Source organism: Mustela putorius, unplaced genomic scaffold, assembly GCF_011764305.1.
Source record: "Mustela putorius furo isolate JIRA1106 unplaced genomic scaffold, ASM1176430v1.1 tig00003869_pilon_pilon_pilon, whole genome shotgun sequence".
Lineage (NCBI taxonomy): Eukaryota > Metazoa > Chordata > Mammalia > Carnivora > Mustelidae > Mustela > Mustela putorius.
The window spans coordinates 29,901,128-29,973,216 of NW_025422021.1; the positions used below are offsets into that span (position 1 = coordinate 29,901,128).

The 72,089-nt window shown below is 41.4% G+C and overlaps 1 pseudogene; it reads right to left on the reverse strand.

Moving 5' to 3' along the window:
* Window positions 1-39,260: 39,260 nt before the first annotated feature.
* Window positions 39,261-39,378, reverse strand: LOC123388019 (annotated as a pseudogene).
* Between the last annotated feature and the right edge of the window lie 32,711 nt (window positions 39,379-72,089).

A 72,089-nucleotide genomic window follows, 5' to 3' on the forward strand; every position in this document is an offset into this window, starting at 1 on the left:
TCAATTCTCACTGTCAGTCACTCCTCCTTCCATATTGCTTCAGCGGCAAATGGCCAGGTGATCCTCAGCTTTGCATTTCATGAGGTTGTTGCTGTGCCTCTCATGGAAGAATTTCTTCCTTTCAATCAAATGCTCTACCCCGTGAGCTATACCCCCAAGAATTTCTTCCTTGGGAATGGAAACTTCTAACGCATCAGATCCCACAGTCATAGAGAGAACAAAGTAGCCTCTCTGGCCTGGCCTTGGGAGAAATAGTGCTTTTCATTAACTTTGGGTACAGGGCATCTTATAGGGAAATATCATCCTCACAGGGTGTTACTGTCTGGCTAGCCCTATAACTGAGTCTTCACTCATCACCCTGGTATTCTGTCAGGCTGCTGCTTCTGAGTGGCAGAGCATCTGGTGAGATCAAAGAATGTCATGCTTCTGATGAGCCCACTGGCACATTTCTTTTGGTGAACTGTGTTTCATGGTCAGAGATGATATAAAGTAAATACTATAATCCTAAGCGAGGCATTTTACAATGCACAGATGGTGGTGCTGTTAGAGCAGACTGGAAAAGAGGGCTAATCCACACCCAGGACTGGTATTTAGTTCAGTGAGGATGGTCACTGCCCCCCCCCCCGATGGAAGAAGTTCAAAGTGATCAGACCCCAATACAACACTGTAGCCACTTTGGGGGCTGTTGTGAAATAGAAATCTATTACAGGCTGTGTAATCCACCTGCAAATTAGGCCTAAGTGTTTCTTCCAGTCCCTACTGGTCATGGAAAAACCATCTGGAGGTCACAGCTTAGGGAGGGAAGTCAATCCATGCTGCAGGGTCCAAGCCACTAGCTGGCATATCTAGCTCCTCTTATATGACAGGCTGTAGCTGTGCCACTCACCTGTGGCTGGGGGCAGAGTTGCATAGCTCCAGCTGGTATGAGGAGCCAGCTCACAGTCATTTGTTGTCCCACGGTCAGTAGTGATCCAGAGCGTGTACAAGCACCCAAAGGTAGACCAGTTTTCTGCTTGAGAGTTCAGGGTTTCCTATTTGGTCTTGCTGGACTTCACGGTGCATTCTAATTCACCATAGGATCTGGGGTGACACTGGATTTTCTGTGTTACAAGGCTTGGGTAGCTTCCTAGCCTGGACCTGCTGCAAGCCTGTGCCCTTCAAAACTAACAGTCAGGTCATGGGGAGGGACAGAGCAGCACCCCTAAAAGTGGTGTTTCCCAAGGCCAAAGAAGCTGGACTTCATAAAACTACCACATGGTAGGTATTTACTAATCCTCACACTGCCTGGGCCACAACCTGATAATCCCACCTCGGCATGACAACAGTGCACTTTTTCAGGACAAAGTGACATAATGGCTGTGCCCCTGCCACAGATACATCATCTCCTCTCCAGGCCATTCCTGTTTTCAGCTGGCCTCCCTGCCCAGTTCAGCTGCTTCTTGACACACTATAAATGTGCTCCCTTCTCAAGCCATGACCATGGACTTATCCGTCTTTCCTCAAAAGTAGTGAAGCAATTGGTGCATCTCATCCAGAATGCCACAACATGATTTTCCATTTAAGCCAATTTCTTTATTCTACAAGTCTAAACAGGGACTTACAGAGTTTGAAGCATTTTTTAAATTAAGTCCACATTTCAGGGGCATTGTGCCCACATATCATCTGAGCATGGGGTGGGGGGCGATCATGGTGTATTTCTGAGGTGCTGCATAGAAATCTGTGAGACTGGTTTAGGTCAGCCCTTGTGACCTGGAACATAACACACTTGTGAAATAAAGGACCGGTGGGGAACAAAATGGAACAATATGTGTGGATGCACTTGCAAGCATGAAGTCATTTCACATCAATATCAGGAGTGAAGATAATGATGTGGTAAGTTAGCCAATCTATGGAAGCAAAGCCTCTGGCTCTATCTCAGCTCTTAGTATGAGGGAAACACGATACTGCATTTAGGGATGATTAACTGATTGATGCCTTTGTGTCCTTTCCCTCCAACTCTGGGGATAAAAGAATAGCCTCCTCATAGAACATCTTCATCATCTTCACAACTTCTGTGCCTGACACTTCCTGTGTCTCCAGCCCCAACTCATGTGAAGCTGTCTTCTCCTGGGAGCTATGATATGAATACAGCTGGAGAGGAGGCTTGCAGAACAATCAGTTCAGTTGGATCACATAACATGTAATTGTATCGTGAACTAGAAGATGGGAGGAACTTGGACAGAAGCAACCAAGGAGCCAGAAGGTGGGTTTTAGTGAAAATTCAGTGAATGGAGGGGTTGGAAATTCTTCAAGGAGGGAAAAAACAGTCAACATGGTTCACAGGAGTTAGGAGAAAGACACAGGCGGTGGATGACCCCAGTGGTACTTTGAAGCTTGATTCTGGAGCCAGAGGCTACTGACATATTGGCTCTAAGCAGGGGTGAGACTGCAGTAGCCTCAGAGAATGGGTTCTAGCCAGTGACATCTCTGCAGTGGCCCTGTTCAGATGCCACAGGAGCAAGAGGCACCAACCTGTGTTCTGAGAGTGTGGCTCCCAACTGGACATGCAGTAGTACAGGGGCCGCTGTCACCTCTGCAAAACCTCCTCATATTTTAAGAACCATGAAAACTATGAGCATATTCATCCTGGATGATGTTCTAGGCCAGACTCAATCACAATTGTTGAAAATAATACAGGCTGGGAAACTGAAACAGAGCCATTCATCTCCAATGTCAGTTTGAAGGAGGCAAAGTAAAATATCCTGAGATAATACACTAGCACCTTCTCTACCTTGGACTCAGAAGCTTGTAACTTACTTGAACCCATATTTTCTCTCAGACCAGTTTCCTGTTGGGTTATTGAGAGGGAAATGGACAGGCCCAAGCATCAGGGTAACGGTGCTGTCATTCTGTTATGAGATGCTAAGTGGCTTGGATTAAAATGTGGCAATATTTACAATAAACATTACAATAAAGTGTTATGTAATTTGTGGGCTGAGTAAAATATTACCAGGAAATGAGGTAGACATTTTCCTCCAGTGCCCCGCAGGGTTATCATGCTATAGCTAGGTCACTTACAATGTAAATATAAATAGCATTTGGATAAAATATCTTCACACAGTTGCATTGATATTAAAAACATGCCCTGCCTCCCCTAAAAGTGTTTATATTTAATTGCAAAAATTAAGCTAGCAACATGCAGACTATAAGAATGCTTTACTGATGAGAAATGCTACTAACCGCACTCATTGACAAATCAGTTTACACACATGATGCTTAGCAATGGACTCGATCTTCTCCAGCACTTTCTTACCTGCTTAGCTCTAAGAAGTTTGTAGAAAAGGAAGTCAGAAAATAACAGAAAAACATTTCAAAACTAGCACAATATGAACAAAATTTGAAAGAAGTTTATATGACAAATTTATCTGAAATTTGAACTAAATCAAATAAATAAGCTTTTGCCTTGCTCCTGAACATAATGAAAAGGTATTCAAATTTCCATCTTTAAATATGATGCTAGATGATATTTTATAGATGTCTTTTATTAGTTGTAAAAGTTTCTTCTATTTCTATTTTTTTAAAGATTCTATTTATTTATTTATTTATTTAAGAGCAAGAGGACAAGAGAGAGAAAGAGCATGAGATCAGGGTGAGGGGCAGAGGGAGAAGCAGACTTCTCGCTGAGCAAAGGAGCCCAATGCAGGACTCGATGCCACAATTCTGGGATGATGACCTGAGCCAAAGGCAGATACTTCACCAACTGAGTCACCCAGGTGCCCAGTTTCTTCTATTTTTAATTTGCTGGGAGTTGTTAACCATGAATATATGCTGAATTTTTAATCGAGTGCTTTTTCTCTGTGTATTGAGAGGATCAGGTTTTTTGCTTTTTAGTTCTTAATATGATGAGCTACATTGACTGGTTTTTGAATGTTAAGCCAACCTGGCATTTCTGGGATAAATCACACTTACCCGTGATATGTTACCCTCTTCACATATTACTGGGTTCGTTTTGCTGCAATTTGTTAAGCAAGTTTTGCCTTTGCAATAGAAAATCCATCTTTGTAATTTTCCTTTCTTGTGGTATCTTTGTCTAGTTTTGGTTTCAGAGCAATGCTGGTTTCATTAAGTGAATTGGGACATGTCCCCTCTTTTATGATTTTCCACAGGAGTTTGTGTGGAATTGGCATAATTTATTGCTTGAATCTCTGTTTGAATTAATCAGTGAAGCCATTTAGACCAGAGCTTCTTTTGTAGGAAAACTTTAACTATAAATTCAATGTGCTGATAGATGCAAGGCTTGTCAGGTTATCTAATTCATCTTGAGTAAATAAATAAATGCTTTCTGCCATTTTTTTTTTCTGTTTTCTTGTTATCGGTTTGGATAATCTCTAGTGATCTATATTCATTTTCACTAAGTTTTTATTGCTGTTTTTTGCTGTGTATAGTCTGCTAATAAGCCTATCAAAAGTATCTTTAATCAATGATGCTGTATTCTTCATTTCCTGAATTTTCCTCAGACTATTTTATAGTTCAGTCTCTCTGCTAAAACCTTCATGTGTTCATTCATACTGTCAACCTTTTACACTATACCCCTTCATATCAATCAGAGAGATTTCAATGTACCTGCCTCTTAATTTCAGCATTTGAGCACAGCTGGGTCTGGTTCTGATGAATGCTGTATTACCTGACGGCGGGTAATACAGCCGCCTGTTCATGTGTTGTGTGTCTCATAAACTTTTATTATTGAATGTCAGATGTTATATATGAAAGAACCACAGAGACCAAGGTAAACAAGGTATTTAACCTCAGAAATTGTCTTGTCTAGTATGTGGCCTTGAGTCCCTTGGGTCCGTAGATGAGCTGGGTTGGGTTCTGTTAATGCCTCCAAACCCCACAGAGGATGGCTAAGTCTACGCTGTTCGTGTGTGGTAGAGCCCGCACACCCGCCCACAGCCATCCCTGCACGGTAGAGCCCGCACACCTGCCCACAGAAGGGCTCACTGGAGTTCATCTCAACCACATGCCACTTTTGCTCATTACTTGGTGCAGCTCTAGTGTAAATGTAGGGGCTTTATCAGCTGACCTGCTTCAGCCTCATTTTTAGGCAGGTCTTACAGTATTTTCCTCAGGGGCAGGTGTTCTCTGCATTCCTGCACCCCTCTGGATTCTTCTTTAACCCTGGGCTGGGGGCGGGGGGATGGGTGAGAGGAAGTTTCCTGCCCCTCACCAGGAGTAGCTGCCCCTGCTTTGTATCATGATGTGCCTGATCCTGGGCTTCAGAGGTTTCCTGTTTCCCAACCCCCAGGCACATGAATTTGGCTTGTATCCCTTTCTGTGCAGTGACCGTTTCCCGGGCCTGGTGGTAGAAGGCTTCTGTCTTCCTTCCAGAGGTCAGCTCTTGTTTCTTCCCCTGCCCCACAGATACTGAGTCCTAGCAGGCATAAAAGGCATGAGGGAGTTTTTGCCCCAATTGCAGTGGCTGACTGTCTTTGCTTTGCATGAGAGGAGAACTCTGCAAATGGTCAAGGGTTTAGAGCTGCTCAATCCCCCTGGAGGCCCTTTTGTACCTTCTGACCAGCCCCCAACCTTTCTCCTGGACACCTGGTAATTTTTTTCTGCAAATTACACATCTTTCAACAGTTTCACACTTATCAGATTCTGAAGAACATTGTCATTTCTTTGGACTTCCGTAGAATATCACCTCTCTGTGTTCCCTTACTTTTTATTCAGGTAAAGGGACCATGTGGAAGGGCTGATTTCAGTGGGAAACCATACTGCTCTCCTAGGTGAAGCAGGCAGATGTGTTCCAGCCCCTGATGTGCTTACGGACCATGTACAAAATGTATGAAGAATGACATGGACCTTTTTACTCCAACACCAAGGGCTTTGAATGTGTGATATGTTCTTACTGCTGTGTGGTCCGAATCCGGAACCAACTATTGTGATTAATGCTGTGTTTATTGGCATTCTAATATAAATTGATCTGAAAAGAAAATCAATATGAGGTGAATAATTGTCAGAATCCTATTAATAAAGAGGTGGTTGTTATCTTTCTTACTGAGACTTATAATAGCGCCATGAGTGTTTCCATGGCATAAGGAAGAATTCTGGGAACTACACAGCCTCAAATATGTCCTATATTTCTTCCTCCCAAATTACACATCCTCCATTCCCAAAGAGAAAAATATTAAAAATGGAAACACACAAACAAGCATCTGAAATGTTAGGGGAAAATGTTAGTCAATCGAATATTTTTGGCCTTAATGTTTTACATGTCACCCCTGTTAGTTAATACTTCTGCCCTCCCCCGACCAGCATGAGAGACTTATACTGACAGTGACACAACTCTGGCCTCTCACCTGTCACTTGAGCTGGTTCTAGAAGCTAAAACCCTGCAGAAGTAGCCACTGTTGTTTATGTAGATTTATCCACATGATCAGTGGTTTCTCTGCCAGGATTAATTCATGCTTCTTACACTTTGGGAGGGGGTCAATTTCATTCCCTCTCAAGCAAACCTTCAGTTGTTCCTTCAGCAAGGTCCTGTGTCTCTAAAACCTCCACGTCTTTGTCTGACGATGTCTTTGCATTGCCTGCATCCTGAAGTATAGCTGAGACTAGCTGGGAATAAAATCCTACATTGAGAAGGTTCTGCTTTCTCTCGCAACACTTAAGACGCTCTTCTGTAGCCCATGAGCCTCAGCTGTCAAGAATGAGAAAGCCTCTGTGATCCAATTTTCATTTATTTGCAAGTAATATTTTTTATGATTACCACTAGTATTTCTCTTATCTCTGATGTTTTGTGTTTTCACACACGGGGACTCAATGAATGTCCTCTAGTTCTGGTGGACCCCAATTCCATCCTTGTGAACAGCACCCATTCCCCAGTCTCTGTGCCCTCCCGGGGCTTCCTTGGGACTGTGTGGACCCACTCACGGTCCCATCCGTGCAGCTTCACTTCTTTTTTACATTCTTCCTGTAATTTATTCTGTTACATGCCCGTATCGACCTTCTGGTTATCATACTTCTCTCTTCAGCATCTGTCCAGTACTTTGGCTGCGAAGTTCTCATCACACGTGTGGGTACACAGACATGCCCAGACCTATTTTCCAGGTATTCTATTCTATTTGGAGTTTTTTCTAATCTGAGTCCTCTTTCTTTTCATGCTGTCCTTTTTACCATGAACTCTAGTTTTTCCCTTTCCAGCGTATTTCTTTAAGGCCTTAGGTTTTCCATTATTTATAGATCTCACAAACATAATTCCTCATCCATGGCCTCGCCAACTCTCCTTTGGCAGTGGGCTGCCATTCTTACAGAGACTCCTCTCCTCCCCCCATGGCATCTGACTGCCACCTGTTGCAGAGGGACCCATTCCCTTCCCCTGTCAGAGGGGTTCAGCCAGAGCAGTTCTTCTGTAGATGGCATGGTTTCCATGTCTCAGGTCAGCTGTTCCTCCATATGAGTGTTGCACAGGCCAGGGGTGTCAGTGGGGTACAGCTGTCTATTTCTGTAACCCTTCCTCAGGACCTAGAAAGTTTCTTTCTTGCTTTGCTTGTCCAGAGTGTGGTATTGTCTGGTCTCTTTCTGAAAATGGGGTTTTTTAGAAACCCTCCATTTTAGGAGAGGGCTCAGAACAGCTCCTTACATTGTACAGGTGTTGGGTTTTTTTCACACTTCACTGTGACTGTAGAGTTCCAGCTCTGACCCATGTCCAGGGACCTAACACTCACAGAGTAGTTTCGAGTCCCTCAAAATTGCTCGTGTCCCAGAATTTCTTTATTTACTTGAGACTGCCTCCTTGTATCAGAGAAACCTTTTTTGTGCTTCTGTTGTACAGAGACCTCTGTGTGTCAGCTCTGTGAGGTTTCTGAGTTTGCCATGTTGGGATAGGACTCATGCTTCCCTTGAATAAAGGAAGAGATTTGTGGGATCTATCCCCATGACAGCTGCAAACCAGGTCTTACAGTAAAATAAAGCTAGTATCCATTTGGACAATAATGGGAAGATCTGGCATTTAGCAATGTCGCAGCAATTTCCAAAAACCCTGAATAATCTAGAGACAGAGATGAGCAAACTATGAATGTGGTAAGAATTTGGAAACCAAATCACCACTCCCATCTTGTATTAACTTTGCAAATGTAACAATTATTTTTAACTAAATGGCAACATTTCTCCCACATATCATTTTTTTCTGAGAAAGCAAACTTGAAACTATTATGTATTCTAAAATTAACAGTAATACTGACCTTCTTTGATAATTAGATGAGGGCTGAATACCAAATAGTCATACCTGTCTACACAGTTCTAAAGGGGTCTGGATCACTGAGTGGGGTTTATGGAGTATAGACATAGTAGTCAAGAACTGATACCTGCATGTAATTCCTGGGTCGTTTGAATGGACATGACCCTGAAAATGAAGATTAATGCATGGACCTAGAATTTCAATGAGCTGTCTATAAAGATTGGTACTAAAAGGGCCAGAGTGGACCAATGTTCACACTTCAGATAAACAGAGTTTCTAAAGTGCAAGCGGGTGCAGTCCAGGGCCAGCCAGGAAGGCAGATGTGGCTGCTTCTGTCAGAGTCCCCGAGCTTCAGAATGCATAGAGCTTGAAGGTGAGGCTGGGGTCGAGTCCCCTGCAGAGCAGGCATCAGCTTGCAGTCCTGTAGCCCTTGCTTCCTCAAGTCCCCTGTGCTGCTTAACAGGTGTTCCTCCAGGTGGGAACGAGACAAGGCCTGCAGGTAAACCTATCCCCCGCCCGAGGCAGCAGATGGGACTTTGCAGTTTTCCCATGATGTTTCCTTCTCTTTGATCTGTGACTTGTTGGGTAATTAAGGGAACATAGTAGCATTGCCTGTGATTCCATTTATCAGTGAAGGGGAGTGATTCTGATTTGGAGATGTTGAAATGACCTTAATTAATTCCTTGAGAAGTGGTCATATGGACTATTTCTGTCACTTCAGTCTGGGAAATGGATCAGCTGTACAAAGGGCCAGTCCTTTATCTGGAATTACAAAATTCAGAATTGCTCATGGTTCAGTTTGACTAAAACTGTGGGAACCTCTGTCACTCCTTCCAAGGCGCTGACAGGAACTGGGCCTCATTTCTTAGATGATGTGAGTCAGTGAGCCATGCACATATAGATAGGGTTCACATGAGAACTGAAATGGGATTTGTAGTGAGTAGCGGTTTCACATTTTTGTCTAAATAGAGGATACAATTATCATTGTTTCCCATTTCTCTTCTGCTTAGTGTAACAATTATCTGCATTTAGCACAGCTTGGAGGACACCTGCCGGACATGACCTGCTCAGACTCTCCTCCCCTCAGGGTAGAGGTGGCCACAGCCCTGAGGTCACGCTGGCTCTTTGACCAACACGCAGTTGCCATTCACTGTGACCCTCATGGTCATCGAGGATTTGAGGGGCTTAAATTAGGACTACAGCTGCAACAAGAAAAATGAAAACAAACCCCTAACCCTACAAAGCTGAAGTGAGGAGGAGTGAGGGGGTTGAGTATAAGCAGGGGTTCTGAGGTGCTGACCCTTGAGGAAAACTGGGGGCCGGTGGCGTCTGGAGTTGGGGATGGGCGAGTGCCACAGTGCCAGCTCTGCAGGGTCCAGTCTCATCTCCCGTGATTCGAACTTCAGTCGGTGCAGTTTGTGTACGCAGCTCCCAGGGACTTGAGGGAGGCAAGTCCCAGGGAAGTGGGGTGAGGTGGGGAATCTGTCCCAGCCCTCCATGGGGTGCCCGGCAGAGCCAGGGAGGGAAGAGGCCCCAGTGGGGAGTCATGGAGCCTGCAGACATTGCATTGACTTTAGCTATGTGGGGCCCGAGGACTCATGTCACCACCACAAAGGTCATCCTCGCCCAGGCGGCCAGCAGACCGCACCTGAGGATACACAGTCTACGTCAAAGGGAACATTTCACCCTGATGTTTGAAGTGGCTGCCGTGTTCCCTTACAGGAGACCCAGGATTGGGGCCAAAGGCACCCAGACCCCAGGCCCTGTAGTGTCTGAGAAGGCCTGTCTAGATGGCACGAGGGGCCAGCATGACCTGACTGGAGCCAAGGATGCCCCTGCCAACCCTGGAGTGGGCCAGGTAGCAGGGAAGGTTTTGAAAGCAGGACATACAAATTTCACCTCAGGAAAGGCGACAGCTAGGTGGGAAGCCTATAGCTGGTTTCATTTTCAGTTGGATTAACAACTCCCCAGGAGACTGATGATGTCAGACAGCAGCCAAATGGATTTCCAGATTGGTGCGCTGGCATTTCCGCCTGGAATAGGGCTCCCGGGTATTTAATCAATGCTCCCGGATGTCCCACCTGGTACCAGTAAGTGACCAACTGGGTTGTCCTCCTGACTCCTGTTGGGGTCCTGAAACCTTGCCATTGTAGCCTCCCTGTGTGGTCACACCCACTTGGGTATTTAGCAGTCATTTCATCAAAATTAGTAAAGTGAGTCTGTAATTTGAGGGAAAACAACTGAAAGTAGCTGTCCAATGATAAAATCTCAGTTTTCAAGCAAAAAAATTGGAATTTTGGAAAATGTATATCTATCATTATGAGCTTGAAAATTTCATGTTTAATCAAAATTTTTGATGAGATTACTGGCAATATTAATAAATGTGATTTAACTATTAATATATAATGGAGTGTGTCAACATTTGGAAGACATGCTCATATCAGTGAACCAGTGTTTTCCAAACGATTAAATTATGATATAAAGGAGAGAAAAAAGCCTGGGTAATGATGGATTCACTGTACACTGTGCAAGGTAGTCTATTGGGTTATAATATGAAAATAATAAAAAAAATTCATTGAATGCTTTCAGATTTGACAGTGCTGCTAAATTTTAATAAACTACCACTTTTCTAGTCTTTTGTAGTATAAAAGAAGAATATCCATAATAATTTGCAAATGGTAGTGAAATATTTCCCCCTTTTCAAGTATATACCTGTGTGAGGACACACTTTCATCTTAGAGTTTAACCAGATCAGCATATGACAACACATAGAAAGCAGTAAATAGGAGAATCCAAACTTATTTTATTTTAAGGTAGACATTAAAGAGAGCTGCAAAAGAAAATAAAGTGTCAATTTTTGCTGGGCGGAAAAATGGGAGATGCTGGTAAGAGATGAGTTAACTTCTAAGGTTCCAAGGCACAGTATGGTGATTGTAGTTAATAACACTGAATTATACTCTAGAAACATAAAAAGTTGTGAAGAGAGTACATCTGAAATGTTCTCAGTGCAAAAAGGATATTGTAAGTATGTGATGTGATGAAACGTTAGCCAATGCCATGGTGGTAATCATATCATCACATTGTACACTTTAAACTTACACAACGTTGGATGTCAGTTCTGATGTGAGAAAAAAAAGACAAAGAAAAATTGAATTTCCTTACAACTTACGGCCCACTGACAAGTCCTTGAGACAGGCAGAGTGACCCTCCTGTAGAAACTCAGTTGCCTCAGTGTTAATACTTGGTTAGGGGCAACAGGAAACTTAGCTTAACATTATCCCAACCTCAAGGATCCTGTGAGTCTCCTTTAGCATATAAAAATACCTTTGGAAACTTCCTTTATCCCTACCCCCTAAGATACATATCAACAATCACCTTCCAAGCATATGGGCCTGATATGCATCTGAAGGGGTTCATGACTAGGGTTTTACTAGATTGTAGTAAATGACCTTTTTCCCCACAACAGCCAGCCCCCTCAAGGTCCTGGAAACCTTGCTTCCAAATTCCTTAGGAACTTACACTGTCCTGAACCCCTCACAACTTGAAGGTATATAACTGCCAGTCTTCACAACCCCATTACAGCTCTTTCTGCTCACAGGTCCTGTCCGTGTGCTTTAATAAAACCGGTTTTTTTGGCAGCAAAGATGTCTCAAGACATCTTAAAGTATTGTTATTATTATTTTATTTTACTTCCATAAAGTGAGGGTTATGATATTGGGAAAATGATCTGAAAATGTGCAGCTCCTGCATTGGGCCAGACTGAGAACCCCCATTTCTGCATCCCATGAGTTTACCCACACTGTCCACCACTGTGGGGTCACCCTGGGCTTCGGTGGATTAATACTCATCTGTCCATCATATTATTAGTAATGCTAATAAAACATAAATAATACAATAAAGAATCTTAATACCAAAGGGATACCTTTCCTTTAACATTTGGCTACAAAGTAACACATTTGATTTCCAATAAAACACTTGAAAACTCGATTTTAAGTGAACTAGATATTTTGGGAAATTAATAACGATAAGTGTGCATGGTATCAGTATGTCCAGTCAACATCAAGCATATCCGATGTACGCAGCCCCTGCTTTCATGCATCTTCAGGGGATTTCTAAAAGGAGAGAAATCCATCAGCTCACCCGCCTGTGATTAAAAATAACATTGACAAGGCTCTTGGCTGTTAGCTCTCTCCTCCCTGTGGGCCCCACGTCCCCGCAGACAACGTTATGGAGACACCACAAGCCAGTGCTGGGAGCTAAGGGTCCACACAAGTGACTGTCCACAATTCTGAAAACATTGAACATGGAACACTTCACCATGTTTCACGATATGGGCCCAATCTGTTGGCAGCCCCCAGACTCCAGTGAGATCCTGAGTAAGCTGCCCCTTTTCTAGGCTCTGACTCAGCAGCCAGTATGCACCCCCTCCCTATGGGCCACCTGTCAGGGTTTGCTGGGCTTGGTATGTTAAACTGGTCAGTGAGAACAAGGGTTTAATTCTCTGCTATAGTTTCCCCATGAAGCAGCCTGAGATATCCACCCAGGCAACAGTAGGGAAGTGAGTACACTTGGGCTCCAGGAGGCTATGGTCGAGGGGAGTCTACATCCTGAGGGAGGGCGGCCTTTGTGCATGGTGGTCTCTGTCCCATCACTGCATTGATCTGTTTGAGGAAGATGCGTGCAGAGGAGGGGTGTTTCCTTCCCTAGATGGGAGAGGAGGTGGTGGCAAACCCTAACCATCTCGTCTTAGCCTTGTTTATATAATTGAGCTTATGCAAGAGCCCAGATTCCTGGGGATTAAATGGAATACATTATTTCAGAAATGTGCATTTACACAACTTTCAGTGAAATCATGTTATGAGCTCACATCTACAGCACTGATTCACAGAAAATCTGAATTAATCAGTGAATCTACAGGCACGAGTTGAGTTACGTGGACATTGGATCTGAGTTGTTCTACAGACATACCTCCTGGATGAGAATTCACGGCTACCCTGGGTCCCACAGGGCAGATAGAGGCGTCTGCTCAGTTCCATTCCTGTTCTCCTCCCATATTTCTTCACTGTAAATGGACCATTGTGAAGCTGTGAGTCGGCCTTGGGGCAGGCCCTGCAAACACACTGCCTGGGTTGTAAGCCCAGAGCTGGCATGAACTCCTAGCATGCCTATCAGTACACAGTGCTCACACCCTTGACACCCACCTGCCTCCTGTTCTGCACCAAGCAGCCACTTCCCCTATCAGGGGGCCTTGTCTTGCTCCCTGGGGTCACCACGGCTCCTGCGTCCACACCATGGGCGAGTTTGCCCATTTCTAAGCTTCAGACAATCAGAAACCTGCAGGAGATGCTCTATCTCTCTGCAGTCTTCAAAGAGAGGAAGGGGTGTGGAAGGGCAGAGGCAGAGAGAATCTTAAGCAGGCTCCGTGCCCAGTGCAAAGCCCGAAGCAGGGCTCAGTCTCAATGGAGAGCTCACATGAGCTCAGGCTGAGATTGTGACCTGAGCCAAAAATCAAGAATCAGATGCTTAACTGACCAAGCCACACAGGTGCCCCAGGAGGACCTCTGTCACATCTGGCAGCTTCCCCTCATCATCATGCCGGTGTCCTTAATCTGCATAATTCACTATTGTCTGTTGCTCTAGGCAGTTGCACTGTCTGCATATACGGTGCCTTGTTGATTCCTGTTGAGGGTCATTTGGATTATGCCCATTTCCCAGCCACTCTGGGCAGAGCTTCCCTGGACATGTCCCCTAGAGGGAGCTCACCGTCACTTCTCTCAAGCAGACCCTCAGGTGAAGGATTGTCGGGAAATCAAGTGGGGGCATCTGCTCTCTGGGAGATACTGCCGAACTGACTTCCACAATGGTAGCCAGTTAACATTCCCACAGAAAGTAGGGGAGTTCCTATTCCTCTGCCTCAGGTCAACACTTGATACCACGCTAGTTGGCTAGCTGGAGGGTCGGCCCTTCTAAGGTGTACGAAAACACCATGCCCCACCTCCCTCCTGGCCCAGCTTGTTGCAAAACCCTCCACGAGCTTGTTGCCCATCACTCCGGGGACAAGCCTGTTAAAGGCTTTTGCTTTTCCTCCTTAAATTGAAGTGTTTATCTTTTCATATTGACTTTTAGACACTCTATTCTGGAGAGTTTTTTGCAGACACAGGTATTACAAGTAAGTGCAGGTCCATGCTTGCTTTGCAATTTGCTGAACAGGAGTTATATGTTTTAATAAAGTACAGGTTATTACTTTGATAGAGAATCCTTTCTTATTTTTAAAAAATAACAGCCTACCCCAAATTCATGAAATACGCTTGTGTGGTATGCTTTCTTTCATGTGCCTTATAGTTTAACCTTTACATTTAGGTCAGGGATCCTTCCTGCTTCGATTTTTATATGTGTTGTCAGTTAAAGTGCAGAGCTTCCTGCCTTCTGTTTTATTATTGTTTTCTCCAACATGGATATCTAGTTGACCCAGCATGGTCATAAAAATAAACATACTTATGTTTAATAAATACTTCCCACAAAAAAATAATAAAATAAATAAATACTTCCCACAGAATTGAGGAGATGCCCTGAAGAAAGCAGGTCCTTTTCTGGTTCTCTGCTTCTTGTCACTAGTCTCTTCATCTTGCCTAAAGTGCACAGTGGTGTCACTGCTGGACACAGAGCAGGGAGCTCTTTGACTTTATTCTTTTCAGATATCCTCTAGGGCCTCTGCATTTCCATGTAAATTTTGAGATTAAGTTGATCATGTCCATCAAATTTGATGCCAAGATTTTAACTGACTTTATAGTGCATAGAACAATTTGAGGAAAACAGACATCTTAACAAATCTGAGTCTTCCAACCCATCAACATGCTGTTTTTTCTCCCTTCCTTTGGGGCCCTAATAATTCCTTCCAAACTGTCTTGTAGTTGTCAGAATATAAGTCTACTACGTCATTTTTTTCCACATGATGTCCCAAAGAGTTTTTGATGGTACTACAAATAGTATCTGTCATTTTATTTCCCAATTCTAAAGTTCCACTAGACTTTAGAAATATAATCGCTGGTTAAATCCAACGACTTTACTAAACAAACATCAAATCTAGTAATTTGTAGAACCTATCAAATTTTCTAAATGTACAGGAAAGACATGGGCAGGTGTTGACTTTCTGAGAGTAATTTGTTTCTTCCTGCTCCCTCTGTGTTCTTTATACACTTGGGGGACCCCCCTATCCAGTGCAATCTTTTCAACAGTGAAAAGTGTCAGCCTGCTTTGCTTCTGAATTTGGAAAGAACCCTTCATCAGATTAAAGACACTTCCCTATTCACCGTTGTGTGAGAGTATTTATCATCAATAGGTATTAAATTTTATTAAACAACACCTATTGAGAATGATTATATTCAATTTTTTTTTCCTTTTAACTGGAAGGACTGGTGATGTGTGGAGGGACTGGTGATGTGTGGGCTTTCTGAGTGACTCGAAGGAGCTTTGTAGTGTTTTCCTTGGAGATTTACTGATTCTTCAAAGGGTGACATCAAATGAGATAAGAAACAGAAAAATAAATTTAAAATTTTACTTTTACTTTTTTTTCTGCTTTTCAATAACTCTCAGAGGATTTTTGAAACCTTAGGTAAAACAGAAAACTGAGCTAGTTCATGCAAAATGTATGTTATCATATGTAGTTATAAATCTGAAAGAAGTAACTCAATATAAATGTAAGATAGCTTAAATAAGGGTTGTTGTGCTTTCTTTCCACCTTAGATGTTTCTAGTGTCTGGGCTCTGTTTTGGCATTATTTTTACACAGTGTTTTTTCCATTAGACTAATATAAGCATGTGTAAAAAATGCAATAGTATGGAAAAGCCTATTAGAAACCCCCATGCTCCCTCGAGGCAATTATGTCCATAGTGTTACACAATATATTTACACAGATGTTTATGTTAATCTACCACCTCTCAGTTCGATAGATGATTTTACCTTCTTATTGTCAGGTACTTTTCTCTCCTCTTTCTTTCTGTCATTTCTGAAGTTTTAATTTTTTAATTTTTAAAAAATTTCCATCCTTCCTTCCATCTTTTTATTAACAAATGTTAAATGTTAAGACTTTGCATCTTTTCCCACCAACCTTTAGACAGGATCTCTCCTCCCTGCTGCCTCTGTGGCTTCTTCAGAGGCCCCATGCTGAGAGGTATCCTGGGCTCCCCTGTTGTCCCCAAAAGAGCATTTGTACTCAGCTCAGTAAGCACCATGGAAGCCCCAGCGTGTTGTTTGCAGATGCCTCAGAAACAAATGTTCCAAATGAGAGGCCTCACCACACCTGGGAGCTGGGCCCAGGTCTCAGTTCCTGAATCACGCCGTGTGCCTGTGACAGCATCTGTCCTTTAATGTCCCCCCAAGAGTTTCAGGTTTTCACTTCTTCCCCTTATTTCTTAAAGAAAATGCAGAGTACTCTAGTATCATAAAATGTGAAATTGGAGACCAAACCAAGGGAAGAATCACACAAACATAGAAGAGATGACTGGTCTTTCCTGTGATTTCACCACTGTCATGACAGGTATGTCCAGGCTCTTCCTGTCACTCTTTTGGGACCAATTCCCACAAGGCACTGTCTTCACTGATGGAGATTACCCAAATAGAACATGGTTTCCCTCACGTTCTGCATACTTTCCTGTTAACCACGCTGTTTTCATTGGCTTGAGGGCCTATGGAGTGTCGGGTACTCTCCGGTGCTCTTCTTCTCCCTCAGAGCTGCCCCCATCTGCACCCCCAGGGCACCTCAGGCCTCTGTGCTACCCGCCTGACAGCCCCGATGAAACGGGATGGATTGAAACTGACTGGGCGCTCTGGACCCAGGCCTGTCTGGACTCCCCAGGGCACGCGGGGCTCAGCCCGGAGCAGAGTCGATTCAGATGGCAAAGGGCAGATTAGAGAACGCAGCTGGTGAGAGCTCCAATCTGCTATCTGGTTCTCTGTGATCACCAGTCCATTTATTTTGACTTGGCTCTTTTGTTACCCAATTACTAGTTCAGAAATATGTTTAACTACAAATTGCAGACAGTGCGAACGACATTTTCTGAACATGTCAGGTCAGAGGAAAGATAACTGGAAATTGGGAAGAAGGCACCAGGACCAACAGCAGAGCTGCCCCAGCAGGGATGCCTCAGACAACCACTCTGTGTTCCCCCCAGTTTTATGGGGGTGTAACTACCCTATATGTGGTGTTGCTTTAAGATGCACAACATGAGGATTTGATACCTGTATCTGGGCTAACACAATCCCACAGTAATTAGTTAACACATCCATCATCCTCTGGAGTTACAATTTTATATTCTCATTTGTGGTGAAGACATTTAAGATTTACTCTTTTAACAACACTCACTATATAACACAGTATTATAGACAGCACACCACGTTGTACATTAGCTCTCAGAAATTACTAATTTTATAGTTGGCAGTTTGTACCTTTTGATCAAAATCTATCCCATCCCCCGCCCCCCCACCCCTTGGCAACCACATTCTAGTCTTTGTTTCTGTGATTTCAACTTAACTTTGATTGCAAAGAAAAACTGTACCCATTACTACTTCCTGATATTTTTGATATCACAATTTAACTCTTTTTATATTATGTATTCATTAACAAGTCACTGTAGCCATAGTTATTTTTAATGCATTTGTCATCCAAACCTTCCTACTAGAGTTAGATGATTAACATATCACCATATTATAATATTAGAGCTTTCTGAATTTCACTGTATACTTAACAGTGTGTTATATATTTCAAATGTTTTCCTATTACCTAGTGTCTTTTCATTTCAGCTTCAAGAACTCCTTTCAGCATTTCTTGTAGGACAGAACTAGTGGCGTTGAACTCCCTCAGATTTTCTTTGTTTAGCAAAGTCCTTATCTTTCTTTTATTTCTAAAAGACAACTTTGCTGCATAAAGCACTCTTGTTTAACAATTTTTTTCAGCCTTTGAATATATCATCTCACTCCCTCTTGACCTGTAAAGTTTTTACTGAGAAATCCTCTGATAGTCTTATGGAGATTCTCTTATAGGATATAAGCTTCTTTTCTCTTGCTGCTTTTAAGATTCTCTTTGTTTTGGGTTTTTGATAGTTTCATTATAATGTATCTTTGAGAAAATCTCTTTGAGTTTGCTTGGGGACCTACATACTTCGTGAATTTGGACATCCAAATTTCTCCCAGATTTTGGAAGTTTTCAGCCATTATTTCTTAAAATAAGCTTGTGCTCCTTTCTCCCTCCCTTCTCCTTCTGAGACTCCAATAATTCACAAAGTGTTTCAGTTGATGGCATCTATTGATTTTGTAGTCTTTCTTCATTGTTTTTAGTTCTTGTTCCTTTGCTCTTCACTGACTGGTTAATTTCAAATTCCCTGTTTTCTATCTCACAGATTCTTTCTTCTGTTTAATTCATTCTGCTATTAATGCTCTCCATTGTATTTTCACCTCATTGTATTCTTCAGTTGCCGAGTTTCAGTTTGATCTTTTTGATAATTTCTATATTTTTATTAAATTATAATTTTGTTTATGTACTGTTTTCCTAACTCTGTTGACTTGTCTTCTTGTATTTTCTTCTAGTTCACTGATCTTCATTAAAACAGTTATTCTGAATTATTCATTGGGTAAATCACACATTTCCATTGTCTGTGTAAATCACAGACAATTACTGTGATCCTTTGATGGCATCAAATTTCCTTGACTTTTTTATGTTTATTGAAGACTTGTATTGTTGTCTTCACATTTGAAAATGTAGTCATCTTCTCTAATCTTTATTAATTCTCTTTTCCCACTGAGTTTAGGCTTTATTTACTATTCTTTCTCCAACTCTTTTAGGTATAAGGTTAAATTGTGTATTTAAGACTCTTTTGTTTCTTGAGAAAGGCCTGTATAGCTATATACTTCCCCCTTGGAACTGTCTTTCCTGCATTGCAGGGTTTACTGTCCTGGCTGCCTTCTCCCTAGCAGGCCCACAGGGTGCCTGAGCTGAGAGCTCAGTGGCAGTGGAGATCCATGAAGACCCTCCCCTAATGGTGCAGGAAAGAGCACCTTGTAAACTGTGTCCATCTCCACACCACCCATTTGGGAAGTCTCCTCTGCATCTGGGCAAGTTATTCTGATAACATTCTCCACACTTTATTATCAAACTTTATCTGCTCATCATTTAGAATGTTAAGCATATACATAACTGATTTTTTAAAAAATTATGCAGAAATCCAAAGAGTGCCCATCATAACCCCAGGGACCCAGATGGTCCAAACTGTTCCAGCCTCACTAGGCTCCATCTCCAGAGTGTGCACTGCCATCTTGACTGGGACAGAGAGGGGGAGACACTCTACCAAGCTTGCTCTCCCAGACATGCACTTCCCCCTGAGTCCTGATAAGATGGGTGGAAAGTAGCAAACCACACTGGTTTCTGCCACAGCGATCTCCTATAGCTCAAAGTCGATGAAAAATAACCTAAAATCTCTCAAAGACAAAAAGCTCCTTTCTAAGGATTAGCTCTTCGATGGAAATGAACTTTCAAAAACACTTGATCCTGTGAGGCAGTGTGACTTGGAGCCACCCTCTGGTTGGGCTTCTCTGCACTTCCCTTATGAGTCTGTGTGTCCTGGCCTCCCTCTTGCTGGGGCTGCCTCCTCTTGTACCTGAGGTTGGACATGGTGCACAGCTCGGGCGAGTGATGACTCTGCATGCTGACAGCACTCACATCTGAATTGCTTTTCCTGGAGAATAAGCTCCTGTATGGTCAGAAAACAGCCACCTCAAATACCTCTCCACTCTATGTCCAGAGGACAGATGTAATCCTGGCTAACCTCTGCACTGCATGTCCCCATCTGGCATTACCTCCTACTAAGTCTGCTTTGTAGCTTTCTGGCTGGAGGTGGGGGGCAAACCAAGGAGTTTGTTCTCAGGTTTTCCTGGGACTCACATGGAGCCAACAGCCCTTTTGCTGACTTTCTGTGGAGATACATTTTGGAGATGTTTTGTTTTTCTAGAGCATAATTAGGTGAGGTGAGGTTTCCTCTGCACAGTTCTTCCCAGGGACAGGTCCTGGTCTGTTTCATGACGGAGACAGCAGGTAACTGCCAGTCACAGGGGTCCCTGTGGCCACACTCGGTGGGCTGCTCTTCCAGCAGCATACTGACTTAGGACAGCACCAAAGAGAAAAGAAGGACTCCTCCCAAACACGAGCTGACTGGTCATCAAGAATGTTTGGCCTTAAAACCCCAAATTAGAGAAAAAAGTGTAAAAGGTTTATCTTTAGAATCAGTATTCAAGGGGGTACATGCATGCCCATATTTATAGTAGAACTATCAACAATAGTTAAATTATGGAGAGAGCCTAAATGTCCATCAATAGATGAGTGATTAAAAAAGACGTGGTATAACTCTGTAATGGAATATTACTCAGCCATCAAAAAGGATAAAATCTTGTCATTTGCAATGACACAGATAGAACTGGAGGGTATTATGCTGGGCAAAATGAGTCAGTCAGAGAAAGACAAATATCATACAATTTCACTGAAATGTGAAAGGAGACAAAACCATAAGAGACTTTAAAAAAAATTTTTTTTAATTTTATTTATTTATTTGACACACAGAGAGAGAGAAAGATCACAAGCAGGCAGAGAGGCAGGCAGAGAGAGAGGAGGAAGCAGGCTTCCTGCTGAGCAGAGAGCCCGATGTAATTTCTCAGACCTTATATGGATATGATTGCTCCATATTTCTTGTTTCCTTTTATCTCAGAGTTCTTTTATTTATTTATTTATTTTTTAAATTTCTTTTCAGTGTTCCAGAATTTGTTGTTTATGTGCCACACCCAGTGCTCCATGCAATATGTGCCTTCCATAATACCCACCACAAGGTTCCCACTCCCCTCCCCTCCAAAACCCTCAGTATCTCAGAGTTCTTAAGCCTGCATGTCTTCTCTAGGTCCTGCAACACACAAGGCTGGGTGCTGGCAGCCTCCCTTTGGCCTTCCCAAATATGAGTTCTCATTAGCCCACAGATTTATGCCAATTTTCTGCACATGCTCACTGGCCATCTGTGAAAGCTCACTCTTGCCACTGTTGGGAGTCGTTGCAAGAGGTCGGTCAGGGAGTGTGAATGTGGATGAGTAGATGGAGTATTTGTGGTGCCCCTTGGTCAGCTAGGGATATATGCAGGTGAGAAATCCCCATTAGCTCCCAAGGGCCTCTTGATGGATTCCACAATGCAGTTAAGAGGATCTGTATCCCCTTAATGCCCTCCAGATGTCCTGTCCATAGCTCTCCCAGACCTTTTCTGCCCCCCGTTTTACAGTTTACAGTCAGTGCCCTCAGTGTGGTCAAGGAGAAATGGATGTCTTTGGCAGTGTTCTGCATAGCTGCAGAAGCTGAACACTCACTCATGTGCTTTCATTTTTCTCTTGGGGACTCACAAGGGCTCACTTGGCACTTTGTGGGACTACTTTGGGAGAGGGAAGATTCAGGCACAGTCTAACTTCCTCTTACACTCTCCAATGTGTTTGACCATGATTGTCTGTTTATTTGCTCCAACAATGTGCTGAAACTTCTCTGCTAGACTCCTGGACTTCCACAAAACTTTCTCACCCACTGGTGATTGTTTAACTTAGTGCTTTCAGTGGCATCCTGGACTATGACCAAGAAGGGTTAGAGCTGGTTCATGGGTCTCATTAGTGTCCACAGGTGAGATTGTGTTCTGTATGTTTATTATCTGATGCATGAGTGGGCAAGATTCATCCCGGATCCCTTGGCATATGGTGCTTGTGATAGAACTAAAGCCAAATGTGGCTACAGCATTTGTACCCTGTCCTCAGGGCTATGGAGCTATTTCTAGGTTTATATCAGAGACCACAGTCAATAAGTCAGCCACTTGGATGTGAGCTCACCTTCTCTAAATGGTTCCCCTTGGTCTTGGACTGTGCCAGTTTTACAGTCTCCTTCTTGGATCCCAGAGCTCCCATGAAGGCAGTTTTGTACTTGGATAGATGCCAAACTGGTGTTGTTGAAGGAAAGATATGATAAGGAATGTATTACTTGATCATCTTGCTGGTGCCACTCTCTTTTGAATCCTTTCTATTTCAACCAGCAGTTCTGGGGGCCCTTTGGATTGATGGTTTTGGTTATATGAAAATGTGACCTTCTAGTGGAGACACAATTGGAAAAAACTGATACCTCTTCTAATAGGTGGGCCATATAGAGAGACTACTGACCAATTTAACTGAGAATTGTTGTTCAACAACCTTCCACGGGTGGGAGTGGGGCTGTGAACATTGGTGAGGGGATAGGATGCCTGCCTCCACTGTGGGTTGACAAGTCTCAGATGGGAGATGGGGTCTCTGGAACCTACCACTTTCTTTGTCAGCCTGATGTCAGACTCCTTCACCTTGGGCAGGTGGAGGGATCCCTCTCAGAAGCTAGTAGGTGATGAATTACTTACATGGCCAAGAACAGCACTGCAAAAACAAACAAACAAACAAACCATCAGGATGTATTCAGTTTTCACTGGTGACAGTTAGCAAATTAGAAAGATGTGTGATGTTCTCTACAAGTGTGCACATACCAACTGATTCACCTTAACATTTCTTCCTTAGTAGATTTCTAAGGAATCTTAGAAATTAGAATCTTAGTGGAGAGGTTCATCCTCTCCTCTAGTAACTTCAATTTTTGATATTTAAACCTTGATTGAAATTTTAAATAAACCTCATTGACAATAAATTTCAAGACTCAAAATATGTTGAACAATGCAAGAGGTTAAATAAAAAAAAAAAAAAAAAAAGGAGTCCTCTCTTCCACAAACTTATAGCCCATTTAGGTCAATAAGACCAAACCCCAAAAGATAATTGGAAAGAGTATGAGAAAATGATAGAAATTAAGAGCTAAGTGACATGACAGCATGACATGTCTTCATGACATGTCTTCATGACAGCATGACATGACTTCAACGTCTGGGGAATGATACAGGCCAGAGTCGTCCAAATAGCTTCTGGAATTGGTGGGCCTCACAGGTAGGAGATTTGGCTAGGTGAGAAAGAGATGAAGGACAGTCTAGGCAGGAGAATGGCATCCATGAAGGTAGAGTAAAAGAGACTGTAGCTTGGAAATAAAAGTGTTTAGATCTTGAAATGGATACATCAGATATGGAGAGTCTGGATAGTCTGACAGAAGATTCTATATGAATCTGTTTGGGGGACTGAAATTCTTGCTGTAGAGGGTTTTACTGACCACCTGTTGGGTCATGGTTTTAATCCTGTGGTCAGTATTCAAGGAGAATAAACGTGGGGTAAGAGCTAGCCTTGGTGCAGGCCCGCCATGATCACATTGGGGAATAGGCTGTCACAGATGGTATTAAGGGAAATATTTCCTAGATCCCCAAATCCATGTATGCACTTTCCAGAGGTGGTCAGTCTATGTTAGGGCCTCGATGGTCCCTTTCCCTTTTTTCCTCCAGTCCCTCAAACCACCCCCCCACGAAGAAACTGCTCTACCTTTCCCTACACATATGGAGCTCTTCCTGGGATGTCAAAACTTTCTGAGTATCAACAAAGGCATCACACAACCATGGAAGGGTTTTGTTAATTTCCCTGGGTTATGCACATTTCTGTTAAGGGATTAGATAAAGTATAATATTGGAAGTGAGGTATTTTGATGTATGTTGGGTGGTCAGGATTCATTTATATTATAGAATGGTCATTGAAGGGATGGCACATTTGAACTAGTGAGCATTCCTATTCCATCCCCAGTTATGAAAAGGAATGCGGCAATGCATGCATTCTGGTGCATGAACAAAGCATAGAAAAAAAGAAGAGGTTAATGGGGAATATTATTATCGAGACTTTTTGTCACTGGGGGCAACTCAAGCAAGATACTGTACCTTATTTACTATATCTATCTATCTATCATCATCTATCTCTCTATCATCTAGCATGAATTATCAACATCATCTACCTATATTTATTGCCAATCTGTCATGTATCTATTCATTATATGTATCTCTCTATCTTTATCTATCATTTACTGAATATCTATTAACTATCAATCATCTAGTTATTGATTACCTATCATTTACCATCTATATATCTATCTATATCTCTTATCTATCAATTTAAGAATTAAGATTTAGAAGGGAAAATCATTATCATAGAGATGCATATTAACAAGATTATTTAAATTGAAAACTGAAATGCAATATTTTATGACAGAAATCAAGTCTGATTTAGTTTATTGGTTTTGCAAAGAGAACTGGATTTGCCATTTAGGTTTTATGTCGGACATTCTCCTTAAATCACACGTGCTAACTCTACATCAAAAAGTCTTTGACAAAATTATATTTGAAGCATGTTGTTTTATCAAAACACCTTGAATTTTCAAGTGTGTATTGAAATTAACTACTTTACAATTAACATTTCTCCAATACTTTGTGAATATATTTATTAAGATACCATTAAATGTGTGAGGGAAAGGTACTATTTAAGGCCATTTTGATAAATTCCTCAGGAATTAAGAAATTGTATTATTCAAATGTTAAGCAGTAAGTCCTTTTTCAAGTCAGCTGGTTTTCTATTCTTTTCTTTGAACAAATTTAAAGGAGGACCTAATTAGGTTGTCAGTTGAGAGATCACTGAAAGTATTTTAATGATAAATATCTCTGAAATGCTGGTAGGTAATTCAAGAAGATTTTTAATAATTTAATGTTATTGCTATACAACTCTATCCATTGCTGTCAAATTATTTTTTTGAGCAAAACTTCTTACCACATATAGCTATTATTTTGCAAAACAGGGATAACACTGACACTGAAGTTGTTCTCATTCTACTCATTCTTTCATTTTCTTGGCACCATTTGTTGAAAAGGTTACCCTTTCTCCATTAAATTGTCTAATACCTTTGTCAAAAATATGTTATGATATATTTATAGGTCTATTTTCTAGACTCTGTTCTGTTCCATTGACCTATTTGCTTTTTTTACCCCAATGTCACACTACCTTAATTATTGTAGCTTTATAATAAGTCTTGAAATCAGGTAATGTTATTCCTATGATTTATTTTTTCACAGTTGTTTTTCTTCTTCTAGGTTCTTTGAAATTCCTTATTAATCTTGGAATCAGTTTGTCAGTATCTCTTCCCAAAAAGCCTGCTTCTTTTTTTAAAATTTATTTTTTATTTATTTTCAGCATAACAGTATTCATTATTTTTCCAACACACCCAATGCTCCATGCAATCCGTGCCCTCTATAATACCCACCACCTCGTTCCCCAGCCTCCCACCCCCTGCTTCTATGTTGTTGACTAGGATTGTCTTGGACTGACAGTTTAGTTTGAGGCGAACTAACTCCCCAGCAACGTCAAGTCTTCCCATCCATGACATGTGATATCTCTCCATTTACTTTGGTCTCTGATCTCTTTCACCAGCATTTGTAGTCTTTAGTGTACAAAGTTTGTACACTTTGTTCTTGTTGTAGTGTTACTGTAAATGGTACTTAAAAATAATTTTCAATTGTTCATTGCTAACATATAAAAAAATGATAGGGCTTGTATATTTGCCTTCTGTCGTGTGGAATGGATAAGCTCCCACTTTCTTTTTTTTTTTTGATGTAACTATTTTCTTTTTTTTTTTTTAACTTCTTTTCGTGTAAGAGAATTCATTGTTTTTTGCACCACAGCCAGTGCTCCGTGCAATGCATGCCCTCCATAATACTCACCACCTGGCTCCCCCAACCTCCCACCCCCCGCCCCTTCAAAACCCTCAGGTTGTTTTTCAGAGTCCATAGTCTCTCATGGTTTATTTCCCCCTCCAACTTCCCTCAACTCCCTTCTCCTCTCCATCTCCCCATGTTCTCTGTGATATTTGTTATGCTCCACAAATAAGTGAAACCATATGATAATTGACTCTCTCTGCTTGACTTATTTCATTCAGCATAATCTCTTCCAGTCCCGTCCATGTTGCTACAAAAGTTGGGTATTCATCCTTTCTGATGGACGCATACTCCATAGTGTATATGGACCACATACATCTTCCTTATCCATTTGTCCGTTGAAGGGCATCTTGGTTCTTTCCACAGCCATTGCTGCTATAAACATGGGGTACAGATGGCTCTTCTTTTCACTACATCTGTATGTTTGGGGTAAATACCCAGTAGTGCAATTGCAGGGTCAGAGGGAAGCTCTATTTTTAATTCCTTGAGGAATCTCCACACTGTTCTCCAAAGTGGCTGCACCAACTTGCATTCCTACCAACAGTATAAGAGGGTTCCCCTTTCTCCACATCCTCTCCAACACACGTTGTTTCCTGTCTTGCTAATTTTGGCCATTCTAACTGGTGTAAGGTGGTATCTCAATGTGGCTTTAATTTGAATCTCCCTGATGGCTAGTGATGATGAACATTTTTTCATGTGTCTGATAGCCATTTGTATGTCTTCAAGTGCAAGTAGCTTTGAGATTTCTACAGAATCAAACAAGTCACCTATAAACAATTTTATTTTTTTTCAATCAGTATACTTTTATTTTATGTTCATGCTTTATTTCCTTGGTAGAAACTGCAGCATTATGTTTGTTTTGTTTTTAAAGATTTTATCTATCTATCTGCCTATCCATCAGGGAGAGAGAGGGGGAGAGAGCAAGCTCACAAGCAGGGGAGCAAGCAGCAGACAGAGAGAAAAGTAGGCCTCCTACTGAGCAAGGAGCCTGATGAAGGACTCAATCCCAAGACCCTGGAATCATGACCTGAGCAGAAAGTAGACGCTTAACCATCTGAGCCACCCAGACATCCCTCCAGCATTAGGTTCAATGGAAGTGGTGAGAATGAACAATCTTGCCTTGTTCCTGATCTTAGGGGGAAAGCATTCAGTCTTACCATTACATATGATGTTTTCTGTGTGTGTTTATGGTTCACTGTTTGTTTGTTCTGCAGATGCCCTTTGCCAACTTGAGAAATTTTTTATTATATTTCTAATTATCTGAGTGTTGCCATTAAACTTGTCAAGTTTTTCCTGCATCTAATGAGATAATCATTTAGCTTTCTTCTTGTCAGGTGGTATGGTGAATATATTGTTTGAATTTTGAATATTGAATCACATGTATTCCCAAGAAAAACCCCATTTTATTATGACATATTATCATTTTTTAGTATTTCCTGATTCAGCTTGCTGGTATCTGCAGGGGATGATTGCATCTATGTCCATGGGGGACATGGGTCTGGTTTCTGTTGTTTTGTTGTCGTTTGTTTTTTCTTGCGATTTCTTTGCTGGCATTTGCGGGAAGGTAAAGCTGACTCACGAAGTAGGCTGAGAGCACCCCAGTCTTTCCTCTTTTGCAAAGAGTTTGTGCTGTTTTCTCTCTGCAAGAATGTCGGGATAACACTTGCACATGCAGTGACCACTGCAGGGGTAGAAGGTGGAGCAGAGGCCTAACCAGAGGGACCAGATCACAGGGCAGGAATTAAGGATTGAGAAGCATAGCAGTGACTGTGTTGGCAGCCTACAGAAGAGGAGAACATAAAGTCAAAAGGCACAGGCATGGGACTGGAGTTGACATATGAAGTTACAAAAATCTTTGCATTCAGGCACATCCCATCTCTCTGAATAAACCATTTGTTTTTATTATAAACATAAAAGATAAAACATGAGGAAAAAAGAGAGATTGAGTAATACAAGTGTAGCTATTCCAAGAGCAACAAGAACTGAAAAGTGAAATACTGGTTTAAAAAAAAAGGGGTACCAAAAATCCTGTAAATATCTAAATTGGTAATTCAGAAGCAAGCTTGCTTGGCCCACTAGAATGTCAATATCATTGTCATACCCGAAGGCTCTGAGTTTTCGTACAGTCATTATGAATTAATGCTCATGGTGACTCTGGCATGCCGAGAAAAAAATGGATTGCATTCATTATACTCCGCTTGGGGACTCAGAGTGCACACCACAGCATAAACATATAGAGTTCTTGGATCACTATGTGTATCAACTGTTCTTCAATAAAAAATCTTAATAAAAAATTTAAAAGAGCAAGATTTATAAGTTCATAAATAAATATCTAAAAATTGAAAAAAAAAAAGACCATACACCCATTTTTAATAAAGATTTCTATACAAAATATTCAAAATGCTTTGGATTTCAAAAGACAAGCTTCAGTTGGTAAAAGGCAAACCCAGAAACAAGCAGACTGGTGGAGTGGATGCCCTTGGTGCCATCCACACCCAGGTGCTATAAGTGGAGGCTGCCGGCCCACCGCCCCACCCTGCTGGGAATAGCAGTGCCTCTCACCAGGGCAGGGGGCGGGGGGGGGCACCAAGCACAGGCTGGGTGCTCCCAAGATCCTTGGGGCAGGGCTGCGTCTGGGCTCACACTCACATATTCTCTCCTGCGCTGTCCTGCTTGTCTCTCCCACCACACCCAGGCTCTGCTCTGGGGACAGGACCTACAGCACCACCGTGGATGAACGTGACATGACTGTGTGTGACAGAGAAGCAGAGTGGGAGAGAAAGAGAACATCATGGAAATAAGCAGCAGAATTATGAGCATTGTTTCCAAAGGTACGGATTACTGGTGGTTACTTAGCAACAGAGTGGGGTTGTTTTTTCCTTTATTTGTTTCTTTGTTAATGTTTTTCTCTAAAAGCCTGTTTTCTAAGTCAGGAAATACTTATTTTTAAAAGCTAAATAATGGTGTAGATGGATTTACACCATCTGACTTTATGTTCTCCTCTTCTGTGGGCTGCCAACACAGTCACTGCTATGCTTCTCAATCCTTAATTCCTGCCCTGTGATCTGGTCCCTCTGGTTCCATCTACAAATTCAAGGAGCATGTCAGGCAGAAAATTCTGAAGTTGCTATGATCTCAAGTCTGCTTCATAATTCAACCTAATTCAATTCAATTCTGTTTAGGTTTTTTTTCTGTTTTGTTTTGTTTTTAAGTCAAAGCCTAATCTCTGCACTTAAAATGAAATTGCTTCAATTAATTAATAATAATAATAATAAATCTTTTTAAAAATTGTGTCAGGGCGCCTGGGTGGCTCAGTGGCTTAAGCATCTGCCTTCGGCTTAAGTCATGGTCTTGGGGTCCTGAGATCGTGCCCCACATCCGGCTCTCTGTTCATTGAGGAGCCTGCTTCCCCCCTTCTCTGAATGCCTCTCTGCCTCCTTGTGATCTCTGTCAAATAAATAAATAAAATATTTTTTAAAAATTGTGTCAATGTATGTATCTTGAGGTTATTTTCTAGCTGTGTTCATGGAGGAAAAGTAGTTATTTATGATGGAAGTCATGCTATATTCGTATTTTAAAAGTACCAGAGAAATCAATTTGGTAAAGAAATAAATGCCCATGTATCGAAGGCAGACTCACAGGTGTTTGTGTGAAAGAGACAGGGCTGCTGTTGGAAACCAAGCTCCTGTCTGCCTGTCCATGTCCCCTGCTCTGATAGACCTCTCAGGTCAACTTCTGCCCCTGGCCCTGCTGTGAGTTAGTGGGATCTGTCTGTTCATGGCCCAGACCAGCCAAACCTCACATCACCTCAACCAGGATCACCTGCCTGTCCCTGGCCTTGAGAGTGAGAACAGGTCAAGTCACTATCATCTGCCTGTCCCTCACATCACCTCAACCAGGGTCATCTGCCTGTCCCTGGCCTTGGGTGTGAGGACAGGTCACTGTCACTGTGACCAGTGTCGCATGCCCATCCCTGCCCTTGGGCATGACTGTGACCAGGGCCACCCAGCTGTGCCTATGGATGCTGAGTCCTCTAGCAGTATTCCCCTAAAGGCCAGCAACCAAATGCTTTTGTAAGACATTTCTGGGTGAAAAACCACAGGAGAAACAGCATATAATGTCCTTATGTCCACAGAAATGACTGATACCATCTTTGGTTAATCTTTACATTTGTCTTCTTTAGTATTAGGGGGTTGGTTTCTCCCTTCCATTATTCTGGGTCTGTCACACTCCCAAATTGAGTCCTGTGGTAATGCTCCCATTTCCTGGGGGTTCTGTAACAAATCATCTCAAACCTGTTAACTTGAAACAACAGATAACTTGTCCCTCACGGTGCAAAGGCCAGAAGCCTAAAATCAGCCCCCGGGGCCACACTCTCTCGGGCTCTAAGGATGAGGCCATCCCTGCTATCTCCAACTTCTGGCAGCTCTGGCAGTCTGAGCTGTGAGGCCATATATCCCTCTGGTCTCTCCTTCCATCTTTAGATGATCTTCTTTGTGTTTGTATTTTGTAAGAACACTTGCTGTTGGTTTTAGGGCTTACCTGCATAATTCAGAACGATCTCATTTCAAGACCCTTAACTTAATTACATTTACAAAGGCTTTTTTTTTTTTCCAAATACAGTAACATTCAAGGGGCCTATGTTTAGGATGTGGACGTATTTTTTTGGGTGCCACCATTAGACCTATGGCTGGTGGTGTTAGCAGGGAGTGTGTTTGGGGAAGGCATGGGATTAAAAGATGATCAGAATCCACAGAGAACACAAGAAATATGTCCTTGATGCCTGTTTATAAAAAATCAGAAAGAAACGTGTTGGCATTTTAAAAAATTTAGGATAGACAGTCTTTTCCATTTTTGGATAAAGTAACCATTTCTTAGAGTTTCTGAGTCTTCTCTGCAATTTTCTTCCTAATTAATGGAGTCTTGCTTATTGAGATAGTATGTCTTCAGCAGCAGCATCACTAATGTCTTTTCCTCTTCTTTTTCATGGTATTCCTTGTCCCTTCCCACTGAAAACTCTAAGGGTATTTCAATTCTATTTCCCTCAAATGTTTACCCTGTGTGCAAATGTTTTTCAAAACTCTAGCCCAACTCCTAACTTCAGTCAACCACCTTCCTCATGTTCTCCCAGCTGACCCACAATGGATTGGTTTGCCCCTGCTTCCTGCTCTTACAGTGCCCATCTTCCAGTCTTTCTCAGGCTTGCTATGTGCATGCTGTCTGCATCCTATGAAGTCATAATATCCATGTGAAAGGAGACACTTTTCTTAGCAGCTCCCCAAATTCTCCTTATACACATTATTGTTCCATAGATACATTAAACCAAAGGAGAAAATTTAAATCTAAAAATTTAAATCTCCCAAAGGAGAAAATTTTAATGGCTTATTTGGAAATTAAGCAATGTTGGGAAAACAATATTAATGGCTTTAATTTCAAGTCTAGTTAAAAAATAAAGGTTACACTCCCATAACTTGCAAAATTAAATAGAGGTCAATTTTTTTTTAAGATTTTATTTATTTATTTGAAAGACAGAGATCACAAGTAGGCAGAGAGGCAGGTGGAGGGTGGGGGGAGGGGAAACAGGCTCCCTGCTGAGCAGAGAGCTCGATGTGGGGCTTGATCCCAGGACCCTGGGATCATGACCTGAGCTGAAGACAGAGGCTTTAACTCACTGAGCCATCCAAGCATCCCAAATAGAGGTCAATTCTATTCAACTAATATTTCCTTTGTGACTATGATATTAAAGAAATTGCTAGGAAGTATTAGATAAACAATGGTGAACAACACAATTCTTATTCCTCAAACAATTAACTATCTAGTAGAAAAAAGAAATATGGTAAATGGTAATAGTCATGCAAGGCTGTATGTGGAGATAGTTATTAAAATAGGTGGGCATTATGAGCCCTGGGGATCCTCCTTCATCACAGTTCTCTTATGTTTGCAATATTGGGGATTGTTTACTACCAAGAGGAAATCCCCTAGAAGACTGGCAAGATTCAGCATCACCACATGAGCAGGTACCATCATCATGGCTAATCCAGCCTCAGCCTCATCACCTAGGCTAATCCAATCTCACTTTGCATTCTCCTTCTACACAACTGAGTCAGAGTTCCCCCACCCCCACCCCAGTGAAACAGAACCAACAGGATGTGCATATATAAAGATCTTCATTTTAAGGGATTGGCTCATGTGATTTGAAAGCTAAGAGTTCCAAGATCTGCCAAGCAGGAGACCCAGGAGAGCCAATGGTGTAGTTCCAGGCCAAGTCCCAGTCTGAAGGCAGGAGAAAACTGATCTTTCAGCCTAAAGACAGACAGATAGAGAGCAAATTTTCCCTTCCTCAGCCTTTTTGTTCTATTCAAGCCTCCAAAAGACTGGGTGAAGCCCACAGGCTTCAGGGCAATTTGCTCTATTCAGTCTACCAACTCAATTGTTAATCTCATTCAGAAGCACCCTCATAGACACACCCAGACATAATATTTAATCAAATATCTGGACACCCCATGACTCAGTCAAGTTGACTCATGAAATTAGTCATCACAACTAGAATGGTCCTCAAACACATTTCCCTTGTCCGATGTGTAGTCCACATCTTCCAAAGAGACTTCAGGACCTTGCTTTTCCACCCTGGACCTTGGCCAATACTTGACAAAAATTGTCTCTACATTTGGGGGGCTTCTAATCACAGAAGGTATTTTCATGGTATGTCTACAATGTAGGACACAACTGAGACCTGCCTACCTCATGCCTTTGACAATGTGTCTGATTTGTAAATATAGAACAATCTGACATTTTTCTCTTAGCACTTTTCACTCTGATTTTGTATTTTATCAAGGTTTTCAATTTTTGCCATAAGTATAGTTTCTTTTAACTTTATAAATATATTTATAATAAAATATTTATATGTTAATTCTATTATCTGGATCATGTTGTGGTTATTATCCTTTGGCTACTGTTTTTGCTCTTGAAAATGGACCAAATTTTCCTATTTTTTGCAAATTGTGTACTCTTTTAATGTCATATTGGACATTATGGATGGTACAGTGGATTTTGTTATTTTCCATTGAAGAGTGTCAGTTTTTGTTCTATTATGCACATAGCTGCCTTGACTCAAGCTCCAAACTCTAGTCCCCTAATAATGAGCAGAAATAGATAGAAAATATTACCCACATTATGCAATCTTAGTTTCCCTGATATCACTTTTATTGCAGATTTTGGGCATCTTTGCATACATTTGCACTTCATGGTCACCCAAGAATTGAGGCAGAGTTTGCTGATATTGAAGCTCTTCTACCTCCTCTCCACGATGGCTCCTTCACTGTCACCCCATTCCTTGTCCTTCCATTACTTGAGACAGTGCTTGTTGTGGGTTCCTAACATCCATTTCTCTGGATATTGTAAGAGTCCCCATGGCTATGATTGTGGAACTCACATATATCATTGTCTCCCTTCAAGGCCAACTGCCTTCCTGTTTTAGCTCAGTCTCAAGTGCCCCAGATAAAGTGTTTTTAATTAGTGTATGTAGACTGTTTTAGCAAATATAAATTATTCTATCATTACTGGTAGACAAAATGTTAATTTTCAAATAGTTTTACCCTTCTGCTAAAATTCTCCTTCTGATGACACTTATTTTTCACTTTTTTCCATTAGTTTTTTTTTTTTTTTTTAACTTATTTACACAATATTTTTAAATCCTGGGAACAAATGGTATAGACCTTTCTGTTTCTACTCTTTCACACTAAGTAGAACTATAAATCTGGGAATAAGGCAAGAGGCAGCCCAACAAGTATGCTGAAATGTAGAAAAATAAGGAGAACTGATTTGAGAACCCAGAATTAGAAAAGCAATACTATTCCAGGACATCGTAAGCCCCTCCAATCAATAGAAGGAGCCAACCTGAATCTGGGGTTTTCCAAGCCCCTAATCCAGCAACATGAAATGGCCAGCTGAGCTCATTCCTCTTCACTGACTTTCTGATAACACCAGGTGAGCCTGACAGGCAGAGGGATCAATCCAGAGCTCACCGGCAATAGGGGAACGAGGGAAGAATGCTCCTTCCCTGTCTGGCTTGAGGATTATTCTCTGTAAGAGGTACCAGGGGTGGGGGTTGGGGAGCAGAAGGGATGCAGCTATAATAAGCAGTCCTGTCCAGGGTTTCCTTTGAGTCTGTGAATGGGCTGGAGTTCCCTTCTCCCCCAAAGATACCAGGAAGTAATCAAATACCAATCAACTGATGATGGAAAAATCAATATGGTCCTGCACAGTGGACAACTATCCACCAATAAAAAGGAATATTCTTCTAAAATAAAATCACTATGCTAACTGAAAAAAGCCAGTCATGAAAGTCTGTATGTACCCTTCCTATCACACTTACCGACCGATAAGGCAAACCTGCAGAAACTGAGGCAGGTCTATGTTTGCCTGGTCTGGGAGTGTGATTGACTGCAGATGGCCTTTCTCAGATGGTAGAAGTATCCCAGTGCCAGTTTCAGTGATGATTACAGAAGAGTGTTAATTCATTCCAAATTTTTTAGCTGTGTACTTAAGGGCGAATTTCATGATATGTAAATTATATCTCATTAAACCTTAAAAATATTTTTCTATATTTTCTTCTAAAACTTCTATTATTTTCAATTGCTCTATTTTTAAACAGACCATATGGTGAAAACCGAGCCAAAAGTGGGTAGATTATAATATGGGTTAACCTAAATTTTGTATTAAATTTGTTATATTGTTTTGTTGTGTAAATGGTGACTAATAAACTACCTGTGCAAGGAAAGGCCCTTTTCCGTATAAAGATATATACCCCGCCTGTATATACCTGAAGGAAAATATCTTCCCATGATGGTGTGTTGAGTGGTCAAGAAAAATAGGCTCCATGACATGTACATATTTGCTCTTTCTCCTCTCCTTCCTATTAAAAAAAAAAAAAATCACATGTTGCAAACAGGGTTCTGGATCTAGAATTAAAGAAATTGATTCTCGGGAAACCTCTCCTTCCCAGTTCTAAGAACAACATACAGATTAAAATGTGCTTGCCTGATTGTATTGATTGTACTGAATGCGGCCCCTGCGAAGGCTACAGAATTCACATGTTTCTTTCTTCAACATGATTCTCTGGGGTGGTGGCTACACATGATGAGAGGTGAGGGATCTCTGTCTCTTTTATAAATACACATGCACACACATATGTACATACACACATACATACACAAATTCACAAGTTACACAAATGAAATGCACAGAAGGAATGCACAGGATGTCATGCTGGAGAATCCACCCCCTTGGGAAGTTCCTTCTTGGAACCAACTGGCCATGCTGAGCATCCACAACACACAGAAAGGGACATACAGAGACCGCAGGCAGGCATTGGGTTGAATTCCCAGGGCCAGGCACCAGCTACATTCTAGCCCAAAAGATCCTCTGAAATAACTGTAGCCAAATTAGGGTCTTGTCTGATCATCCAGAGGTGGCTGGTAATAAGATTATGGTGTTAAGCCACTGTGTTGTAGAGTAGTTTGTGAGAGAGCAAGGAAGAGCCAGAATACTGCCTTGCAATCACTGGGGATATTCTGGGAGCAATAAAACTCACAGGTTGTCTAAAACTCTAGGTGTTTTAACCATTTTTACTGGCTCATTTTTTGAAAGATTCCTCTAAGCTATTGAGGGAGGAAGCGGTCTTTGTTTCTGAATACAGCACAGAAAGATATAAAGCAATTTCATGTATAGGTCTATAAGGGACTTGCCAATGCCAGGTGAGATGGGGTGATGTGGGGACACAGGCAAGACTAATGAGTGGGCGTCTGTGGAGGTTAGGAGCTGAGCTCACCATGTAGTCCAGGAAAGCTTATTCTATTTGCGTGGAAGCTGCAAGCTATACAGGCTGGGCTTCAAGGCCACAGGACGCCCACCCAATGCCCCCAGCCATGCGGGGATAGCATGAGATGCCCAGAAGAAGATCCATCCTCAAAGGGCGGGAAGTCCAGCAGCTACCACACAAAGCAGAGTGCTCAGTGCATTTGATAGAAAACAGAGGGTAAGAAGTACTCTTGGAATCAGGTGGTGGGTATTAGGGAGGGCACGGATTGCATGGAGCACTGTGTGTGGTGCAAAAACAAGGAATACTGTTATGCTGAAAATAAAATAAAATGAAATGAAATAAAATAAAATAAAGCACTCTTGGAACAATCTCTGTTAGGGTGTCTGTGCATTTCTTTCTTTTGAAAACACACAGTGTCCAAGGCGGTTGGGGGGGGTCACTCAGGGCTACCCCAGCTCTGACTTTTCATGAAGTAACCATACTCCTCAGTCTGATGGGAGGTTTGGAATAGGTGTCCATGTTGGACTCCTGTATGAGCAACGTGCAGTCCGTGAGTCTTCCCGGGAATACCAGTCAGCTGACCCAGCACCTGACACTTGGAAGCTGAGGCGAAGAAATCTCTTAAAGTCTTTCATGCTTTTTGAAAGATACTTAAATAAACTTGCATTAAAAAAGTAGAATTCCAGTCACATAGCATTATGACTGGTTTATGAAAAAGAGTTCTCTATAAATATTCAACAGTAGTTTAATGCAAGAATTTTAGAAACCTTCATGAATAACCCACTTAACAAAAATGTATATAAATACATGCATTTAAGAAGGAATAAATATACCCATATACTGGCATGCTTTAAAAAGAACAGGTATACATGAACTGATGAGGTGATTTTAAATTGTTTGCTTTCCTTCTAATCTTCATCTGAGAGCAATCAAGTGATTTTGTTACCATGTTACAAAAAGGAATCCAAGCAAAGAAATATCTAGCTCTTGAGAAAATTTTCCCAATCAGTAACGTTTTGGGACAAAGCCTGTGGAGCAAGAGGGCAGGTAGGGCTGAGCCCCGTTGCTGATGTTAGGACACTTACCTCCAAATACTGTTTATCTATATGCTAGCTCCTCCTCTAGGAAACACCTACTTAAAAAGTTTACTAGCTCAGATCATTACCATACTATAAAAATGCACATAAGGTACAGTCTGTCATTAATGGAATGCCAGAGTCAGATACTGAATATTAGGGGTCAGGAAGGAAAGTGAGCAGCTGTGTGAGAGGACTCAGGGATGGGGAGCCACAGGCAGGACACGGAGGCCATTTCTCAGCAGGCAGGTCCTGCAGCCCAAACAGGTTTCTACCTGAAGTCTCACGCACAGGTGGACAGCTTTAGGTCGTGTTTGAGAGCATGGCTCTATGGATGTCTTTGCTCTACTTGGCTGTCCCCTACCCCTCAGTTATCGCCCAAAGTGGCAGGGTCACTCTACAGTCCAGAGCATTTCCACACATTCTTTATGTTTTTAAAACCAGTTCTTGTGATTTTACAGACTTTGGGTGTGGGCCTGGAAATGACAATTAAGAAATTACTGACATGAGGAGAATTTCCTGGAACTTTGGATTTTTCCAGCACATCCTAAGGAGTCCATATCGTTGTGTGACAGTCCTAGGCTGAGCAGGCTGGTCCCGTTAGTCCCCAGACTGATCAAATCTGTCCAGTCTACTGACACACCAGCACCTCTTAGACGAGCAGGGTCTTCCGTGGAGTCAGCTACCTTAGGTTCCACGGGGGGTTGGGACAACCCTGAGCTTATGATCTCATTGTTCTGGGGCAGAAAGAGGCAGACCTCAGGGGATTCCAGAATGGGCACCCTAGATTCTGTGACTCGAAGAGCAGCCCAAGAACCAGCGGCAACTGAATAACCTGCCCCTTCCCCCCACCCCCGCCTTGCCGACCAGCATCTGTGTTTTATCAAAATCCCAAGGAAATTCCTTTGCAGATCATAACTGAGAAGGCATCGGATGAATTTCTGAGCTTCACAACGGTGCATCCTTACTAGTTCAGTAATCCTCCAGGGAGTTTCGTTTCCCCGCTGAATGCAGGTCTGGGGGATGTAGTGATTTGGTGCTGGCAGAGCTCCAGTCTGCCTCAGTGCTGAGAATGGGGTTATGTCCTGGATGAGACCCAGCCAGGATGCACAGTGGTGCCTATCACTCCTTTCTCCCAGCATGTTGTAGAGTGTGCAGTCTATCCCGTGAATGAGGTTCTCCGGGGCCTCCATTTCCTTGCCTTATGGTGAGATCCAACTGTTATTCTGTTGAAAAAAATAAGAGCAAGAGAAAAAAAAAAACAAGAAACAAGCAAGAGCAAGTAGAAGGGTCAACCACCATCACTGCATTTGGCAAAGATACAAAGGCAGAGTTGGAGATCTTTGCTGTGGAGAAAACACAGAAGTCAGCATCACTAGATCTTCTCTTTGCCTCAGTTCTACAATAAACAAAAGGTACTGTCAGAATTGCTAAAAGAATAATCATTTAAAATAAGAGCTAGCTACAAAGCTATTAACAGATCTCCCAATTATTTTGCAGTTCTTTGTACTGAGGAAAATAACAGTAGTTTGTGTGTTATTTGAAAAACACTATTTTGATAAAACTCCATTTGTAGTCCATCTTAGCCTCCCATTGCAATAACTTAAATTGAGTATATAAAATATTTAAATGGGCTCAAAAACCAAAATTATAGAAAGAAGTGTATCCAGCGAGGTGCCATTTCCTCCTCTCTGCCTTTTCCATACATTCCTATCTACCCTTTTAAACCTCATTAGTCTCGGTGGGTTAAGCCGCTGCCTTCGGCTCGGGTCGCGATCTCAGGGTCCTGGGATTGAGTCCCATATCGGGCTCTCTGCTCAGCAGGGAGCCTGCTTCCCTCTCTCTCTCTCTCTGCCTGCCTTTCTCTCCATCTACTTGTGATCTCTCTCTGTCAAATAAATAAATAAATAATCTTAAAAAAAAAAATCAAGATTAAACCTCATTAGTCTGTTGATCTTCTGTGTGTGTGTGTGTGTGTGTGTGTGTGCATGCATCTGCAAACATAAATTTTCCTCTATTTCCAATGTTTCCTTATAGAAAAGATTTCATAACAAAGCTTTGCTAGTACACTTTGATTTTTAACTTAAATATATATTCTGAAAATTTTTCTTTTAATGTTTTTAATTCTTGCCAAACTGATAGATAAGAAATTGTATCACAGATGAAATTTGTACCTTGTTACAAATAAAACTTATTATATAAAATATTTAAGACTAATTTAAATATATGTGTTTTGTGAATGGTCTGCACATGCGTTTTTGTGTATCTTTTTCCATTTCAGTTTTGCCTTCTCCTCAATTTTTAAAAGTGCTTTTTATTTTAGGAATTTAGCCTTTTATCTGTAACATATGTTGCAAATTTTATATTTCTGTTTGCCATTTTAGAAAATAGTTGAACTGAAAGATATTGAAGATAAAGCATACAAGTCCATGGGATGCTACTAACGCAGAGATTGGAGGAGAATGTACAACTGAAATGGAGGTATTAGGATAGAGGACATGTCAGATATTAAACTGATAAGAACAGATACTACATTTGATCTTAGCCAAAAGGCCGAGAAGTGATGAAATGGATATATTAGGGAAAAGAGATGATACACTTCCACCGAATAAGAAGGTGAAGGATGGAAATGAAACAAGTGAAAGGACAGAATGAAAATAAATATCAGAACAGAAATCTATGACATGGAAAACAAACATAAAGTGGAGTCAGCATTACATACATTTTTTGAAAAGATTAATAATATCAGTGAAATTCCTAACTCAAATAAAGCCTAAATCTCCACCAGAAATGAAAAGGAGGATGTTTCTACAGACCCTAGAGAGTTACAAGTGGGCATTATAAATACATTATATCAGCAAATTTGATAATTTCAACTAAATGTACAAGTATCTTAAAAATAACAACTTATATAAGTTACATAAGAAGAAACAGAAAGTCATATATGGATTATAAGATTGAATCAGTTATTGAAATGTTTCTCACAGGGAACAATTAACTAGATGATTTTATTGATCAATTATTCCAAACATATATGAAGGAATGTCAGCCTCACATGAATACTTCCAGGGCATAGATAAAGTTGGAACACTTAACATATACAAGATCTATTTAACATTGATACTAAAATATGACCAGGACATTGTAAGAAAGAAAAACTACAGACAAATCTCTGTAGTGAATGTGGATGCAGAAATACTATATAAAACATTAGCAAATTAAATCCAATTACATATAAACAGTTACATATTATCACCAAATGGGGATGTATTTCAAGAATTCAAAATTGAATTAACACTCAAAAAGCTATCTATTCAATCTAACTTTCAAATATAAATACAGCAAATTAGGTGATTATATTAAAAAATGCACAAAGTGCATTTGATAAATTCAATGTCCACAGTGACAAAAACCTCTTAACAAAGTAGAAATCAAAGGAAACATTAAGTCTGATAATGGTTATCCATACAAAGTTAAATGAACCATCATACTTGATTCCTTTTAAAAAAAAAAAAAAAAAGGAGGTTTACCTTGAAGTTTGGAAACAAGTCAAGGTGGTAGCTGCTGGAGTTGCCAATCATTACATTAGAAAAGATAATGAAATGGCAAAGAAATTTTGAAAAGTTTGAAACAAAGTCATTATTTGCAAAGAGCATGATTATGTATGTAGAAAATCCAATAGAATCTTCACACTAGTGGAAATGAATAAGTTTGAGAACTTATTCAATTGTCCAGATGCAAAATTCATTTTTTAATTAGTGAAATTAATTAATTGTTTAGTTAGTGATGTTTCAGATTCATAACAAAACTGACCAGAAACTATAGAGAATTCCCATATACCTCCACTCCTAACACACACAATCTCCACGACTGTGGACATTAGTACATTTGTTATAATTGATGAATATACATTGGTGAATCATTGCCACTCAAAGCCCATAGTTTATACTAGGGTTTATCTGGGGTGTTGTACATTCTATGGTTGGACAAATGTATAAAGACATATAACCATCATTATAGTACCATACAGAATAGTTTCACTTCCTTAAAAATCCTCTGCTTCACCAATTCATCCTGCTTCCTCCTCACCTCTGGTAATCACTGATCTTTTTACTGTCTCCATAGTTTTGCCTTATTCAGAAAATTATATAGTTGGAGTCCCATAGATTGACTTTGAAGACTGACTTTCTTTTTCAGTAATACATATTGAACTTGCCTATATGTCTTTTCATGGCTTGATAGCTCATTTCTTTTTAGTGCTAAAGAATATTTGATCGTCTGATTCTGTGACTTTATCTATTCACGTACTCAAGAGTATCTTAGATGCTTCTAAATACTGTCAATTATGAATAAATCTATAAACATCTGTGTGCAGATTTTCATGTGTACCTAATTTTCAATAATTTGGATAAATACTAAGGAGTGAGATGGTTGGACTGGATTGTAAGTGTATTTTTCGTTTTGTAAGAAATTGTCAACTGTTCTTTAAAAGTATCTGTGCCATTTTGCATACCCACTGGCAATGACTAAAAGTTCTTTGACGGCACTTGTTATTGTCAGTGTTTTCAATTTTGGTCATTCTAATAGATATTTAGTGTTATCTCATTGTTTTAACTTGCAATTCCCAAATGAGGAGAAGCTTTCCTTGTTCCTGGTCTTAGTGGGAAAGCTTCAAGATCTTCACAATTAATAGGATGTCAGCTGTGCAATTTTTTTAAAAATTTTATTTATTTATTTGACAGACAGAGATCATAAGTAGGCAGAGAGGCAGGCAGAGAAAGAGGAGGAAGCAGGGTCCCTGCTGAGCAGAGGGTCTGATGCGGGGCTCGATCCCAGGACCCTGGGATCATGACCCAAGCTGAAGGCAGAAGCTTTACCCCACTGAGCCACCCAAGTGCCTGAGCTGTGCAATTTTGCAGATGTTTTTAAACAAATTGAGAAAATTCTCCTCTTTTCCTAGTTTGCCAAGAACTTTTAGCATGAATGGATATCGGATATTGCCAAATGCTTTTTCTGATTCTATTAATATGATCATGTGATTTCTCTTCTTTAGCCTATTGATGTGCTAGGTAGGTTACATTAACGGATTTTGAATGTTGAACCAGGCCAGCACACCTGATACAAACCCCACTTGGTTGTGGCCTAAATTCTTTCTCTACATTGTTGGATTTGATTGCTAATATTTTGTTTAGTACTTTTGTGTCTCTGTTTATGGGAGATGTTAGCCTATGGTTTTCTTAGAATGCATTTATCTGGTTTTTATAGTAAGGTAATGCTACCTGGTGGATTCAGTTAAAAAGTGTTTCCTGTTTTGATCTTCTGGAAGAGATAGTAGATTAATTGGTATCATTTCTTCTTTAAATGTTTGATAGAATTCGCCAGGGAGCCCATCTGGGCCTGAGGCTTTCTGTTTGGTAAGACCATTAATCATTGATTCTATTTAATTATGTAAATATATTGATTTATTATTGTTATTAATCATTATCTGTTGGTTATTATTTAATATACTTAATTATATAAATAAATAGATAATAATATTCCATATTATTAAATATGTAAGTTTGTGTATATGTTCTATGTCTTCTTTTTTTTTAAATTTTAAAGCAAGGTTTCATCTGTTTATCTAAGAGACAGAGAGAGCAAGGCAGGGAGGGGCAAAGGGAGAGGGAGAAGCTAACTTCCTGCTGAGCAGTGAGCCCACTGTAGCACCTCATCCCAGGACCCCAAGATCCTAACCTGAGCTAAAGGCAGACGCTTAACCAGCTGAGTCACCCAGGCATCCTTGATCTATGTCTTCTCATGTGAGTTTTGACAGATTGTGTCTTTCAAGGAATTGTACTATTGCTTCTTTGTTATGAAATCTATAGACATAGAGTTGTTCATAATAGTCTTTATTTTTTGTTTTAGTACCTATGAAATCTGTACTGAAACCCTTCTTCCATTTCTGATCTTAGCAGCTTGCGTCTTCTCTCTTATTTTCTTAGTTAGGTTGACTAAAGGTTTATTGATTTTGTTGGTTTTCCCAAAAAACTCTTTTTAGTTTTGTTTTTCTCTGTTGATTTTTTGTTTTCAATTTCATTGATTTCTGCTCTAGTTTGTATTATTTTTTTCTGCTTACTTCGGATTTTATTTGCTCATATTTTCCTAATTTACTCAAGTGGAAGTGTGGATGATTGATTTCAGATCTTTTTTCTTCTTTAATGTGTGCATTAGGGGCTATAATTTCCCCCAAGCACTTATTTGCTGCATTTCACACATTCTGTTGTGTTCTCATTTTCATTTAGGTCAAAATATATAATAATTTCTCTTAAGATTTCTTTCTGAACTTGTGTTACTTAGAAATGTTTTTCAAAATTTCTTTTTTATATGCCAGCAAATTATAACAGAAAACTAAAGTTACTGATCAAAGATATGCATTTTATAAGATATAATTTTCTTCCACTCTGTGGATGGTCAGTGGGATTCGTTAATACCTAGTGGGACTTTGATATCTTTAAAACACAAAATATGTAGAGAGCTACTTTGTTTCTGTGTATGCTTCACACTGTGAAAATATATGATGTGTCCCTTTGTCTTAACAGAGGAGAATGCCTTTTTAAATATTTTTCCATTATGATAAACATAAGACAATTAATTAATGACCTATAGGGGAATCTTAAGATGTTTTATAAGATCTAATATATTTATCCAGATGTTATAATTAGGCTTCTGAAAACTGATGCCTCATCTACAGGAACCAGAAGAGTATCATAAAAATATCTGAATGGAATATGAAACCATGTATTTACATCACTAAAAGGAGTTTTAAAAATAGCTCTGATTAGGCACAGTAATTATAAGACAAGGTGGAAAAGATTTATCTGTATAAGGAAAACCTTCCTTTCTCTATTGAAAACTACTTTTACTTTTTAAAGATTTTATTTATTTATATGCAAAAGGGACAGCAGAGCAGCAGACAGAGGCAGAGAGAGAAGCAGGCTTCCTGCTGAGCAGGTAGCCCAAGGTGGGGCTTGATCCCAAGACCCTGGCATGATGACCTGAGCAGAAGGCAGACACTTAAACTACTGAGTCACACAGGTGCCAGCTTCTTGAAAAGTCTTGCAGGCAGAATGTGGTCATTCTTGAGCATAGGTGTCTATTTAGGGCTGAAATGATTTTTTAAAAATAAAGTTTCAGGAGTATCTGGGTGGCTCAGTCAGTGAAGCATCCAACTCTGGATCGAAGCTCAGGACTTGATCTGAGTCATGCGTTCAAGCCCTGTGCTGGGTCTCGCACTGGGTGTGAAGCCCCACTTACTGCTGCTACTACTACTACTACTGCTACCACTACTATTACTACTACTACGACTACGACTACGATTTTAAAAAATAAACCAACAAAGTTTTCACTGGACTATGGGAACTTTAAGTCTCTTGTTGCTGATGGATGTGTGATGCATCCACATTACAGCACAGCAGACGATGGGAGGGAGACCGGATGTGTTGGCTCTTGGGGAATTGCAGCCCCAGAGCTTCACCTTGGCTTTGCTGGAGACAGTTAGGGTTAGGGTGGCCTTGTGAACTGCAGGGGCCTCTGGTCAGCTCAGTCACTCAGGAGCTGACTTTTGGAGGGACACATGTAAGTCAATGAACTAACAAGACTTGGATTCTTTGGTCCTAAGTCAGGGCTCTGACAATTAAAAGTGTCCTGTGGCTAAAAAACTACATGCATGTCTGGCAGAATGGCTGGGTGTGGCAGCCGAGACACCTGCATCTTCCTGTTCACCTCCTTCACACGAAGCCCTGAGGACCGGCTCTACCTGCTGCCTCTGACGCTGCAGGAGGGTGTCTGCAGCCAGCAGCTGGGGAACCAAACAGCAGCCCGGAATTTCAGGCCACTAGAGCGGATGCTGTGAGAGAAAGTCTCCTTTGAACAGTACACCCACTGCGGTGAACTGTGGCAATCTGTCCCCAGAGCATCGGGTTTAACCAAACATGCGTCTTAGTGTCATGAGGAATGTGTTGATAGAATTAACACTTTGTGCTCTGCTCATGGGTGACAGTCTGCACGGCTTTAGGGAGTTTCTAAAGGAGGAATTCAGTTAGTGTGTTGTGGGAGGTGCCCTGGCATAGATGTTCCTGACTCCCAGGGAGCCCTGTTCTTTTCTGGCTTTGGAGCTAATTAGCAGCCTCATTCAGGGAAGGTGATTGCCAGTGGGGGCTCTGTCCTTCAGCATTAATAGTAATCACAGTTCACGGCAGGGTAGTTACCAAGTACTAATGAGATCATGCTTTCTAAGGGTACTTCGAATGGTTGGGTATTATAGGAACTATAAAAATAAATGAAAATATTAAAATGATGACAATATTACCAGCACAAAGTGTCCACCTTGCAAGGCGATAGAGTCAATGCTGAACATGCAATATTTTCACAGTTTTGCTCATTCCAAACCATCATAATAATATCTACTGTTTCCAGTTAAAATCATAGTGTTTAAACAGAATTTGATTTACATAACAGGAATTTAAATGGGACAAAGTGTAAAACTCAGTTCAAACTAAAACCATTCAGGTCTCAAGGTTCAGTTAATAAGGCAGCCTAATTCTTTGCTAGAAGCATTGCTACACATTTCATTCATTTCAATTCTCCTTTTTCATAATTAGAATGAAATTAGAATAATTGCCTTCTTTATGATAACCCAGCTGCTTAGCAATTATCTCATGTCACGGCTGCAGCTCTTCATGCTGACGCTGAGCACAAGTTTCTGATGCAAGCTAAACTTGTAATAAAATGCACACACACACATCTGTGCATGTAAATGCAGATTCACACACCCATACACACAATCTGAGCATGCACACATGTGGAGATATGTTACACATGTGTACGTGCATACATATTCTTACACACCTGCGAGAATGTTCATGCATTGCGCGTACATAGCAAACACGCATGCATGCATGTGGGTGTGTTTGTATATAAATAGATTGTTGTGTGTTTTCTATAACCCTAATCTTTTAAATCTGGGCAGTACCCCTCTGCTGTCTTCACATTGTGAAGATGTAAGCAGATGACAGTTCAAAACCCCAACCACATGGCATGGGTTCTCCAGGTTAAAGAACTACAGGTCATGCCCCAAGTTGATATGTTAGCTGTGACTGCCGAAGTCTTTGCTCTTTATCCTCCATCTATGGACATGTGCCAGAACGTCAGGGCCATTTCAGGGCTTACGCGCAGGTCCTACCCTCACAGTGGAGCCACTGGTCAAGGACACTGCTGTCCCAAGTGCCGCCCCAGGGGCCAGCAAAGAGAAAGCAGCTTGGGCTTGGCTGGCTCAGTTGGTAGAGTATGTGACTCCTGATCTCAGGGTTGTAAGTTCAAGCCCCATGTTGGTCATGAAACCTACTGAAGAAAAAAAAAAGATAAAACAGCTTAAATAACCCCAAAGGTGTGCAGAGGGAAGGGTTCTCTACATATTCCTGTGAGAAAGCATACAGGGGTTTGTCAGTCATTTCTGCTGACTGACAAGTCATTTCTGCTGACTAACAAGTCATTTCTGCTGTCAGTCATTTCTGCCGACAGATCCTGGCCGTGGTCAGCACTGAGTATGTGTTTTTACACACAGAGGCTTTGATTTTCCTGTGATAAGCTCCAGAATGTGTGCTCTTCAGGCAAATCAGTGCTCAGGGCATTTAAATGAAACATATTTGTAAAAGAGCTCCAGTCCACAGTAATGGGTCGGCAAAGCCTGCCCTCCTTCCAGATCTGGAGCACATGAGCTGTCACTGTTGCCAGACTCTCACCGGGAAGGGACACATGGCATCTCACTGGGGTGCACTTTCCTGACTTTCTCATTTTCTGTGGCTTGCCCATTTTGTACCCTTTGCCAATTTTTTTTTTTTTTTGAGCTTGCCATGTTCTTGGTTTTTTTTTTGTTTTTTTTTTTTTTTCAGGTTTTGGCGTCATGGTTCTGATGCTTTCGAAGATTTATTTTTATCTGGGATGTTTTCCATCGTTCAGGTGTGAACTCTGAATGCTCTCTCCAGCCCAGGGACATCTGTCAGGTTTTCCTCTCCTTGTTATTGTCACTGTTTGATTAGAATGCACTGAAGTATTGCATAATGCACGAAGGTGTCTGAGCTGCAGGTGGAGGGCTGGGGAGTCATTTCCGACAGCGCACCTGATCCCAGCGTGGCAGCCGACCCAGCATGGCAGCCGTCCCTTCATGGCCGCACTGATCTCACTTTGAAAATGTGGACCACTTTGTCTGTTGAACCTCTGATAGCCCTAACAGATTTTGTACCGCCTCATGTCTGGTTTCTTTGGGCAGGTGTCTTCTGTGCCAGAGTCATCTGGACTTTGGACTAGGGCATCCTGTTCTGCTGTCCGGGGGCCTTTCTCTCAGCATCTCCTTCATGCAGGTGCGTGGGAGGCACAGGGAGCATGGAGGGTAGAGACAGATGGGTGCCTGACCCAGCTCTGAATTAGATCGCTCGAAGTCCTTCCCCTGCCCGGCACCAGGGGGTACCTGCAGCCCGGGCATAGGGCATACTCAGACACAAGCAGGGATGCTTGCCCAGAAGGTCTCGCACTCACCAGGTCTTTGATAAGTTCTCCTAGGGACTCACCCATGGACTGAGTCCAGGAAAGTGCACAGACTGGTACTCCCCCAGCCCCCAGTCCGGCTCTCTTCCCACCACCTTGAGAGCACCTGCCCTCCTCTCTCTGCCCTCCAGGCACTAGCAGGTGCCACACGAGCATTTTATGTTCTGATGGCCATTCCCATTCATAAGACAGAGAGCCACCTGCCCTGAGGTGCAGGGATCAGGGGCCCCCTGCTTTGAAACTGTCCTGGGGGCCCCTGGCTCTCCTTCCCCCTGGAGATCCAGGCTGAGGCTGCTCCAGGCCAATCTGACCTCAGCACGGACCTTGGGAGCAGCAAGGCCTGGGCCAGTTCCTGGCCGGGGGGCTCTTGAAACAGCAAGTTTGGAGTGTTGGGAGGCCTTGGGATCTACTATACCAGCAGGGCCTGAAAGCTGATTTCACTGACACAGAAGCACCACCAGAGGCTTTTTCGAAGCAGCCCTGTTGTCCAAATAAAGATGATTTCAAGAGGCCAGAAGACCGGGAGGCGGCCCACCATCATTCCGCGTGTGCATGGCTGGGCCCCACGGGTCCTCAATTCTGTAGGTGGCAGCCCAGACAGAACTGCAGCCGTTCTGGACTATGGAGATCACCCGATTCCAAGTGAAACAGGTGTCCTTATGCCTCCTTCCCCACCTTCCCCCGCACTTTGTTTTCAATACTGTTGGGAAAAAAGACTAAAAACAGATCTCCCAGCCCAAAACCTCCCCACAGAGGAAGAGGAGAAAGAAAACACTCATTACGGCCTCGGCATTAAACCAGAAGCTGACTCAAGTCCCAGGCAGCCCAGCCAGAGTTACAGGGACAGAGAGAAAGTTCACCTTTCCCAAAGCTGAGGCTGCGGCACCCACCGCACACAGCCCCCCAAGGCCTCTGACTAGTCAGCAACTAGTCAGTCAGGTTGGGGACCAGCACCCTGTGTCACTCCCGTGAACACTAAATCCATCTTGTCTATGGATGGCCACCTGTACTGCCCAACTGGCTTTATCCTGAAGAGAAACCAAGTCTCAGGTCTACATCAGGAAGTGGTTCGCAGCTGGAGCAAGGTGCCCTCGGTGAGTGCCAGACTCAGGCTCCTGGGGTCCCAGGAAACTGAGAAATGGGGGCTGCCTTGCTGGAGGCTCCCAAGTCCTACAGAAAACTTCCCTGGGACTTAGAGCAGGCAAGAGGCCATTTAGCTTTCAGAAAGAGTTAATATGCATCTCAAAGAGACAGAGGAAGAATTTCTAACCTCAAGTTTCCTAAAGCAAATGTTCTGAGGAAGGGGAGGAGGTGGGAAGTTTCTTCCCTTATTTTCAGAAGTAAGCCTCTTAGTTTTAATGGGCATTTGTCCTTACAATAGTCAGTATTTAGGCCCACAAAGCCCCCTGGAGAATTAAGTGACAACCAAGGCTTCTCTCAACCAAGGCCCATCATCAGTGGCTCCAACAGAAGCACAAGGGGCCTGGGTGTTGTGTGTAGCTGTAGGCGACCCTGCAGAACCTGGGTGCATGAGGACAGTCCTGAGAATGGTTTCCGTGGCGGGAGGGTCTGCCTGAGGCTCCAACTGCAAATCCACTTACAACCCAGGACTCAGAGGCTGGCTTCAGGCCTCCAAGCCCAGAACCCTCCCTACAGATGGCCCCGGGTGGCTCCCTCCTCTCAGGCTGCAAGCTCAGGCTCAGCAAGCACGGGTGCAGCCCAGTCCTGGAACCTGGAAGCTGCGTTCGGAGGAAGACTGCTGATACCGCAGTTTGCCGTTCCATCAGCAAACACCTGTGAACGTGTGTTCCACGCCGAAGATGCTGTGGGCTCTGCTGGGGGAGCAGCGCACTCACGGGGTGGGGGGCATGAGCAGCAGTCAGACAGGACCTCAGGTCGTGTGGTCAAGAGGGACTTGCTGAGGCAGTGACATGAAGCTGGGGCCTTGGTCCCTAAAAGCCTTGCAATGGGCTGTTATTCAAGCTCAGCTCCAGTCTGGGACCTGGGTTCCCGAGGCAGGGGCCTCAGTGCCCCCTGATGTAATCTTGTCCCTCACACCCGAGCTGCCCCTGGGGCTAGAGCGGCACCAGGCCCCCAGGTAGGCCGGGCTGCACACGTCTTTCTGAGTGGGTCCTGTGAGTGTGACCATCCAGGCCAGTACCACCTGAGGGCCCAGTCCTGGCAGCTCTGGTCCTTGGTGGTCCTAAAGGGGGCCTGAGGTTCTGAGCTTGGGGGCCACCTGGGAGGGAAGAGAAAAGAGGAGGGGGTGACAGCCCAGTTCCTCTGCCACCACATCTCCTAAGCAGGAAGCCTACAGGGTCCCAGAGCATGAACCATGCCTGTGAGCATGGAGCCTGTGGGATGTGTTTCTGGGTCAATGTCCCAACATCTGTCTCTCAGACCAACAGACCTGATCACCAAGACCTCCCTTCATGAGGGATCCCTGTTCACCAGGACAGCCCAGGCCCCAGGTGGGCCTCCTGGCACACCAGATGTCCTATCAGCAAGTAGGTGCGTGAGGCCAGGCCAACCTCAGGAGACAGGCCCACATCCCATTACCCAGCCCAGATTAGGAAGGTGGTGTACTGCCTCCCAGGCCCAGGCCACCATCTGTTAGTCGATCAGCAAACAAGTTCCCCCAAGGACACCCTTTTTCTGTGTGTGGCTGCCTTACCCTCCAGACCACAACCCCAAACTTGGCTATGCACTCTAGGTGACAGGAAGGTCCCCTCCACACAGGCTAAGCTTGGCACCAATGTGAATGTCCGGGATACTGTGTGTCCTGAGCAGGAAGGGGCGGTCTCAGCATGAGGGTCCAGGGACCCTGCAGGACACTCAGACCCAGAGCCTGATCTAAGTGACAAAGGGGTTTCCCAAAAAAGATTAAACTCCGTTGCTACTTTGATTTCAAGGTCAGTCCAAAAATTGCATTAAAAAGCACTAACCACAGATGGCCACCAATTTATCTATGGGACGTTCTTAAGACTTACACAACATTATCTGGTTTTGTTTTGTACATGGGCTATTTTGTGGCTTCTGTCACACCATAGGGACTTCCTTTGTTTTCTTTTTCCCCTATTTTTACACGGGATTTTTGCAGCAGCCCCAGAATGGTTTTCAAAGTTAGAGTTTCCTTATACTTACAACAGGTTATGCTAACAATGTCCTGTTAATAGGCTGAGAGAAATTGCTTTTCCCCTGTTGATAATGAAAAATGAAAGTCTATTAACACTGATTATTTCCAGGACTCCAGTTCATTACTTTTCTTGATAATCAAATCAAAATCCATCATTTGAGATGACTTTTCTTTTTCTTGTGGCAATGATCCATTTTTCTTTCTAATTATTCTCTTACTACTTCTAAGTTGTGCCTTAAACTATTTTAATATATTTAAGAAAAATTTCTTGACATGTGTTAAGACCAGGAACATGCTCCTTTGTAAGAAGTTAGTGCCACATTTTTGTTTTTTTTTTAAAGATATTTATTTATTTATTTGATCGGGAGAAAGCATGTGCAGGGAGAGAGAGAAAATCCCAAGCCGACTCCACGCTGAGTGCAGAGCCCGATGTGGGGCTCAATCCCAGAACACTGAAATCGTGACCTGAGCCAAAGGCAGATGCTTAACCAACTGAGCCACCCAGGCATCCCAAGAATAGTGACATCCTGATAGGGACAGAAGCTCATCCTAACATTTAAAATACTGATCACAGGGCTCCCCGGAACCATGCACAAACCGGCCCCAGCAGGAAACCCATCGTCCTAGAATCCAGACCAGCCATCAGTCTCAGCATACCAGTGAACAAATTATGCAGTGTCTTCGTTATGGGTTTCCCTTCGTTTATGGTGGTCTAGCCCTTTACCCACCTCTTGGGAGATAAGCTGTGTCCAGTGCCCCCTGTCAGTAGGGGTCCTTTGTGCAGCTCATTCTGTGTGGCAGGCCACACAGAACCAGGGGCCACTTGGGTCTCCAATACTTGGAGGACCTGGCAAAGCTGGGAGAGGAGAGGGCACATTGGAAGGACAGCTGCAGCTCAGGCGTCTGACTGTTGTTCTCTAGTGTAGACACAACCCAGCAAGTAACACGAATTCGATGGTATCAAAAAATATATGTATATATATATATATATATATATATATATATATATATATATATATACTTGGAATTTAAAATTATTAGATAATGAGCATGCTAGCAAATTTCACCCTCTTTTTCCCCTACTTCCCAAGAGTAAACTTACCTGTAGAGCTATTTTCACAGTTGCTGATCAATGGTTCCAGGATTTCGGAGGGCGTCAGGTTTTAGAGGTTTGCTGCTCCCGTTTTGCCGATGGGTGATTTGTGGGTCGTGCAGCTGTCACAAGTGGCAGCATTTTAAAAATGTTTGAGGTCATAATACAACTAGAATTTCCATAGAATTAATTCCAGTTTGTGGTGTAGAAGCAGGTTACATTTTCCAAGAGAACCCTTACAGGTTGCAAGGACAGCCCTATACGACCTTGGCCAGTGGTTTGGGACTTTTCCATGTTCTTCCTATGGGGAAAGATTGTGTCAGAGCAGGTGGTGGGGAAAGCTGGGGTCTGTCCTAACCTGGTGGGTCAGAGTCACAGCCCCAGGCCCCTGAGCTCCACCAGTGTCTGCTGTCACAGGCGCCAAGCTCAGGCCTACAAGGGGCTCCTGCAAGACAGACATACCCCTGAGACATGGGCCCTGGAGCAGGTGAGGCAGCAGGAGCCCATGATAGGGAGGGTGGGACTCTCGGGGTCAGAGCCCCAGGCCATCTTGTACCCTTCAGGGTGTCAGCCATGGGGGAAATCACAATGTCTATGGGTCAGAAAGAGTCTAGACCATCTGCAACAGGCAGTCACTGTATCAAGCAGGTGGGTTTGGAAGAGGGAGATGCCCCTAATAGCTCTTCGGGTTCATGTGGCTGTGCTCAGCTGGCTTCAAGGACCAGGGAGCACTTTGCGGACATTTCCAGAGGGGCTGGTTGCAACATTTGGGGTGGTGGGCATTGATAGCTGGCCATCTGGAACAGGCAGGGGTCCTTGGAATGAAGGTGACCTAGGGCATAGCCAGCAGCCTTCTAAGCAAGCTGTGGTTTGCAGCAGGAATGGTTCTTCTACTCCAGGTGAAAGACAGGGGGCATGCGTGGGGCTGGCGTGTGCCCAGCACCCTCAGGCCTCTTATGAGGCAGAAGGGGCATGTCAGGTCCCCTCCTCTTTCCTAGACATCACATCCATGCCAGCTTTAAGGTAGGACATTCCCTTACAATAGTGAGATCCCCAAAGGCGCTTTGGGAATTATTTCGACGTTATCAGGCTACAGCTTTTTGTTGGGTCTTCTGTGGGAGGTATACAGCGAAATGGAGCAGCAAGGACAGAATACATACATCCTGCCTCCACACTTGCCCAGTCCCCCCTCCAGGAGGTGCATTTATAACAATTAATGCACCAACATGGATGCTGCACCACTCCCCAATGTCCACAGTTTACCTTGGGCTCAGTGGGATTTCGGGTCCACGTTCTATGGGCTTAAAAAGTGCGTGCTCACCTGTATCCACCATTATAGCTTTATACGAAGTATTTTCACTGCCCCAATTATCATCTTTGCACCAACTACTCACCCTTCCCTGCCGGATCCTGGTAACCACTGATCCCTTACTGTCCCTGCAGTCCTGCCATTTCCAGAACATCATATAGTTGGAACCATATACTGTGTAACCTTTTAAGATGGGCTTCTTTCACTTAATAATATACATTAAGGTTCATCCATGTCTTTTCATGGCTTGGTAGCAAATTTCATTTTAGTCCTGAGTCATCTTCAATTGTTTGGATGAACTGCTGTCTGTTTTCCCATTCACCTACTGAAGGACATCTTGGCTGCTTCCAAGTTTGGGCAATTATAAATAAAGCTGATATAAGCATCCATACATGGGTTTTTGTGTGGATAGGATTTTTCAACTCCTTTGAGTAAAGAGCAGGGAATACTCTTGCTGGATCATATGATTGTTTTATAAGTTTGGTGTTTTAAAACACCATGTGTTTTTCTTCCCATGTGGTGGCCCCATTCTGCACCCCCCGGCAGACCAAGAGCTCCTGCTTGTTGTCGGTGTTTCAGATTCTGGCCATACTCGTAGGTGTGCATTGTTCTAATCTGCACGTTCTGGATGACACAGGACGGAGAGCATCCTTTCATATGCTTATTCGCCATCTGTGTCTTTTCTTTGGTGAGGTATCCGCTAACATTTTTCCATCTATTTTTAAACTGGGTTGTTTGTTTTCCTTTTGAGATTTAAGAGTTGTTTGTATATTTTGGATAACAGACCTTTATATATGTTTTGCAAATATTTTCTCCCAGTCTGTGGTTTGTTTTCTCATCTTCTTCATAGTATACTTTGAAGCATAAAAGTTTTTAATTTTTTTAAAGATTTTATTCATTTATTTGAGAGAGACACAGAACATGAGCAGTAGGGAAGGGCAGAAGGAGAAGCAGACTGACATCAAGACCTGAGCCAAAAGCAGATGCTTAACTGACTGAGTCACCCAGACGTCCCAAAAGTTTTTAATATTTAATGAAGTCTTATTTGCTTAATAAGTTTGTCTTGTCAACTTGTCAATTTTTTCTTTCACGGACTGTGCCTTCGATACTGTATCTGAAATTATCGCCATATCCAAGGTCATCTCGATTTTTTCCTGTATCTTTTAGGAGTTTTATACTGTTGCATTTTACATTAAGGTCTATGGTCAATTTTCAATTAATTTTTCCGAAAAGTGTAGGGTCAGTTCTATATTCATTTATTTGCTGTGTGGATGGCCAGTTGTTTCAGCACAATTTGTTGAAAAGATGATCTTTTCTTCATTACATTGCTTTTGCTCCTTTATCAAAGATAACTTGCTTATATTTATGTGAGTCCATTTCTGGGCTCTCTATTCTGTTCCGTTTATCTGTTTGTCACTTTGATGTTTATTTCTTTTTATCCCCCCATTTTATCCAGCGAAGGAGAGACACAGTTTCACTTCTTTTCCTCCCCACCTATTTAATTAACTCATCTATCAAATCACATTTTCTATCCTTCTCTCTCTCTCTTTCTTTCTTTCTCTCTTTCTTTTCCTTCCTTTTTCTTTTTTTCTTTCTTTCCTTCTTTCCTTTGGGGAGAACATTAAAGTTCTACCGTTGTGGCAGATCTCAACTATACAATACCTACCATCTACCAACTGTAGTCCTCATTCACATTAGATTCTCAGACCTTATTCATCTTATATCTTAAAGTTCATCCCATTTTACCAACTTCTGTTTCTCCAGCCTCCAACAACCACTTTTCTACTCTGTTTTTTATAAATTTTATTTGTAAAATTTTTATTTTATTTATTTATTTTTAAGATTTCACATATAAGTGATACCATGTTTGTCTGGCTTGTTTCATTTGGCATGATGTCCTCAACAGTCCATTTCATGTTGTCACAACATGACTTCCATCCCTTTTGTGGCTGAATAAAATCTCATTGTATGCACTAACCACATCTTTTTTATCCATTTGTCTATGGACAAACACACAAGTCATTTCCATGTCCTGGTTATTGTGGATAAAGCTGCAGTGATCATGGGGGTGAAAATAGCTCCTTGTGGTACCGATTTTATTTCCTTTGGATATATACTCAGAAGTGGGATTGCTGGATCATATGGTAGCTCCATTTTTAGCTTTTTGAGAAAACTCTGTGCTGTTTTCCATAGTGGCTATGCAATTTACATCCCCACTGACAGTGCGCAAGGGTTTGATTTTCTGCACATCCTAGCCAACACATGTTATCACTTGTCTTTGTGATAATAGCCATTCTGACAGGAGCGAGGTGATATCTCTTTATGGCTTGATTGCATTTCCCTAATGATGAGTGATGTTGAGCATCTTTTCATACACTTATTGGCTATTTGTATAGCTTATTCAAAAAAAATGTTTATTCAGGTCCTCTGCTCATTTTTTAATTGTTTGGGTTTTGCTATTGAGTTGTATGAATTCTTTATATATTTTGGCTATTAATTTACCATTAGATATATAATTTGCAAATATTTTCTCTCATTCTGTAGGTTCCCCTTTTTTTGTTGTTGATAGTTTCCAGTGTTGTGCAGAAGCTTTCTAGTTTGATGTAGTCCCACCTGGGTTTTTTTGTTTTTGTTTTTGTTGCTTTTGCTTCTGGTATCAAATAAAAAAAATATATTGCCAAGACTAAGGTCAAATAAGTTTCTCCTTTGTCATCTTCTACGAATTTCATGATTTCAGGTCTTACATTCAAGTATTTAATCCATTTTGGGTTGATTTTTGTGCAAGGTGTAAGATTGGAGTCCACTTCCATTCTTTTGTGTGTGACAATGTAGTTTTATCAACACCATATATTGAAAAGACTATCCCTTCCCTGTTGTATATTCTTGGTGGATTTGTCATAAATTGATATATAAACTCATGTAGGCATGGGTTTGTTTCTGGCTTCTCTGTTCTGTTCCATTGATCTATGTGTCTGTTTTTATGCCAATACCATATAGTTTTTTAAATTGAAATATAGGGGCGCCTGGGTGGCTCAGTGGGGGAAGCCTCTGCCTTCGGCTCAGGTCATGATCTCGGGGTCCTGGGATCGAGTCCCGCATTGGGCTCTCTGCTCAGCAGTGAGCCTGCTTCCCTCCCTCTCTCTCTCTCTCTGCCTGCCTCTCTGCCTACTTGTGATCTCTTTCTGTCATAAAATAAAATAAAATCTTTAAAAAAATAAAAATAAAAAAATTGAAATATAGTTTGTGGAGAGCCATGAAATAGATGCAAGGAGTCACGTATGCGGAGGTGCCCGGGGATTGAGGAAGCAAGACTGATTGGCTGGCTGCAAGCATGGGTGAGCCCGTGCTTGCAGCGTGATCAGGGAGAGGGACGTGGACTAGATCGGTGATTGGCCGAGGTAAAGGATATAAAGCGGAGAGACTGTCGGGACAGAGGGAGAACTAATAAAGAAGCTTGCCACCCATCACGTTTGCGGGTCGTTCTTGCCGGCGAGAGCGACAAGTGGTGCCGAAACCCGGGACTTTGCCCGCGTCGCAAAGAGGTGATCGAGGTAGAGCAACGATAAGGTAAGGAGTGCACCAATAACTGTCTATTGACAGGGAGGTTCCCTGAAGACAATCGGAGGTAAGGTTGCTTTTAAGGCTCTTCAGGGACGATAGAGAGAAAGTTTTCCCAGGATGGGAAACGAGATTGCTAGGTGCAGGATAGAGGACCCTCTAAAGGATATCCTCAAGGCTGGCACCCCCTTAAAGACGAAAACAGCCCGCTCTTTCTTGAGAGAAGTAGGAGAAGTTGCCCCCTGGTTTATAGAGGAGGGGCTCCTGAATGTGCCACAGTGGGAGCACCTGGGGGAGGACTTGAAACGATGCCCATTTGTAACCTCGGGAACCCTTGCTGTGTGGTCCTTGGTGAGAGTGTGTTTACAATCTACTCGAGAGCCCTTGAAGCAAGCAGTGCAACAGGGAGGGGAGGTTCTGGAGCAGGTAAAGGAGGAGTCTCATAAAGGGTCTTCCCAAGACTCCGACTCTGAAAGTGAAAGTTCGGAAGGACTCTCAGATAGCGAGTTGCAGGAAATAGGGGAGAGAGAGGCAGATAAGAACGAGAAATCTCCCAGTCTCCAGGCATTACAGGATTTGGAAGCCATAAGACAACAATTCAAGAGTAAGGAGGTGGAGTTGCAGAAGGCATTAGAGGAATTAAGAATGCAAGGAGAAGTAATGGCGCAGCTGAAAGCAGAAGCGGAAGCTGCAGCTGTGGCGCAGATTGGGCCAACCTGGCCAGAGCGGTTTTAAGATCACGTAGGCTCTCGATTTGAAACAAATGTTACTTGCAATTGCACCTCAGCTAAGCACATAAGTTACTCACCATTGCCCGTCTGTGTTAGAGCTCCCTTTCTCTTCATAGTTTTTAATGCTTCTACTATTAACAAGTCATCTAGTCTCTCTTGTGAGTCCCAGAATTGTCTGCTATCAGAATGTTGGAATGCCACGGTGGGAGACTCGGCAGTAATAGCCAAGATACCGACGTATATCCCGATGCCAGTACAGGTGAACCCCGACAACCTGCCGGTGCTGCTTCGACATAAACGAGACTTTGGAATAACAGCAGCCATTATTGCAGCTATTGCAGCATCCGCCGCCGCTGCTACTGCTGCTGCAGTGGCGTTGACAACCTCGATACAGACTGCAGCAACACTCAACAATGTCACCGGGAGGGTAGCTGAAGCCCTTGCAACACAAAATCAGATTAATGGACTGTTGGGTGTATACAAAACCTGCCTGGACTCTGTGTCACCCCGGTAGCTTATAATAATTTGTCTCACACCGCAAATTTATCCAAACAACTGAGTCGCATGCTCAATAGTTCCTGGAGCGTTGAATTCCAGAACCTGACCAAACAGTTGCGAGCCCAAATTGTTATCATAAACGCCACTAAGGTACCCATTGGCACTGTCCATGATTGGGTTGTCATGCTACAACAATCACTCTCGCTCCTCAAAAACTGGGCAGGCATAGGAGCCCTCGTTATATTAATGATTCTGGCTCAAGTGCTCCTACTAAGATGCATCTGTAGAGTTGCGCGACGGCAGCAACGGCAGCAACAAGTTTTGGTTCAAGCTATGATGGCTCTAGAGGCTGGTACCTCCCCCCAGATATGGCTTAATATGCTGGATTGGTAGTCAAAGACGGGTAAGACCGACCCCACCCTATAGCAACCTAAGACAGGGACCCCTCGGCCAGGAGGGACACCCGATAACGGGTAAGCGTAGGGAGTGAGGGCGGCAACCTAAGACAGGCACGATCCCCGCCATCATATATAAATAAAAAGGGGGAGCTGTGGAGAGCCATGAAATAGATGCAAGGAGTCACGTGTGCGGAGGTGCCCGGGGATTGAGGAAGCGAGACTGATTGGCTGGCTGCAAGCATGGGTGAGCCCGTGCTTGCAGCGTGATCAGGGAGAGGGGCGTGGCCGAGGTAAAGGATATAAAGCGGAGAGACTGTCGGGACAGAGGGAGAACTAATAAAGAAGCTTGCCACCCATCACGTTTGCGGGTCGTTCTTGCCGGCGAGAGCGACAATAGTTGACATACAATATTGTATTAGTTTTAGGTGTACAACAAGGTGATTCAAAAATTATATACCTTATGAAATGGTCACAACAATAAGTATAATTATCATCTGTCACCATACAAACTTATTAAAATAATATTGACCATATTCCCTATACTATTTTCTTTAAACAAGTCTCATAACTTGTTTATAACCGCAAGTTTATACCTCTTAAACCCCATTCACTTTATTTTGCCTTTCCCCCATCCCCTCCACTCTGGATACTACTAGTTTGTTTTCTGTATTTATGAATCTGTTTCTCTCTTTTTGTGTGCTCTGTTTTTGTTTTTTAGTTTGGTTTTGGTTTGTTTTTTTATTTTGGTTTGTTTTTTGTTTTTTTTTTTTTTGATTCCACATAAAAGTAAAATCATATGGTATTTGTCTTTCTCTCTCTGACTTATTTCACTTAGCATAATAGCCTTTATGTCCATCAGTATTTTCATGAATGACAAGAGTTCATTCTTCTTTTTATGGATGAATAATCATCCATTGTGTGTGCAACACGTCTTCTTTATCTATTTGTCTGTCAGTGAGCACTTGAGCTGCTTCCTTATTCTGGCTAATGTAAATAATGCTATGATAAACATAATATTACACACACCCACACGTGTGTGTATATGTATATATACACACACACACACACACATATATATATATATATGTGTATATATATATGTATATATATATATATATATATGCAGTAATTTGAAATATATATATATATTTCAAATTACTGCTTTCATTTTCTTTGGTTAAATATCCAAAAGTGGAATAACTTGGTGCTTCTAATTTCAGTTTTTTGACGAAACTTCTTACTGTTTTCCAGAGTAGCTATACCAGTTTACATTCCTACCAAGAGTGCACAAGGGTTCTTTTTTCCACATTCTTACTTACACTGTTATTTCTTATCTTTTCAATATTAGCCATTCTGACTGTTTTAATGCTATACTGTTTTGATGACTATAGCTTTGTAATGTAGTTTGAAATCAGGAAATACGTTGCCTCCAGCTTTGTTCTTTTTTGAGATTGTTTTAGCTATTTAGAGTCTAATGTGGTTCCGTGTAAATTTTAGAATTTTTTTTTCTGTGAAAAATGCTACTAAATTTTAGATAGAGATTGCATTGAATCTGTAGATTCTCTTGGGTAGTATGTTAATTTTAAGAATATTAATTCTTCTAGTCGAGAAGCATAAAACATATTCCCATACAATTATGTCTTTTGAAATTCCTTTAATTAATATCTTATAGTTTTCAATCTTACAGAGATTTCATCTTTTTGGTCAAATTTATTCTTAGATATTTTATTATTATTCTTTTTGATGTTGTTGTAAATGGGATTGTTTTATTAATTTCCCTTTCTGATAGTTTTGGAGGTTTTCTTTGTTTTTAATTTTTTGTATATTGAATTGTCTTATGACATTACTGTTTTTGTTTATTCTGAGTTTTGTTTTTTGTTTTTGGTGGGGTCTCTAGGGTTTTTTTTTTAAGATTTATTAATTTGAGAAAGAGAGAGAGCATTGGGGAGGGGCAGAGGGAGAGAATCTCAAGCAGACTTCCTGCTGAGCGAAGAGCCTGACACAGAGCTCGATATCACAAACCATGAGACCTTGACCTGAGTCAAAACCAAGAGCTGGATATTTAGCTGATTGAGCCACACAGACACCCCCAGTTTTCTATATGTAATATCATGTTATCTTCAAATAGGGATACTTCTACTTCTCCCTTTCCCATTTATATTCCTCTTATTTATTTATCTTTGTTAATTACTCTGGCTAGGATTTTCAGTACTATGTTGAACAGAAGTTTTGCATCTAAATTTGTGATGATGTATTTATAGCTCAGCATATAATCTTGTGTGTCTGTAAAGATGTCTCTTCAGCAGTTGGTGGATGTAGTAATCTATAAATTTCAATTTGGTGAATGATATTTATACTTACTATTATTGAGCACTTGTTCTTTTAATTAAGGAAAGAGGATGTGAAAATATCAACTATAATTAAATTTATATTTCTTCCTTTAGTCCCATCAATTTTTGATTTATTTATTTCAGAACTTTTTTCTAGACACATATATATTTTGTATAGTTATGTCATCTTGGTCTTTTATCCTATTTGTCTTGTAATATTTTTGTTTTGGTACCTTTTTCTTTTTTTTTTTTTAAGATTTCTTTTATTTATTTGAGAGAGAGAGAAAGAGAAAGAGAGCACAAGCTGGGGGAGCAGCAGAGGGAGAGGGAGAAGAAGACCTTCCCCTGAGCAGGGAGCCCAGTGTGGGGCTCAATCCCAGGGTCCCGAGCCAAGGGCAGATGCTTAACTAACTAGGCCCACCCAGTCACCCCTTGGTCTCTTTTTCTGATACTAAAATAGACAAACTGTTTTCTTACATTTAGTACCAGTGTATACCTGGTTTTTTTTAATCTTTCTACTTACGTTTTATACTTCATTATTTTATTTTATTTTTAGCTAATTTTATTAAGACATAAATGGCATATAACACCGCACATTTAAGGTGTATAACCTAATGATCTGTATATATTGTGAAATAATTACCACAATAAGGTTAATTAACACCCATCACTTCACATAGCTATAACTATGTCTGTATGTTGAGAACTTTTTAAATTGTATTTTCTTAGTAATTTTTAACCTATTTGTTCTTATTTGTGATATAAGCAGAAGCTGACAAACATTTTCTGGAAAAGACTAGATATTGAATACTTTAGGCTTTGTGGGCCCTTTGGTTTTTATTGCTACTCAGGTCTGTAGATGTAGTGAGAAAACAGTTGTACACTGTACATAAATAATCGCCATAAATAAATTTAAATAAAGTTTTATTTACAAAACCAGGTGGCAGACTGCACTTGCCTTGAAGATATAATTTGCTGACCTGAGGTCCAACCAGTCAATTAACTTCTAATTCATTTCTCATTTTTTAAAGATTTTTATTTATTTAATTGAGAGAGAGAGAATATGAGAGAGAGAGCATGAGAAGGGAGAAGCAGACTCCCTGCTGAGCAGGGAGCCCAATGCAGGACTCAATCCTGGGACTCCAGGATCACTACCAGAGCTGAAGGCAGTCGCTTAACCAACTGAGCCACCCAGGCTCCCATTTCTCATATTTAAATAATCATAGATTTACAAAAGAGTTTCAAGACAACACAGGGAGTCCTCTTTTAGCTTTCACACAGCTTCTCCTAAAGTTATCATCATTCTTAATTAACCATAGGAGATTTATCAACACTAAAAAATTAATAGTGGTTCACTGGTACAAATTCAACTACTGACTTTATTTACAATTTGTAAATTTTTCTAGTAATGTCTTTCCTTTTCTGGGATTTAACCAAATATTTTCAAGGTGTCTTATAAGTGAAATTGTGTTTTATATTGTGTTATCTATAGTCTTTGGGGATCTGGTTTCTTCCATTTAACAAAATGAATTTAAGACTTTTCCCTAATAGGTCATAGATTCATACTTCATTGGTAAGTAATATTCTGTTGTATAAATATACCACATTTTGTTCATCAATTTACTTATTCAAAAACACCTAGGTTGTTTCTACTTTTTGGCAAGTAGGAATAAAAGTGCTATTAACATGGAATTCAAATATTTTGTACAAATATAATTCTTCTTTGGGTAAATGCCTGTGAGTGGTACTGTGGGTTGTATGGTGAGAATATGGTTAACTTGTTTTGTATAGTGGAGGTAACATTTTGTTTTCTCACCAGCAATGCATGAGAGTTCTAATTGCTCCATGTCTTCCCTAGTACTTGGTATTTTCATTTAAAAACTTTTTTTGCCATTCCAATATATATGATATCTTACCATGCTTTTGATTTATATGTTCCACATGACTAATGATATAAAGCATCCTTTAATATGTCATTTGTCATCTATATACTTTCTTGAGTAAACTGTCTGTCCAAACATTTTGCCCACTTTTATTGGTAGAATGTTTTCTTATTGCTAACTTCTGAAACCATTCTAAAATATGGGTCACAAGTTATTTGTCAAAAAATTCTAAATTATTCTTCTAAATTATTTCTTCTTAGTCTCTAAGTTGCCCTTTCATTTTTCTTAATGATGTATTTTTATCAACAAAGGTTTTTATATTTGATCATGTCAATTTATAATTTTTACCTTTCATGGATCATGCTTTTGGTGATACATCTAAAAATTCATTGCCAAACCCAATATGACACATATTTTTCTCTCTTCTCCAAAACTTTGATGTTTATTATTCACTTGAGTTACTCTCCTATAAAGTGGGGATTATGTATCGAGATGATATTTTTGTTTGTTTTTTTGTATATAGTTCTCCAAAATTTCCACTATCATTTGTTGAAAAGATTATTTTCTCTATTATATTGCCTTGCACCTTTATCAACAAACTGTTGGCTGTATTTTTGTAGATCTATTGCTGGGATCACTATGTTGCTGCATTTATCTATGTAGTCATATTTTTTACTAATACAAACAATCTTTATTACCACTGCTTTATAGTAGGTTCAAAATTGGGTAATGTGTGTACTCTTTGTGCTATTGAAAATGAATTTTAAAATGTCAAATTCCAATTGGGTATTGTATATTTATTTTGTAGGCCACCAATATAAAATTTCTATTGGGATGGATTTATATTAATATTCCAGCGTTTCTTCTGCTAATATTGCTCCAATTTCTTTATTGTAATCTTGATTTTGATATCATAATAATGGTAACACATAGCTTTTTTTGATACATTTCTTTAAGTTAACTTGTTGTAGATATTCCTGGTTATTATTATGTTCAATTAGCTAACATATAGTATTAGTTTTTTTTAACTTTTAAAAAATTAAATTATTTTAAAAATTTAAATTCAAACTTTGAATTTATGGTCTGGTGGATTATGAAATTAGCCCTTTGGCAAGAATGCAGGCCTGGCTCTGGGTTCATGTTCTATAGCATGTGGCCACTACCATGAAGAAGCAAGTCCTAGAACCATGCACTCCAGTGTATGTATAGTTATTTGTAGATTATATGCATATCATGGTGAGCCACAAGATTATATGCACATAAAGCATGAACAAAACATAACTTTTCAAAAGACAAGATGAAAATAAAAATGCATGCAAGTCTTAATATTTTTTTCCCACCCACTTGGTCACCAGTGAGTCATTATGTTCAATCCTAACGGTTGCGGCCTCTTTCTTTGGGTCCACCCAAGCCCTTTTATCAAAATTGTTAAGTATCTTAATTTTTAGTTTGTTTTTAGTTTTTTTGTTTGTTTGTTTGTTTTTTCTTCTTCTTCTTTTTTTTTTCAATTGGAAAGGAAGAGTGATTTTCTGAGATGGTCCTGCATACCACCCCTGGTGAAGTGTGAATTGTGGGTGGTGGAGGGGTCAGTAGTTCAGGATCAGGTTCAGGAGTAGGAGAGCCTGGGAAGGAGCAGAGGGGCTGTAAACAGTGCCTAGCCTCAGCCTCGCTTGATGGGCAGGATGGGAACACATTCCCTTTTGATAACAGCTTCTTTTTCTGTTTCCTGATACCTAACTCACCAGAAGGAAGGAAGAGATGCTGAGAGAGAAGCAGCAGATGAAGGACAACACACAACCTGAGAGAGACAGGACCGTATGGCCCCTTGGATTCTCAGCCCTGGGGGAGGGTGCTGATTCTCAGCTCTTGGGCTCTGTAAGGCTCTAGGCTCTGGCCATGGTGGTGATTCTGAGCTTTCTGCCCTTCATGTTCTGTGGCGCAGCCCTGGGCAGGTGTCCCAGCCCTGGGCAGGTGTCCTGCTCTTCCAGCTCCACGTCAAGGCTGGTCCCCACCTGAAGTGCCTTCCTTTACCAGAAAAAGTTCCAATAAACTTAACAGCTGTTCTCCAGGTCATGTGAGCATAGTTATAAATTAACCCATAAGCTGTATTCACATACATGACTTCGGTAGAAATAAGAGGTCTTTGCCAATGAATCCAACTGAAATAGAAATGGAATGTTAACAGTTTCTATTTTTCAAAAAGCAGTAAGCAACACAATCAGAGCTGCACAAGGATGCTTGTGGGATGCTGGTCACCCTCCTTTCTAGGCGTCTGTGTGTTCCTCTTGAGGATCTGAGTGGGGTCCGGTGTTACCAACACCGTCTCCAATAGCCAGAAGCAGGGTGGGGGAAGACTTTCAAAAGTAGCCTCTTCTGTGAGTAAGTGATCACAAAAAATCACACATGGATTTTACATTTTACAGCTACATTGGAAAAGTAAGCGTGGGAGCTACATTTAATGCTGATTTTTATTGACCATTTAATTTTTGCTACTTCACATTAAAATGAATAAGATTTGCAAAGGAAGAAAAACACAGAAACAGATCTCTGTATGTGAAAACATTTCCACAGAAAAAGAACACAGGTCCTTTTTAAACTAATGCGTTAATGTTCAAAGGCATGAATGCATTTGCCAAGGTGACATTAATAGGCACAGATTCTGTCACAAGCCCTTTATAGTGAAGCAGAAATCTTCTTTGGTGACTCTTCTAGTCAAGTTTGAGCTGATAAAAGCTCACTCTCTCTCTCTTTCGCTCACTCTCTCTGTATTATCATCAGTAAGCTTCCTCCCAGCCCCCGCTCCCCACAAATAGCTCTTCACTTCCTATAAGACATTTGAATAAATATTTGTGGTAAATTATCTTTCTCTGAGACCCAGTTCCTTGTTTTTATTCCCAATGATTCATTTTCACCGGCTCCTGGTGTTTCTCCTGTGGATGCTGGTTATTGCTACATGACGGGTTTCTTTTCATCTCACTGTCTTCCATGAAGAGGTGACTCAAGCTCTGTTGTGCTCTCTGTGGAAATGCACTCTAAACAGCAGGGTGCTGCTGCCGCCATTCCTACACGTGGAGGCGTCAGCATCTCAACTCCACCTGGTCACATCTGAGAAGGTTTTTGTTACTATATGAAGCCCTTGCAGAAACCACTGGGGGCCACATAATGAACAAATAGGAGTGCATTGACTGGTTAAGGGACAGGGTTTGTGCTGGGAGGTCTCTGCCCTCACCATCAATTCTCTGCCCGATCTGGGCTCTGGCACGGACTCCAGGGATGAAGCAACCTGGCAGTTCATCGCACTCACCTCACATCTGCCTCTGTGTGGGCCTTCTCTCTCCTACACTGACACTTATTCCAGATGTGCTCTTCCTCTGCCAATCATCCTTGGCACCCTCTAAATAACAGGTGTAGATTTCTTTTCTTTCTTCCCAATATTCAGGTATGATTGTGAAAAGTTTATACTTTAAGGTATAATCATATAGGTCATAAAAGTGATTTTAAATTTGGACTCATTTATTCCACAAACATTTATTGACCAACTGTTAGGTGAGCCATCTGAATGGATATAAGGGTAGGGAACACATCATCTTTTTTCATCAGAAACAAGGATCTCTGCTGGAGATAAACATGCACACAGGTGGAGAAGAGTAGTCTAAGGGGTCCTGTCAGCCTGGCCATTGAAGTTGTTATGTTTTGGGACATGCCCTCAGAGTTCTTGGTGTCCAGCCATGCCTCCCAGTCATCACCTTCTTCCCCAAGACTCCAAGTCCTCTAGCCCCTGCTGTAGCCTCATAGCCAGCATGCCCACAGCCCCTGGGACTGTGGTCAGTGCTCTCCCAGCTTTGTCTGAGCAAAGCTCTGGTGAGTTTGTTTATTAAATCCCCAACTCAATTACATTTATGATAACATTTCCAGACTAGCTTCATCTTTCTCAATTAATAAACTGCTTCAAGGGATTTAGTGGTGAAATCTTGATGCAATTTGCCTTGAGTTCACAGAGAAAATTTAATCAACCAAATTTGAAGCACCCTCCATCCCTGCATTAATTAAGTCCCCAATGGCCTTTATTGGAAATAATAACTAAGTAAAAATGGTATCTATTTTGTTTAAGCTGAGGTTGTGTGTAAACATTCAAGTGAATAACTAACTGAATGCCCTAGATGATGTATTATTACTGATGTAGACAGATTATTCTGGATGTCTATAACCTCCAATGAGGAAACAAAGAAAATACCCCTGTTTTTCCAGAAGGACATAACACATATTTCACCTTTACTTGTCTCCCTTAAATCCCTACATTGAGGTGGACCCAGAAGTGACTGTGAGACCTGAGGAACATGACCTTCACATGGAGGTCATCCTAGGATGGTGAAGCCCACATGTCCACCTGTTTCTCCTGGCTATAGCATCCATCCTGACCGTTCTCTGGGAAACCACCCTGTCTAGACTTGTTTTCTCAGTAGTTCCTCCTAACGTCTTAATTTTACCTTTGTGATACTTTTAGGAACAGGTAGTGAGCTGACCATTACCATGAAGAAACGTCCACCTTCCTGGTGTCCCTAGAAAAGGTTTCTCTCTCTTTTTCTGGTCTCATTGCTGCAGGACATGAGCCCAAGGCTGCTGGGAGGACCCAACACAAGGGAGGGAAGTAAGTCCTGATAGCATTGTAGCCCTGGATCACACTGTGCCTGAAGCCAGATGCCCAGTCTTTTCAGTTACATGAACCAATGGATTTTAGTATTTGTTTCAGCCAAGTTGTGTTAGGTTTTCTATTACTTAAGGTCAAAGTCATAATTGATGTAGATGTGTTTATTCAGGCTTCCTCCCTTACCTTGTGACAGAGACCCTCCCATAGAAGATGTGAAAGCAGAGATAACCTAGCTTTCTAGAAGGTTCAACCCTGCATATCTCTCCATGAATGTCCTGGTGCCCTCCCAAGGAAACAGTGAATCTGTTCATGGATTAGGAATCTCAATATTGTAAAGATATCCATTTCTCCAAAAATAGTTTACAGATTCAATTGTATATGTAGACAATACATCAACAAACTTGTGTGCATGTGAATATCTGTGAGTTTATCTTGACAAACTGATTCTAAAAATTATACAGAAATACAAAAGGTCTAGAATAATCAATCTTAAGGACAAAATGGAAAATCATTTCTACTACATGACATGGAGTTATTACTAAATTCTGTATCATTATGATGGATATTTACTCAAATATGAATAAAGTAGAGGGTCCAGAGACAAATCCACATGGATTTGTGGACCCTAACTACGTGACAGAGAGGTTGTGGGTAGGGATTGGATAAACACTATAACAAACAGTCCTAAGTCATGTGGACTCTCACATGGGAAAAATGAAACCTCTCACACAAGAAAACAAATTCCAAGTAGACTGTGTCTCCAAATCTGAAAGGAAGAACTGTTAAGCTTGGAATAGTTTAAGAGAATATCTTCATAACTTGGAGGCAGGAAAACAAATTTATAAAGAAACAATATATTAACCATAAAAGGAATGATAACTGATTGTATATATTGAGATGTTCTGTTTATGTAAAGAACACCTTAGGGAAGAAAAGACGAGAGAGAGTGGCAAATAAAATGTGAAAGATCTTACAATATATAAAAATTAATAAGGCCAATAAATAGGACAGATATTGAAACAGCTCCAAAAATAAAGTGGGCAAGAATCTTGAAATGGAATTCACAAAAGAAGAAACACAAATGACTCACAAACATGAAGATACACTTAACATCTCTATTGTTGATTAGGCTGTCACAAATTAAAACTGCAATGAAATACTTCTGTAAACTCCCTGGGATATGAAAACTAAAAATCTGCCAACACAAATGTTGTGAATGATGTATGCAGAAGAGGACCTCAGACCTTGCAGGTAGAGCACACCTTGATACAGCCAATATGGAAGGGAAGTAGGTGGAGGATCTGTAAACTGTTGGGAACCGTTGAGGTAATGTATCCCACAGGAAATATGCATACTTCCTATAAGAAGGTATTGGCAACATTGTTTGTAATTGTCCCGATTGTAAATAGCTCAATGTCCATCAATGGTGGGAAGGTCTAATGTGGTGTTATGGTAGAAAGTATAATCATGTGTCTATGATTAGATTCTATAACACAATGGACTAGAGCCATGTTTATTTACATGGATGGATCTTATACATATAGTATTGAGCAAAAGAAGTATAATACAAATCAAAAATTATAAAATTGTTTCTTTAAACCATGAGTATAATTGAAATTTAAAGTTTAAGCATGCATCCCTAGGTGGTGAAATAATAAAAAGAGCAAAGAAGAGATAATTATATATATATATATATATATGTAATAAGTAATCATTCTCTTCTCTTTGTGGTCTATACTCACACATAAAAACATAGATACAGAATCAGGATATATATATATACACATAATAAATATATGCATATGTAAATCTAAAATCTGGATAAATATATATACACACACATATTCTGGATGTAAAAAAATAATACATGTATATAATCGTCCATTTATATCATGAGTACAAAAACCAGTGTGTCCAGCAAGTTTGTTGGATGGAATATCAAAATATTAAAACTAATTACAGTTCAAGATATCTACAAAAAGCAATACAGAAAAAATGTAGATATAGAGTTTATTATTTTAGGAATAGTTGTATTATTTTTAGAAATATATATATTAAAATGCTTTTTAAGTTAATGAGGAAAATTATAAAACTTCATTTTTATTCTTCCCATAATACTCTATAGTTCCAAATGCAATTTCAGCATTTTTCTTTCATTTTTCTTTATAACTAAACAGAAAACTCTAAAATGCACATGGGAATGAAAGTCCAAGAAGAACGTGGTAGAAGGTTGTGCTCCCCACCCTGAAAGCAACACCTATTTTAAAGCTGTAATAATTAGGCCAGGTTGCTGTCAGTGTCAGGATGGGAAAATCCAAGTATAGCTCAAGATCCACTTGTTTATGGACACAATTTATGTTGGAAATGGCACTACAGAACCATGGAGAAATGAGTCCTTTCATCAAAAGAGCTGGAAAACTAGCATACATATGGAGTACTTTTATGCCTGTGGATTCAACTGATTCCCACTGCGGTTTCACGGATTGTTGCACAATATCCCCTTGCTTTAAATATTTTAAGTTTGTATGATTTTATGCCTGTTTTCCTATTCTGGGTCACTTGTCTAGAGCGGTGGTTCTCAAAGTGTGGAGCCAGACTATTCAAATCAACACAAATCACTGGGGTCTCATTAGACTTGTGAATTCCTTGCTCTACACCTGCTGAACAAGAAACTCTGGGTCCACTCAGGGTCCTTATTTCAACAGATTCCCACCCCCCTCAGGTGATTCCAATGCACGCTATTTGAGTACCACTGGTGTACAATGTTCCCGAGTTATTTCCTCACTCCTGAAGCCTTTCAGATCTGGAAATGCATCTCTTTTGTTTGACAATGTATTTGTATAATCTGGCTATAGGATTTCTGGACCATATTCTTTTTGTTGCAACAAAAGTAGGGAGAGAGAGAGAGAGAGAGCAGAGGGAAGAGGGAAGAGGCAGAGGGACAGGGACAAGCAGAATTTAAGCTGAGCAAGAAGCCTGACACAGGGCTCAATCTCATGACCTGAGATCATGACCTGAGCTGAAATGACACTCAACCAACAGAGCCACCCAGACACCCCTATTCTTTTTTTTTTTTCCATTTTCAGTAACTTGTATTTATGTCTGGAAGATTCCAAATCATTTTTATTTATTCTTGTGGATCAGGACTTTCTTCAGTTTCCATCTCTTCTGCTCTTTTATGCTGGTGATGCTGGGATAATGCTCCAATCAGGACCCTGCCTGCATGTCCCCTCTCCACCCTTCTGTCACCCTTGGAGGTACCCTGGATGATTGTCAATTCTGTGTCTTCATCTTCGCTCTGCATTTCTTTTCTTTGGTCATCCAGGACTCTAAATGGATATTCAGAAGTCAACTTTTTCTTTAGTTACTCTACTGATTAAGTTTTTAAGATCATGTAATGCCAGAAAATCTGTTACTTCAACGTGTGTATGCAGGTGATCCCTTCCTTTTCTGGAGAGTGTGTTTTGTTTTGTTTTGTTTTCAACATTATTTCTTTAGTTGCACATGGGCTGTCACATTTCTGTTTACTGCTTGCTGTTTTCCTCTGAGCTCTGTACATGGAGGGTCCTTGGGTGCAGTGAACCAGAGGGATCATCAGCCCTGACAATATGTGTTTGGGTGTCTGATAATTAACAGGCTGCCGAAGTGTCCCTACCCCCACTGTCACTGCCTCAGGACAGCCATCTTAGGAACCCTTCAGCAGGGCCAGTGGCCCTGGAAAGCTGTCACCTGCAGTCCACCCTCAGCCTCCAGCAGAGGAAAGCCTCAGCTTGCCCCCAGTCCCGCTTCCCCAGGCTCTCAGACACTTCTTCACTCCCCTGGGTCAAGGCCACTAACTGGATAGATCTCAAGAGGAGCCATTCAGCACACGCATAACTTGGCCACGACAATTCCATGAATGCCTCGTCATTCCCATGTGACACCTTGAGCTCCTGTCACTCCAGACCCACAGAATGGCCACCATGCTTCTCGTGGGCCGTCAGTTCTTCCCTAAATCCAGCCACCACTGCCAGGACACTTGACTAAAAAACAGTAATTCTGAATGAACTTGCCATTAAAATGCTGTTACAATGACAGACCTTTTAAAAAATCCTTTTTAGCTAATTATACAGTGTGGCTTCCTATAGATTTTCCACTCATTCCCTGTGAGGTTGAAGGAGGTTGAAGGTGGGATGCACCTGCCGGTAGACAACCTGGATCAGGACAAGAAGCCTTTAATTCAGAATCCATCACATGGGATCTGCCCAGTAATTATTTCAAGTAAAAATAAAATGAGAAGACCTAACCCACTGCAAATCTTACAAAAAGCTTTTGGAACACTTACATTCCCCAAATGAATCAAAGTATCTCAGGCATTATTTTTCTACATAGATAAAAAGTCTTTATAAAAAATATGAATGGAACTGGCAAGGACACTTTTTTCTTTCACCGGAAGCTCTGACTCCCTCCATGCTGATGACCCCCACCAGAAGCTCTGACTCCTCCTGGCTGGAGAGATGGTTGACCCCATGAGAAGCTCCAACGCCACCCGCCGGCAAGATCTGTGACTTCTGTGCTACTGTTTCCTACCCAGAGTGTAGCCTTTTTACTAATGATGACCTCCATTATTACAGAAGTGCTCAGGTTCTGTGTCAAGGTGATTTGACTGAAGGACCAGTTAAGAGAAATGCAGCTGTGGTGGCTGTAATTCTCCTGTCTAAGGCAGGCAAGTGTGCAATCCTGTCTTCATGTTGTTTAGATCTCAATTTAAAAAGTGATTTCTCAAGGAGGGGGGGGTTGTGGGCATTGGGGAGGGTATGTGCTATGGTGAGTGCTGTGAAGTGTGTAAACCTGGCAATTCACAGACCTGTACCCCTGGGAATAAAAATATATGTTTATAAAAAATTTAAAAAATCATAAAAATTAAAAAATTAAAAAATAAAAAGTGATTTCTCTCCAAAGTAGCGCATTCCTGCCAGGGTGACACTTTTAATGAGGAGGAACATTCTTCTCTATAATTTGCTGTATTCTAAAAACTGCAAACTCCCTGAAAAAGTATAAAGCCGAGTTGTAAATTAGTTATCAGGAATAAAGTGATCGTGTTTTCTTGTGTGTAAATCTTTAACCAA